The 72,089-nt window shown below is 39.6% G+C and overlaps 1 protein-coding gene and 1 long non-coding RNA gene across 8 annotated transcripts; both read right to left on the reverse strand.

Annotated features, from left to right (window-relative positions):
* Nucleotides 1–24,568: 24,568 nt before the first annotated feature.
* Nucleotides 24,569–33,943, reverse strand: LOC127974541 (uncharacterized). Of its 3 annotated transcripts, XM_052577892.1 has the most exons (11): nt 33,585–33,943; nt 31,262–31,448; nt 30,916–31,015; nt 29,876–30,003; nt 29,737–29,796; nt 29,236–29,301; nt 29,097–29,153; nt 28,240–28,299; nt 27,620–27,816; nt 26,917–27,076; nt 24,569–25,918 (listed from the first exon to the last, which is right to left on the reverse strand). In XM_052577892.1, exons 2-11 carry the CDS (start codon nt 31,443–31,445, stop codon nt 25,788–25,790), a joined length of 1,143 nt encoding a protein of 380 aa, XP_052433852.1. In that variant the 5' UTR covers nt 31,446–31,448; nt 33,585–33,943; the 3' UTR covers nt 24,569–25,787. The 3 variants fall into 3 exon arrangements, with proteins under 3 accessions (XP_052433852.1, XP_052433854.1, XP_052433853.1); XM_052577894.1 differs by lacking the exon at nt 33,585–33,943 and having other exon boundaries at nt 31,284–31,405; XM_052577893.1 differs by lacking the exons at nt 28,240–28,299; nt 33,585–33,943 and having other exon boundaries at nt 31,262–32,004.
* A 3,740-nt stretch (nt 33,944–37,683) lies between these two features.
* Nucleotides 37,684–41,119, reverse strand: LOC127974557 (uncharacterized). Of its 5 annotated transcripts, none has more exons than XR_008157313.1 (4): nt 41,052–41,119; nt 40,698–40,766; nt 39,675–40,527; nt 37,684–38,201 (listed from the first exon to the last, which is right to left on the reverse strand). It is a non-coding gene; the product is annotated as an uncharacterized LOC127974557 (long non-coding RNA). The 5 variants fall into 5 exon arrangements; XR_008157314.1 differs by lacking the exon at nt 41,052–41,119 and having other exon boundaries at nt 39,675–39,792; nt 40,430–40,527; nt 40,698–41,042; XR_008157311.1 differs by lacking the exon at nt 41,052–41,119 and having other exon boundaries at nt 40,698–41,042.
* Between the last annotated feature and the right edge of the window lie 30,970 nt (nt 41,120–72,089).

The following is a 72,089-nucleotide window of genomic DNA, read 5'->3' on the forward strand; positions in this document are numbered from 1 at the left end:
AGAGGCTAGTGCGAAGCTACCGACGCTAGCAGGACAGGCCCAACTATATCAACAATACTACCCACCAGGTTATAACCCCGCCCACTTCCAGTGGCCTGCAGCTCCAGTAGCTCAGACAAGCGTAGGCCAGCCCCCGCCGGCAGCTCATGCCTATAATCCATCCTATCATCCTTCCTTTCCTCCACATCATCCGACTAACTTTTCTTTTCAAACCTCAACAGGTCATCAAAGCGTGAGGCCACCGACGACATTTACAGACCCGGCGCATACCCTACCCCGGTTCTTCTCTCCAAACTAAAAATCTATATTCTCTTTTCACAGCAACACCGATGCCCATTCCGTCTAATGCCATCGCAATGGAACCACCTCCTGTGTCACAAAATATCCGGGCACAGATCCTCGCAGGTATGGATGTAGATCTCTCCTCTCTACTCTCTCTGCTCCCCGCAGCCCAATCAGACAGGCAAATAGACTGCGGGGATTTCTCCGTCTTAAAAAAACCCAACCACCCACTCATCCCGCCTTTTGTCATTTCCTGAATTTACAATCGCTTTCGCCTGATACACAGAAATTATCTGTTCAGCTTTCCCCCACAGGGAAACTGAATGATTACTTGGCAATAATATCAGAGCTCGCGCTGTCCTATGGGGGAGGGCATGTCTACACTTATCACAAACTCATTCCAGCTAAAAGTGCAGTGCGAGTCACCCAGTGGAACCAGTGCACATACTGGGCGGCTCTCGACCGGATCTCCACAGCAGGGTGTTTCTGGGCTGTAAAAACATTCCCTGTTTAGTCTCCAGGTCAGTGGCACACTCAACCATGTTGTGCCCCCAAGTTAATCCTTCTGTTCCACCCTACCCTGGAACCAGCCCAGTGAGATCCACCAGCTATGTGCCACATCCTGCAACAGCCGTAGCAAATCAAAAATTTAAAAACCCCTCCTTTGAAGGAAGCAGGCAGCCCTGCCAGTTTAACCACTTTAACGCTGGCAAATGCACCAAATCGCGCTGCCGGTACCTACATGTTTGTAGTTTCTGTGGTGGCGCACATGCCCGTTTTGTGTGCCCAGTGTACAAACCTGCTGATAAAAATTCAAAAAATTACTTATCGACTCCTCTAAATATTTCACGCATGCACTCTGAACTAGCTCATCATCCGGACCCCAAATTTACCAAATACCTGCTGACAGGCCTCGAAAACGGCTTTAAACCCGGCGCAAAATGCCTGCTCTCACAGAACACTATCTGTAATAATCTTCAGTCCGCCCTAACAGAACCTGAAGTCGTCGACAATCTGATTAAAAAAGAAGTCGAATCTGGTTTCATGATCGGCCCTTTTGACACTCCCCCATTCAACACATTTCGTATCAGCCCCATCGGAGTGGCTACAAGGATATTTTTGAGTAAAAACGTCTCATAATCAACTTTTCAGCCTCGCATAATTCCCTGTTTCCAAGCATTAACAGCTTAATTCCTCTCTATGAATTTTCGCTTAAATACCAAGACATAGATCAAGCAATCAACATGGTCAAAATCGCAAGTCGGAGAGCTTGGCTCGCAAAAATCGACATTACTTTAGCCTTCAAAATTATGCCTATCCATCTGGATTCATGGCATCTTTTTGGAGTACGCTGGCGTGGGAAAGATCCAGCTTGCTGGATCTTGTCGAACAATTACGCCATTCCCCACCCCATTCACATGCTAGATGATTTTTTTATAATTTCGCCCCCCGAAGCCATCCCAGCCACGCATTTCCTTACGGTCCAAAAAGTATTTTCCGAACTCGGAATTCCTATTGCAAAAGAGAAAACGATGGGTCCGGCCAAATCCATCGAATTTCTCAGGATTAAATTGGATTCAGACAAATTCCAAACATCCCTGTCCAAAGAGAAAATCGACCGAATCATCTTAGTCTCATCTACCCTCATCGACAACCCAAATTGTTCTAAACATGAACTACTATCCCTGCTGGGCCACCTAAATTTTGCTATGCGCATCATTCCGCAAGGCAGCCCATTTATTTCGAACCTCCTCTCGCTCGCGTCCTCCATCCACGCACTAGAGTACCTCATTTCTATAACCCAAGCATGTCGTGACGAACTCAAGTTATGGTTAACATTCCTAAACCAATAGAACGGCCTATCCCTTTTCTACCGCCACCTCGTTTCGTACCCCATCGATATCCGATTGTTCACAGACGCCGACCCCTCAGTTGGTTTCAGAGGATTTTACCAAGGTCGCTGGTTCGTGTCTCCTTGGCCACCACAAATACAGGACATACCTCTGTCCTCTGCATTATTTGAGATTTACCCTATAGTAGTAGCAGCTTTTCTGTGGGGAAAAGAATGGACCACTAGCAGCATTCTGGTACATTGTGACAACGATGCAACAGTGCATTGCATTAATAAAGGCTGCTCTCATTCACAGGCTATAATGCCTCTTTTAAGACGCCTCACCTGGATCTCAGTGTGCGACCAATTCATCTTAATCACCAAACACGTTCCGGGCTCAGAAAACCAAATCGCTGACTCTCTCTCTCGCAGACATCGTAACTGCTAATTCCTCATCATTTAACCAATAGGACCTGCCTGCACCTCCGCTTCTGCCAGAGGCAACGCGAAATCTCCTGGTCAACGACCACGTTTCTAAAAAATCGTCAGCCCGCCAAATCTCTACGTTTTGGGGGGTTCGTAGTCCGGCGGCTGTCCTTTAGCTCTCTTGTTTTGTGGGGAGTACTCTGGGTTCGGGCAGGGACGGACTGGGACTAAAAAATGGCCCTGGACTTTGACTAGGCCCGGCCCAAAGCAATCGGCGCTCGTAAACTCGATAAAAACAACAATAACGCCTGGCATGAGTGTCACAAGACTTTAATTGTGGCTCATGATACCATACCATCCAAATTATAGCAATAGCACTGATGTTGACTAGATGTTGAGCTGGAGTGGGTGTCTCTCTCTGCTCTTGGTCTAAGCTCAACCTGAATAAATAACGATGGAATGGATTATTTTTTCTTTTAGGTTTTATTCCAAGATAGCATGGAATAGTTTATATAATATGCTGTTATAACATTATAAAATAAATGTATTACTTAATAATCCTAATTCATTCAGTAATTAATTAATAAATCTTAAATCATCTAAAAAATCAAAAACATCTAAAAAAAAATACACCTTTACAAATGTAGCTTCTGTATTCAAAATCTTCAAAGTTTGTAAGCATTAACTGTAATGTTACCAACATTTTTAAAAGTAAAAGCACAACATATTTCTTAATATTAGCTACTGCATGTGACATTTTACAGCTAAAATGTTGAAGTTTAGCTGAAATTGTAGCAACCTCAAAATCACTTCCTAACATCATCCCTAGCAAGTAACACTCTTTCTCCTGTCATGTTCCATACTTGGATCTGGATCTGCCTGTGGAACCAGTTCATCTTTCTGTCCCTCATCATCATCACTGGTGGAATGTTGTGCATAGCTGTCTTGCTCACTTCACTGCTGCTAATATTTAACTGCGAGGTGATGCTTCTGGAAAATATTGCTATATATTTCAGTTAGTTTGGGAAATTTAGTGGCTTCAGTATCTAATTTCTGCTTTTTTTTTCTCTCGCCTTCTCAGCCCCACCCTTTTCTTTCCGTTTTTTACCCGCGGCCGCGTTATACATATTGTTTGTTTGTTTCTATGCTTCTTCTATGTAACATTAACGTCTTTGCTGTTCATTTCTTCATTTCGTGGTGGGTGGTGGGCCAGCCCGCCGGCTGTCCTGGAGTACCGGCCGTTCTGTGATTCTCCAGATCACACAGATGGCCAGTCCGCTCCTGGGTTCGGGCCACATCCCGAGCTCGGAGCCCTCCACCCGGACAACACGCCAAATACGGATAACCTTACTGTATTAATATACGTAGATGTGAACTCGTGAAATGTTGTATTTTAACAAAGTTTGGGAGGAGCAGTCGCAGTTCATTAACCTGATTAACACAAGTGGAGACCAATCAGTAATCAAATCATGAAAAGGTATAAATAACAGCAGAACCTATCTCTGTTCATTGACAGTTTTCAGCATCCCTCCTCCACCCCATTCTCCTCACTATAGATCCATCTACTCTTACCACAACCGGGGGGAATACTCTGGGTTCAGGCCACATCCCGAGCTCGGAGCCCTCCACCCGGACAGCACGCCAAAAACGCATAACCTTACTGTATTAATATACGTAGATGTGAACTCGTGAATTGCATGTTAGCAAATTTGACTGTGCTTAGCGAATGTAATACGACACCATGAGATTTCCCTCATTAATTCAGTGTTTTCCAGAGCCTCAAATGCCAAAATAGTTAACGTTATATCACTTTGGTTCACAGTGCTTATATTTTAGTTGGTCTTCGACCTAAAGTCTGCAGTTACTATTATTTATTGCATTGAGCATGCTCCATGAGTGACCGCGGTCACTGTGAACAACCGGTCAAGCCTGCCACCGCCTGGACTTTGCTGCACGTCTGTTTGTGGATTTCAGGTGTTGCAATACATTATGCTTCCAAAAGCCTCTTTCTCAGCATTTTGGACATGCCACGCATTTGTACTGTAATTCAAAAATAGACAAACGTTCAAATAAAGCCAGCAGCTGGCTTGACCGGGTGTTCACAGATGAAGACTTGCTTGACTGGCCTTTTCCCCCACTAATTTTACAGTTTATTAGAGCCTCAAATGCTGATATAGCTTAATATTTAACTTCGGTTTTCAATGCTTATATTTTAGTTGGTTACTTTTAAACGTTTCTGACAGCTGTTTGTCTACTAATTTTTGTATAGCACAATTTCATATGCTTAGTTTATATTGCTTCTACTGATATGCTACTGCTTTTTCACTCCGTTACAGCTCATTCATGTCACATTGGACATTCATGTTACAATGAGGTACAGTTAACATATCCTTACTGATATTAACATATTATGCTGTTTAACTTGTATATTTGTTGAAGGCCTAATGCAGTCACACAACATATTTAATGCAGGCCATGCAATTCTTTTTGTACAATTTCATATGCATAGTCTATATTTCTTCTACTGATATGCTACTGCTTTTCCACACTGTTACAGCTGTTGATTCCTCTTCAAAGTTATTGTCACCTCAAGATATATAGTGTCACCCTACAAAGTTTTCAAGAAGCTGTGTGAAGGATGTTCATTTTAGAATAAGGAAATTGTGAACTGGCTAATTTTTAAAACATTCTTTATTCTTGATTTTATTACTTCTGTCATGACCTCTATATAAGACCTTTTTAATCATTTATGTTATAAGATGGCATGTGATTTACATTTACATTTATTCATTTAGCAGACGCTTTTATCCAAAGCGACTTACAGATGAAGACAGTGGAAGCAATCAAAAACAACAAAAAGAGCAATGATATATAAGTGCTATAACAAGTCGCAGTTAGGTTAACACAGTACACGTAGCATGGGATTTTAAATAATATAATAAATAAAAAGAAAACCGATAGAATAAAAAAAAAGAATAGAGCAAGCTAGTTAGAGGTCTTTACACATACACACACACATATAATTGCATAATAAATGAAAAGAAAAATAGAATACAAAAAGATTAGAAAGGTAGTTAGATTTTTTAAGAATAGAATTAGAATATTGAGTGTTAAAGTTAGAGGGTCAAATAAAGATGGAAGAGATGTGTTTTAAGCCGATTCTTGAAGATGGCTAAGGACTCAGCTGCTCGGATTGAGTTGGGGAGGTCATTCCACCAGGAGGGAATATTTAATTTAAAAGTCCGTAAAAGTGACTTTGTGCTTCTTTGGGATGGCACAATCAAGCGACGTTCACTTGCAGAACGCAAGTTTCTAGAGGGCACATTTACATATATGATTATTTTTCATTAGGGCTGCTCAGATCACGATCGGCCATTCATTATGTGCATCTCGTCAGTAAAGCCGGTTTTCTAATTGGCGGAAAATTCCCTCAGGTGCGTGATTTCACATAAAGCAGCTGTTACTACACGGAGCCATTGTTAACTGAGAAGATGCGCAAATATACTTCATTTTCAGCTTTATTTGTGCATCTTCTCAGTTAACAACAGCTCGGTGTAGTAACAGCTGCTCTATGTGAAATCATGCACTTGAGGGAATTTACAGCTGATTAGAGAACCAAGTTTACTGACAAGATACGCATTAACGATCGGCCGATTGTGATCGGAGCAGCCCTATAATGTTCATCTGTACTTGCTACCCACTACTAGTCTCTTTGACTCCATTTTTCCTCCTGTCTTGTGTCTGTTTCAGAGAAGCCCAGGCAACACGGATCTGCCAACATTGTGAAAATGGTCCAGCCGTTATTCATTGTTGTGACTGCCGAACACACCCATTCCTCTGTGGCAAGTGTGATGTCAGGGTCCACCGAGGTCAAGTGTTCCACAACAGGGATTTGATGACCCATGCATTCTTGAATCCATTGCCTCCCACAACTTGTGTTCTGGAGAGGGTTCTAACCCAGTGTGGTAAATTGTAGTTCTTAAAAGTCACATTCTTAGACTTGACTGAAAAACTGACAGGTCGAAGAAGCCATCAAGTACATCTTGATTAAAATAGTTGCCAGTAAATAAATGTTATTCTTTAAAGGGGGGGGGGTGAAATGCTATTTCATGCATACTGAGTTTTTTACACTGTTAAAGAGTTGGATTCCCATGCTAAACATGGACAAAGTTTAAAAAATTAAGTTGTACGTTTGAAGGAGTATTTTTGTTCCAAAAAAACCTCTTCCGGTTTGTCACAAGTTTCGGAAAGTTTTTTTCGAGTATGGCTCTGTGTGACGTTAGATGGAGTGGAATTTCCTTATATGGGTCGTAAGTGCTCCCGTATAGCAGAGCACTGAGAGGCTAAGCACAGCCTGATCAGAGCGAGAGCGTCGCGAAAAGTCACAAAAGGAGTGTGTTTTTGGTTGCCAGGGCAAGACAACCCTGCACAGATTACCAAAAGAGAAACAGCATTAAGGGACCAGTGGATGGAGTTTATTTTTACAGAGCATCAACGGAGTTGTGCAAGTGTTTTTGTTTGTTCCCTGCATTTCGGATTGCACATCGTTTATTTCTTAAGGATAATGCAGTCCCAACGGAAAAGGGTCACGATTGTGTGTTGGAACCACATGCGGTGAGTAAAACTGCTTCAAATTTCTCTGTGTTGTTAACTTAGCTATCGGCGCGTAAGCACATCAAGTAAACAACATGCGATGTTGTCATCAAACTGCACTTTCCACATGTACAGCTTAAAAAAAAAAAAAAAAAAAAAAAAAAGACGACATAAAGTGGAACTTAGTCATTTTCCAAAACCGCTAAGCAAATATAGACAGTTTCAGTACATACCACATAGCATACCGCCTTTGCTGATGCTGCTCTTGTTAAATTTCAGCCTCTGGATCTGTGTCACAGCTTCCACATGCTCTCAACTCAAAAGCCTACTGGCGCTCGTGATTCTTTAGCTCCGCCCACACGTCACGCCTCTAGGCGCTCGTGTTTTTCCGGGAAAAATCGGTACAGACTATCTTTCTCTTATAAATATAATAAAAATAAAGACTTTTTGGAGTTATGAAGGATGCAGTACTACTCTATAGGTACTCAAGATTAACAGGATATTGAGTGAAAACGAGCATTTCACCCCCCCTTTAATGCTTATCCATGTGTTTTATTATTTTTTTTTTTCAAGAGCGTCTTGTACCTTTGGAGATAACAGATACAATATGCGGTTGTCTACGAGTATTGTCCAGTGTCATCGCAGGACAGTCCATAGCTGTGGTTACAATGAATGGTAAGAAGAACTTAATAGATTTGGGTGGGGGTCACTTCTGTAGAAGTGTCTGCAGAATTTCACCCACAGCTATTTACTGATCACACCTTGTATATATTCCCTCATCACAATTATGCACATATACGTATCATGAATATGGTAAATTCATACATGTTACATTGTGCAAGAAATGTTCTTTATTATGGCTGCAAATCTAGAGGTGTCAATAGGTTGTGTGTTAATTAGATTGGCTGGGCCCAAGCATGTGATGGAAAACAATTAACCTTTGTTTGAATGGGGATAGCTAATTTGCCTGATAAAAGTATGACTTCCAATAGAGTGCCTTACAAAATGTTTGTAGAAGTGTCCTCCTGATTCACCTTATTCAAAGGTTCCCATATTAGTTGTCAGAATGACACAGTTTGGTCTGTCAGAATTAGCGTGTATATATTTCCTTTTTCCAGGGCGATATGATCTCAGATTGCCTCAGTTTAGATGCAAAGCATGTGAAGCCACTTGGAGTCATGGAGTGGATGACCTGATCCCTAATGACTACTGGCCTGCCACTTCTCACTATTTAACTGTGTACTCAACAGATTTCTTTTGAAGAGCTGAAGATGGCAGCACCAGGGATGTCTAGCCAAGCATTTCTTAGAATGCAGGATCAACGCACTGTTCACTTTGGCCGTGTATGTATATGTGGTAATAATTGCGTAACTCCATAAATTATACTATGAGGGCATGCTGGTGATGATAGTACACATGAACATTTACACTGTTTAGGAAAAAAGTTGTGTTAAATTTAGAACCTTTATAAACAACCATAAACTCATGTTCTCTCATCGGCAGTTTGCACTGAGACATTTCTGAAAAAAAAAAAATAAATAAAACAGGTCATTCTGAAGATTTCAACTTATACTCCATTGGCTACAGACTTTGACATCTTCTCCCCAATATTATTTCCTGATCCCAGAAGTGTTCCCTTGGATTAATGGTCCAAACATTGCACAGGCTATATGGAACAATATGGAAGCTGTTGTAGCTCTCTTTGCATATAGATTTAGACTTAATTTCAAACAATATCCTGTATTTTTAATGGTGAGGTTCCCCAAATACATCAGTGTATAGTGTATGAGTGAAGTCTACACATTGTTTATTTCCTTTGATATGTAGTACAAACATTCCAAAATGTATCCATTTAAAACATTTTACTTCAGTGTAATATATTGTTTAATTTTGATCCGTTTTACTGTTCTCTTTTGTTCTCTTTTACTGAACTCTTCTTTGAAACAGAATGGAAACATCACAGCAGACAGCTTCTGGAAAAGTTTCTTGGAGTGGGAAGCTGTCCGATTCGAAGTGGACAAATTATGCCAGGAGGACCACTTTGACTGCCCAGCATGCAGCCCAGAAATGCTTGCAGTATCCGTTGATGAAAACCGTAAGCACTACAGATTTAAGAGAGCAGCTAGGTACTGTGTGGGCATGGACGGTCCATTACTTTGAAAGTAACTGCTGTGAATTGAAAATAATATGAATATTTAAAGTTAATATGTATCTCTTTCATTTAGATTGGAGGAAAAAGCCATTTTTGATGGTGTGTTCATTGCGAATGATGATGAAGTCGCAAGATTCGTGGACTATGTCCGTACCTCAACCAGTCATGTAAACTTGCACAACTTCACAATATATATCTATAAAACACCAAGTCCTACAGAGGACTTTGTTTGAACAAGTTTGGACTGTTAACCATCTTCCATGTTTTAGGTCTCTGGAAGAGGTGTCTGTGGAGGGCAATGGTCAGCGGCGTGTGGAATCTCTCAGAAGTCCTCAGGAAAAATAGACGACAAGGGTCTGGAACTTGCTGTATGTCATCATGGGGTTCACCTTCGTGCCCTCAATATGTTCAGGGGCGAGATTTTGCCTACCCACTGTATCTCCAATACAAATGGCCTGTAAGCCAGTTAAATTTTTTGCAATGGATGTGGCATGCAGCTACTGGCCTTACCTCGAGAGAGTGACAGAGAAGCTTCAGGATCAGGATCTCCTCACCATGAGGCCATTTCTTTCTGTTTTTCATGCCAAAGCTCATGATTTCAAATGTGAGGTAAGAAAAAATTATTGTCCATGACATTTTCTTTCCCTGAAATCCTGCAAAAGATTATTGCCACTTAGGTTTTGTTTTTTTTGGATGGAGTGGAGCATATCAGGAGGGGGCTGGTTTGACTCTTGGGGAAGAGGTGTAGCAGTGCAACACCTTCCTCTCTTAAGGATAATAAGGAAGGGAAGTATGAAAATAAAAGTTATTATCTCTGAAAAGTTTGTGATTCAAGTCTGCACAGTTTCTTCTCCTACTGCTACAAGGAAGAAGGGTGAAAATCTCATATTTTTCATTTTTGCAGTTTGACAACTTGGCTTCTACCCTTGTCCGCCGATATCGGAAGGTAAAGACACCAGTTTTCCCTTATGCAAAATGCATAGCAAATTTGTAAAATAAAGCAAATAAATGGCATATATCACAAAAATATAGAGAACACTTGCCCAGATATTCTTCAATATATATTAAATATGCTGATGGTTGCATGTGTAGTGCCAAATCAATTTTTAGTGTCTTGATATAAAAATTACGTTCATACCACATATATTGATAGTCCATGTATATACAAATATACTGTATATTTCATTAGTAACTATACTCAACCTTAGCTACAATTGTAGCCTCTCAGTTACAGAGAAATATGAAAAGATTGTTGAGGCTTTATTTTGCTCATACACAACAAATATTAACATGAGTGACATTCACGTGCGAGAGATCCCTTCCGGCGCTTTCCGCGTTTACGCAGACTAAGCCAGAGCGCACGCGCACGTCACATCAGGAAGCCCTCGCGCACTCAGATCAGTTGGACGTGGTTGTGTACAAGACGTAAAAACGGTTATAAATACGGTTCGTTTTCTTATACAAACCGATCGTTTCGTGTCTTAGGTCATCAATGTGTACTTATGATGGGGAATTGATTAATTTGGACTCCTCTGTGCCTGCTCTTTGAGGTGGTGACCATAGACCTCCATTATGTGAGTCACAGACAAGAACGGTTGGATCTAAAAATATCAAAATGGGAAATACCGCGGAAACAAAGAAACCTACATCTTGGATGTCCTTGAGGTAAGCTAAAACATACCAAAATTTAATTTGAGAGTGAACTATCCCTTTAAATACTAAATTTAAATACAACCGACTTATGTTTCATCCATGTATTCCAGACTCTGTAGATCTAAGGACAAAGAGGAAGGCGTTTGACATTGTGATGGAACTAAGGAGAATTGAGGAGGAGAAGAGGATTCTTATTGCAGAGATGAACAAGCATTGGAAGTCTCTTTGCTCACGTGCAGACACCCTGAAGCAGATGTCATCCAAGCTTGCTAGTGTGACATCAGGTATGTATTTGTTACACTTGGCATACATTACAATATTTCTGAATGTTTCTAATTAAAAAAGGCTTAATGTGTTTTAACATGTAAGGTGAGACGTGGGGCCTGCTTCAAGATGGTATCTGAGGTCTACAGAGCTTGACAATGAAAAACAAGCAAGCAAGCAAGCAACAGCCTGGCAAATCATGCAAATAAATTTTATGTTCAAGTTCTGACTGACACAGAAATTAACTTTGGTAGTTATTCTGAGGAATATTATACCAGTAGTGACTCTGAGCAAGATTAAACATGGCCAGAGTCCTTTTTTATGCTGTTGTGTGCTGGGAAGGCAGCATTAAGAAGAGGGCCACTGGGACAGGTTGGTATGGAAAGCTGGCTCTGTGTTTGGCATGGAGCTGAAGTTAAGTAGCAGTCTTCTGTCATGCTCAACATTGAGGAGGTCCTTTGTCCCCAGGGCAAACCAGCAACTCAATTTCAGAGAAAAGGTTAGGGAAGAAATTAACTTTTCAGCATGAGTCTATCACTACGCCAAACATTTTTTTATTTTATTTTATTTTTTAATTTAAAGTTTATTTAACAGGGACCATACAAGCAAACATAGTTAGAATACAAAGCCTGTAACTGATGTGCAGCATATAGAGATTATAGCTAGTGCTAATTTTCAACTCCTGTCCCTGGTTGGGCATTTCTAAGAACATTATAAAACAAATACATACATAAAAACAAGAAATACTACAAAACTATGTATATATAGTTATACACATATACACATACACACATAAATACATACATAATCATACACAATTATAACAACAATAAAAAATTTATACAATTTTGATTTGTCTTTAGCCACAGCTTAATCCTGGAAGTGAACTTTTTGAAGTCAGATATGGCCTTAATATCAGATGGTAACATATCACTTTGTTTATTGTCTAGTATACAGTTGACATGCTCTTCACTATTTACATTTGTGATTTTTGTTATGTGTCTGAGCTTTGTGTGTTGTTTTTGTGATTGTATAAGCTAACAAATGCCTAAAATGTGGTGTCGTCTTAAGTACAATGTCTGTACTAGAGGGAAGAAGACATTTCATCATGGCAGTTTCTTCCAACTCCTAGATACATCTTACATGGATACACAGATAACATTTCTCTAGTTGAAGTTGTAGTTTTAAAATATAGTGATATATTCCTCATAAGCAGAAGTTGGCAATGTAGAATATTGATGTACTTATAATCATATGCACATTTAAAATCGCGTTAGTTTTTTTGCACAGCCCTAACATCAGGTTAATAAAGCTAAACAGCGTTGCCCTTTGTGTAATAAGTTACAGAAACTGTTAAACGCACCAACTTAAATAATAAAATACACTTACCGGTTGTGGTCCATAAACAACGCCTTCTCCAGACAAAGAGGGAACTGCTCCATCTTTCAAGAATAATCTTTGTGCGAATCTGGCATTAAACTGATTGAGATTGAGGAAGTTGTCATCAGCAAGCTGTCCTCAGCAAAATGTGCTGCACATAGTTTTACATGTGGATTATAATTTTCGGGAATGGAGTTAAACATAAATTGTAACCATTAATCTCCAAGTACAGCGTCCCTGGGAAGCCCAAACAAAGATGATTGGACTCCGAGATGAAAATAACAGCGTTTCAACGACATGGCAAACACAAACGCAGTTCTTCTTTCTTCTCCGTCGAAGCACAACAAGACCATGCCCCCCTTTTAGTGAATTCATGTGGGCGGAGGTTAGTCAAAAAACTGTTTTAGTGACGTCATTACTGCAGGAACTAGAGGGATGTAGTCCATAAGGGTTGTATTTTGTAGGCGAATTCTTGCTTGGCATTGAACTTTGAGCTTTAGAATTTTACAGATATTATTTATAATCTAACAACAACATTACGCATTAACTAAACCCTATATGCATTATAGCATGAAGCTATTGCACAACCGCTGCAGCTTAAAGCAATATTATTTACATTTTTAATTGAGGTAGGTTAAAATGAGGCATATACTTTAGAAATATTTAGTTTACATTGGGGTCCCCTATATCTTATGCCTGAGGATAGCTCAAAAAATGCAATAGCACAGGTCAAACATGCATATTTACTTAAACAACAACAATTAAAATGAAACAGCGGAACACCAAAAATAAAAGGGAAAGGGATTAAAAGGAAACTTCATCATTTCCACCCTCATTCCATCCTATATGACTTTTATTTATCATATGAACACAAACTAAGTGTTTAAATATCTTTATATAATGCAAGTTTATGGGACATCCAAAAATGACACTTCAAAAACTATACACAAAGAGAATATGACAGACCATGCAACAACCCCTGTTAATGAATCACTGTCTTCTTAAGTGAAACTATGGGCATATTTAAGAAAAATACAAATTCCAATATTTTAATCTTGACCGTCATGTTCACTTTTTGTGGTTTCTGAAGTGGTCCTGTCCCCTTGCATTATATGGACAAAAAATATTTGCTTGTGTTCATGTGAAGAAAGAAACTCATAAACATCTGGGATGACAGAGGTTCAGTAAATGGTGAGAGAATTTTCATTTTTGGGTGAACTATCCCTTTGAAGAGCAAGATGTAATGGAGAGGCTAGAAATATATTCCAGACAGAATACAAGAATGTGTTGAATCAATGAGGAGAGTCATAGAATTAAAAACGTTAACGTTTTTTAAGGCCACTTTATTTGTGTTGTCTAACGTCACTGTCTAAAAGGACATTTAATATTTTGGGGCATTTAGAGTTTTTTTCTTAGCAAATATTGATAAATAATTATTTGTGACTAATTAGATTAATCAGAAAAGCATGTAATTATTAAGATAAAAAAATCAAAACAGAACAAATAATCAATCAACTTTTTTGGGCGGGAAAATGCAACTGCTACCTCAATATGCTTCCTCAGATTTGATGGTGAACTTCTGAAGCCAGACATTTATCTGATGAAAGTCAGAATTGAAGTAGAAATATGTGTGTTTGATGCATGAAAACAAGGATCATAATTTATCACGTCAGGCACACGTGTTTGAGTTTCTGTTTACCATATTTAATGTGCATAAGCTAAAGTAAAAATATAATGTACTTTTCAAGATGAAATAAAATTTTAAAGAGTAAAAAAAGTATTTTTTTCTTCAGAAATGTAATCAAGTAAAAGTACAAGTAGTCAGTTTAAACTGAACTTGAGTAAAGTACAAATCCCCCAAAATAATACAATAATCAAGTAAAATTACTCAAGTATTTTACACCTCTGCATACTTGGCATTGAGAATAAAAACCGAGTTAGGGTTAGGATAAGTGGGGACTTAATGTATTTCATGAATAATGCAAAATTTTCCTGACTATTAAGATCAGAAGCCTTTGATCATGAAGACATTGGCCAGATTAAACAGCACATCAGGCCGCATGTGGCCCATATTACACAAACCAGGCCTTAGATTTCCTACCACTGTCATGAACCTTAGTAAACGGGCCCACAGTCAAGTCTTTCAGGGTAAACAGATTGATGTCCTTAGTGTCCTGGCACATTCCCTAATGTCAGGGAAACATAGGAAACCTACCTCTCTCCCTGGTTTTATGACAACAAAACATTAGACTTATATTATATTGAATTATATTGATGGCCAAGCTGGAATTGTTTCTGGCTTGAACAATTTCTCAGGCTCATGTCTCTGGTCTTTCTGATCTCTTTAGTCTGATCACCTTTTGTCATGCACATACTGTATGTTGATTGTTGACACAGAGGAATGATGAGGAAATTATTTGTAAAATTCGACACCAATCTGTCTTTGTATGAGGCAAAGGATATGAAAAAATGGCCTGAGCCTGAAATATCATTGCTGACCCATGTACCATTGATGAAAATTGATAAATGGGAATGTTGAAATGTCTTAAGAACTCTGAAAAGGCAACCATGATAATGTAACCCAGACTCAAATGAGCATATTTGCAGTCTATACCCAAGTTAATTTGTTCAAATTATTAAACATTTAAATCAGTATAATTACATATTAAATTAAATATGTATGTGATTGAACAGCAAATAAAACAACGCTTTGTGACAATGTAATATTTTATTATATTGTTTAAATTATACATTTTTATTATTCATTTAAGTGGTATGTAAATTATTGCAGCAAATTGCAACGAATCAAACCTCTGAATAGCACTGCAGATGTTAGAGATCCAATCGGAAAAGACTCAGGTAGCAGCGCTGACTCCGCCCCCCCTGTGAGCAACGCAGATTGAAAAAACAGCGATAGAATACAGAGAGTGGAAGAGTGATTAAGGTAATTCATTGTGAAATACCTGGAAGAAATCTAGAATTTAATCGACAATCAGTTTGTTCCAACACTACACTGATTGGAGAAGTTTGTTAAGGTACTTACTTGCGTAGAGTTCCTGTTGATTCCGTCGATGATTGATTAAGGCCAAGTTAACACTAATGAAACTAACGTGGTTCATCTGGTGAAACCTGGAAAGAGAACAAACGAACAAAAAAGCTGTTAATTCATAGAGGAATCGGTGAGTTGAATGTTTATTTAATGTTTATTTTGATAAATGTGGCTAAATGTGTTTATGTACAGTATTATATGAGACTAAATATTAAAAGCAATGTGTTTCACAATGTGTAAAGAGTGATGACGATGTCAAATTGTTGTTCAGAAATGTGTTAAATGATGCTAATGTAAAGAGAAATTACTAAGGATATTGCCCTGTTGTGTGCAGGCCAGTTTTGCATGTATGTGTTTTGAAGATGGATTTTCTATCGTGATTTGGTGTGGATGCATCGAGTCGTGTGACAACTGAAAAATAGATGGCGAGCCACCCGTAAACCGAACTTGGATCAACTTTTCTCATCTTACCCTGGATTTGTGTCATTTCTGCACTCCGTTCATTCTGTGGGAGTTCTTCTCTTTTGAACTTAAGGATCGAAGTATTTTTTTTTCCTTTTGGAACTGACACTTTCTGAGAAAAAAGGAAATTCACATTCTTTTGTGTGGTTTGGACTGAGATCTCGCTGTTATTAATACTGTGGGTAACGAACAAGTATTTTACATTCATTTTGTTGGTTGATAATTTCTGTCATTTAATTTGGGTAATTGTTTCATTCTGTAACTCATATTTAAATTTTGTACAATTTATTTTCTTTAAAAAAGCTTTGTTGATTCAAAATCTATTTTTTTTATTTTTTTTATTATTTCATTGACACTTTTACTTTTGATATAAAAATTTGTGTGTGTCCACCTTTGTCTCCCTCGACTCCTGTTTCTTCTGATTGGCCCATTGATCTGGTTTATCACAAATTTTGCAAAGCAAGTGTTACATATATTTATGGCGAGCCAGCCAGGAGCCAAAGAGGAAAACACACATTAACTTCTAGATTTTGTTTTTGTATTTCCCTCTCAAGAAAAAAAAAGTTTACAACTAAAGCAAAATGAAGTTATAGAGGAAAAGGGTGTAAAAGTTCCGAATGCAGTTCTAATTAGTGGCTTAACTGAGACTGAAGTAGATGAGGAAGTATTTAACTTTGTAAAACAGTATGGATCGATTAACAGAATAATTCCATTTAGTGATCCTAGCTTAGAGTCCAAGGGGTCTGTGATAGTTGAGTTCAACTCTGGACTAGCAGTGCAAAGCCTCCAGACAATGCTACCGTATACCCAGCAGGCGAGGAATAATCCTGATGTTTCTTTCCATGTGACAGCTCTATCAAATGTCTATGTTGAGAGGCTGGGACGAAACACAACCCAAACTTATCTCAACGAGCTGAAAGAACTGGCAAGTCGTAGTGGAGAGAATTTCGAGGATGTCTTAAAGGGCATGTTGACTCATATTCATGAGAGCGTGGTGCAGCCACAAACATAGAATCCCCTTCAATCAGCGTCAGTGATTTAAACCCACCTGGTGTACAGAAAGTTGTGATGGAGCACCTTGTACGCACAAGTGACTTAGCCATGCCAGGAAACTCACCGCTACGACTCCGTGCTTTCTCTGGGCGGACTCCCCATCCACCCAATGAGGTTGATTATGAAACTTGGCGTACTAGCGCTGAACTACTTTTCCAAGACCTAACAGTCTCTGATTTCCACAGAGTGTGTAGAATCTGTGAGAGTCTTCTTTCCCCGGCCACAGACAAAGTAAAATCTGTTGGCCCAGCGGCATCACCCTCAACTTACATTCAGCTTCTTGATTCTGCATTCGCGCCCATTGAGGATGGTGATGAGTTATTTGCCAAGTTCCTGAACATATTCCAGAACCCAGGAGAAAAACCATCTGCTTACTTGCAACGTTTGCATGTTGTGTTACAGACCACTATGCGCCGTGGTGGAGTCCTTGGCTCAGAAGTTGACAAGCATCTACTTAAGCAGTTTTGCAGAGGATGTTGGGAAAATTCTTTGATTCTAGAGTTGCAATTGGAGCAGAAAAAGCATTCACCTTCAAACACCGGGCAAGGCCCATACATCCGGAAGATCTTGAAGCTGTGAAGAAACATCTTCAGGAATTACTCAGTGTGGGAGTAATACGAGAATCTCAATCTCCTTACTCTTCTCCCATTGTAGTAGTCAGAAAGAAGAGTGGCGACATCAGATTATGTATCGATTATCGGAAATTAAACCAAAAGACCATCAAGGATAGATATGCACTCCCCAAACTTGAAGACACATTCATGGCTTTAACAGGCTCCAAGTGGTTTCCAGTGCTTGACCTAAAATCTGGTTATTACCAAATTGAGGTTGAAGAATCTGACAAGGCAAAAACCGCTTTTGTATGTCCACTAGGATTTTATGAGTTTAATCGCATGCCACAAGGGGTCACTAATGCCCCAAGCACCTTCCAGCGCATTATGGAAAAGTGTATGGCGGATATAAACCTTCGCGAGGTCCTGATGTTCATAGACGACATTATCATATTCTCCAAGAATTTGGAAGAACATGAGGAAAGACTGTCTAGAGTCCTAAATAGACTTAAAGAGTATGGTCTCAAACTTGCTCCAGAGAAATGCATCTTTGCACAAACCTCAGTTAAATACCTCGACCATATAGTGTCAGACCAAGGAGTGAAAACTGATCCTGATAAAGTAGCAGCTGTCAAAACCTGGCCAGTTCCTAAAAATTTGAAAGAACTTTGTTCCTTTCTTGGATTTGTGGGGTATTACAGACGTTTTATTAAAGATTTCTCTAGGAAAGTGAAGCCTCTAAACGAGTTAACTTCAGGGTACCCCCCTACTCGGCGGAACTTTAAGTCAGTGAGTAATACTCAGTACCGGAACCCTAAAGATCTCTTTAATGGCAGGTGGACAACCGCTTGTCAGGACGCATTTGAATTAATCATCGATGAGCTCACATCTGCACCGGTATTGGCCTTTGCAAACCCCAGGTTTCCATACATCCTGCATACCGATGCAAGCACATCAGGTCTGGGATGGACAATTTAGAGTAATTGCCTATGCGAGTCGTGGTCTTTTGAGTAGTGAGTCAAAGTATCCTGCCCAAAGAATTTGAATTTCTGGCACTTAAATGGGCAGTGGTAGAAAAGTTCCACGATTACCTTTATGGAGGCACTTTCACAGTGGTGACAGACAGTAACCCACTTACCTATGTTCTTTCTACTGTTAAACTTGACGCAACTGGGTACAGGTGGTTGGCTGCACTCTCGACTTACAATTTCACACTACAATATAGATCAAGAAAGCAGAATAATGATGCTGATGGGTTGTCCCGTCGACCCAACGAGAAGCTTCCGACTGATGATGTATCTCTGAATGAACTAAACAGCATCCTTAATTTTACTGAACAGCTTACCAAGAATTCAAATGAGTGTGAACTTAGTGATGATGTGGTAAAAGCCATCTGTGAAAGCCGCCTTATCCAATGGCCTGTGTGTCCGAATGACTCCCCTGTTGCATTCGTCAGTTCTTTGGCAATGCAGGAAACTGCTGTACATAATGCTTATGCACAAGAGGATCAATGCGGAGGACTACCAATCATTCCTCATCTTTCTCTGTCGGAATTTCAAAGCGCTCAATTAGACGATCCATGCATCCGAGAAGTTATTGCACAACTTCAAACTGGAGAATCCCCATCGAGTACAGTAAGAAATGCTCTTCTCAGATTGCCTTACCTCCTCAGGGAGAAAGACCGCCTTGAGTTACTTGATGGAATCCTATACAGAAGAAGGAACTTTGCTGGGAAAACCATGTACCAGCTTGTCTTACCAGAAAAGTTCCACCAGGATGTCCTCAAATCTCTACATGATGACCTTGGACATATGGGTGTTGATCGTACTCTAGATCTAGTTCGGAACAGGTTCTATTGGCCTAAGATGGCCTCAGACGTTGAGCACAAAGTTAGGACCTGTGGTCGGTGCATACGAAGGAAAGTTTTACCTGAAAAAGCTGCACCTCTTGTGAACATCTCAACCACTCGTCCTCTGCAACTTGTGTGCATGGATTTTCTGAGTCTAGAACCTGATCAAAGCAACACTAAAGATGTGTTGGTAATCACTGACCACTTTACTAAATATGCGCTGGCCATTCCCACTCCTAACCAAAAGGCCAAAACTGTTGCAAAGTGTTTATGGGAGCAGTTCATTTGCCATTATGGTTATCCAGAGCGCCTTCACAGTGATCAAGGGCCTGATTTTGAATCACATCTAATCCAAGAGTTGTGTGGAATAGCTGGAGTACAAAAGGTCAGGACAACACCATACCACCCGAGAGGTAATCCTGTTGAGAGATTCAACAGAACATTGTTGAGCATGCTTGGAACAAAAAGAAAAGCCACTGGAAAGAGTATGTAAAACCTCTTGTACATGCTTACAATTGTACTCGCAATGAGACCACAGGGTTCAGCCCTTATAAGTTGATGTTCGGCCGGCAACCTAGACTCCCTGTAGATCTGGCTTTCGGATTACCCTTGAAGAATAAAGGAGAAATAACAAATTCACAATATGTACAAAATCTTAAGTCACATCTTGAAGAAAGTTTCCGTATTGCGAGTGAAAATTCCAAGAAAATGGCTGAAAGGAATAAAACCCTCTATGACAAATTTGTGAGAGCGTCAACATTGCACAAGGGAGACAGAGTTTTGGTCAGGAGTGTTCGACTGAGGGGAAAGAACAAACTCGCTGACAAATGGGAAGGAGTAGTCTATGTAGTCATAGACCAACATGGTGATTTGCCAGTGTATAAAGTATGCCCCGAAACACAAACAGGACCCACCCGGACACTACACCGGGATTTGTTACTTCCTTGTGGAACTCTTCCATCTGAAATAAGGGAGTCCCAGAGTTCAGTTCCCGAGCTCAAGACTCGCAGTAAAACCGCTTGCAGAAATTCTGAGGAAACAGAGGAAATCTCCAATTCTGAGGAAGAGGAAGGATATTGTTTAGTTCCTCAACTTGATATCGTAAATGAGTCTTTTGTGGTTCACACTTCTGGAGTGACTGACCCAAACAAGGAAAGTGTTGTAATCCCATCATTTGAAGTAAGCTCAGAGATCACCACAGGAGTTCAAAGTGAATTACCTGTAAGGGAACTTCAGGTTATTGATGAATTATCTGTGACTGAACCTTTGAATTCTAAAACGGACTTACCTGAAAATCCTGAAATCCAACCTGAAATAGAAAAAGATACTGATATGAGTTGTTCACCTACCTTGGATCTGCAGGATCCGGATCATAAGGGAGAATCATTAGTCCTGGAATCCAATTCGACTGAAAAAAAGCTAACTGATGAAGAAGAAACAAATGATGCCGAGAAGGATGAGATTGAACTGAGAAGGTCTGCCCGACATAGAGAGAAACCCAAAATTCTGACTAACCCTGAACTGGGAAATCCCCTTGTCACCATAGTTCAATCCCTCCTTCAAGGTCTGAATGTTGCTCTCTCAGAGTCCCTGCAAGATTCCTCTCAAATAGGACACCTCCTAAGTCAGGGGTATGCACCCATTGGTGATATGCAAAGGGATTTGCATAATTCTAAGAGGGGAGGGTGTAACCCAGACTCAAATTAGCATATTTGCAGTCTATACCCAAGTTAATTTGTTCAAATTATTAAACATTTAAATCAGTATAATTACATATTAAATTAAATATGTATGTGATTGAACAGCAAATAAAACAACGCTTTGTGAGAATGTAATATTTTATTATATTGTTTAAATTATACATTTTTATTATTCATTTAAGTGGTATGTAAATTATTGCAGCAAATTGCAATGAATCAAACCTCTGAATAGCACTGCAGATGTTAGAGATCCAATCGGAAAAGACTCCGGTAGCAGCGCTGACTCCAGTTTGTTAAGGTACTTACTTGCGTAGAGTTCCTGTTGATTCCGTCGATGATTGATTAAGGCCAAGTTAACACTAATGAAACTAGTGGTTCATCTGGTGAAACCTGGAAAGAGAGACAAACGGACAAAAAAGCTGTTAATTCATAGAGGAATCGGTGAGTTGAATGTTTATTTAATGTTTATTTTGATAAATGTGGCTAACTGTGTTTATGTACAGTATTATATGAGACTAAATATTAAAAGCAATGTGTTTCACAATGTGTAAAGAGTGATTACGATGTCAAATTGTTGTTCAGAAATGTGTTAAATGATGCTAATGTAAAGAGAAATTACTAAGGATATTGCCCTGTTGTGTGCAGGCCAGTTTTGCATGTATGTGTTTTGAAAATGGATTTTCTATCGTGATTTGGTGTGGATGCATCGAGTCGTGTCACAACTGAAAAATAGATGGTGAGCCACCCGTAAACCGAACTTGGATCACCTTTTCTCATCTTTCCCTGGATTTGTGTCATTTCTGCACTCCGTTCATTCTGTGGGAGTTCTTCTCTTTTGAACTTAAGGATCGAGGTATTTTTTTTCCTTTTGGAACTGACACTTTCTGAGAAAAAAGGAAATTCACATTCTTTTGTGTGGTTTGGACTGAGATCTCGCTGTTATTAATACTGTGGGTAACGAACGAGTATTTTACATTTATTTTGTTGATTGATAATTTCTGTCATTTAATTTGGGTAATTGTTTCATTCTGTAACTCATAATCGAATTTTGTACAATTTATTTTCTTTAAAAAAGCTTTGTTGATTCAAAATCTATTTTTTTATTTGTTTAATTATTTCATTGACACTTTTACTTTTGATATAAAAATTTGTGTGTGTCCACCTTTGTCTCCCTCGACTCCTGTTTCTTCTGATTGGCCCATTGATCTGGTTTATCACAAATTTTGCAAAGCAAGTGTTACAATAACAAAAACAAACAGTGTTGTGTGCTAGCGATCAGAGGTAAAAAAAGGATTCAGAAATACATCCTGTCACCAGGGATAGGAGCCCATTTACTTTGCTCCAAAATTACCATCAATACTTACTAAAATTTTCATCATCAGTTAGTATAATGCCAATCTGGTACTTGTTCTGGTTGCCTTGGCTTTTGGCTTGCTTAGTTGCTTAGATTGGCTTGCTAATGTGCCTTAAGGTGGATGAGGGTGTAATTTTCTTCTAAAAAGAAACTTTGTTGTATTATTTTCATGTTATCGCTGTGAAGCTGCTTTGATACAATCTGTATGGTAAAAAGTGCTATATACTGTAAATAAAGGTGACTTGACTGTCACTACATGCAACTTTCATCTCACTTTTCCCCATCAAATACAGCACAAAGTCATGATACATTAATTATTCAGTGCAGTCAATGATTGACAGACAAATCATAAAATGTAACAATAGTGAATTTAATTATTGACAAATATATACAAAACAAATAGTACAACAGTATTGGTCATCAGGTGAATTTGCTGGCCGGCTCCCAGGTGTCCTCCCAGCCCGCAGCTCACAACTAGTCTTCTGGCTCAAGTTTGAAGATTTGTCATCTGAAGCTGAAAAATAAAGGTTTACCCTTTTTCTGTTGGATGATTTATTTGGTTTATTTTATATGGCATTTGCCAAGCAGCAGTCATTTTGTTCCAAGTGAAAATTGGACTCAGTCATCCCTACTATTATCCCTACTAGTCAACTATTTGAAGTTTTAAAATCGGCTTAACCGTATTGCTATGCCAATACTCACCACAACGGGTTGGGCACCGAAATGTGGTTAAAGGCCTCTATGTCGGCCGCAGAGGGTGTCAGCAAAGACGCAATGTCACAACAAAGGCATCTGCATTGCATCTACATGTAACTATGAATTGGGCTTAAGACCCCATCAGAGCTGAAGTGGACTAGAAAGTGATCTGCATCATCTTTAAGTGAACTCATAATGTGAACACAAAGAGAAAGTGTTGTTCACAGGCCTTTTAAACTGGACTACATTTGGTTCATAATGGGAGGTTTCACGTTGTAAAAATAACTGCTGTATGACAAAAACCGTATACAATAACCCAAATAAACAAAATAGAGTTAGCAAATGTATAGGGCAAACATGTTAGAATGTATTTGCTTCAGATGTCATATGACCAAACTTGAGCCAGATGACTACTTGATGGCTGGCGTGCACACTTTCAGTTTTGAAGGCTTAAAGGGACCAGGTTTTAAAACACTAAGACTGTGTGTAGCTATGGATTAAATTACATCAGCCATCATTTACCAGGAAGAGCAAGGTAGCTAGCACACTTTCACCTCTGCTACCTTCCCCTGCAGAAACATGCACACACACACACTTAATCAGTTTAGTTACTGTAATGGTTTTACCATTCAAATAATGATGTTTTTACTTGGCTCTCTATACTGCCATTCTTACTTGGAACATCATTTAGTTGACAAGAGTACTTATGTATTTTTTGTAAGCTCAATAAAAAATAACAATATGCTGTTGCATTCCATTTGCATTGTTGTTTTTGTTTAGGATGTACAATATGTTCCTTACAAAAAAAGAAGTTAATTCAAGTTTTCTATTGGTATACTTATTTTGAACAAACAATAAGAAAGTATACTTTATAATATAATTTTATAATGTACTTTGTAGAGATACAATTAATTACACTTAAGTGTCCTTGACTTATACTGAGAGATTTATATTTGAATTATATTTGGCCTTTACTTGTACTCTATCTTTTGATCGAGATATACTTAAATGTATAATTCATTATTCAAAGTATAATTGGCTTTTAGTTTTGTTAATGGTTTTGATGGAGTAGCCTATTAAATAAACTTTTTTTCTTTACATAGTTTTCATATACAGTCCTATGAAACTTGTGAAAATATTGTTTAGAATATTTATATAAAACAGATATGTTTCTAATTCAGCATATCAACTGCATATTAATCCGCCGCGGTATCCCCGAAGCAATCTAAAATAGTCCGAATATAAACACTTATTATAGGTGCACCCTACCCAGATAGCAATAAATATTCAGCCCAAATTTGGCCCATATTTGCATCTTTCTTATGGCCCACATTTGGCCTTGACTGACGGCGTTGACTCAGGGTGAGTGTGGCTGCCTTAACTCAGCCACAAATCCACCTTATATGGGCCACATCTGAAATTCTGTTATGGCCCACATTTGGCCTTGACTTACGGCGTTGACTCAGGGTGAGTGTGGCTGCCTTAACTCGGCCACAGTTTCACCCTATATGGGCCAGATGTCTGGTGTGATGTGGACCAAATCTGGGCCAAATAAAATGTACCATAATTTTCACCTTACATGGGTCAAAGGAATAAATCACTTCACCTTCAATGTGCCAGATGTGTGCCAGATCAGAGCCATACCATATTCTCACCTATGTTACCGGCCAGATGCGGGCCAGGTATGGGCCAAAAGACTTAATCACAGCTTCCCCTTAAATGTGCCAGATGTCAGGCATCTAAAGGGCCAGATGTGTGCCAGATCAGGGCCATACCATCCCGTCACCTATGCTGCGGGCCAGGTATGGGCCAGAGGAATTAATCACACCCTTAACTTACATGAGCCGTATGTCAGTTATGTACCAGCCATGTGTCAGGGGAAATCAGCTCAGAACCTAGAAAATGGACATCAATTATGTATAGACCAGGACACACAGGTCCACACAGGACCACAATCAGGTAAGGACCAATAACTATTTTGCATTACCATCTCACAACACTCAAACCTCTTTCTGATACTCAATCCACCTTGTAATAGAGCAGTTCTAGTAACAAACAATGACTGCTTTTGTTATTCATTTCCATTTATTAAAATGAATGAACAGTTAGCTAAATAGAAAATGTTAGATTTTCTGAATGGGCCAATAAACAAAAAATGCCTGTGGGCACATCTGCAGTCCGTGAGCTCCTGTGGAACAACGTTTGCATTCCCCCTTGTAAGTTTTGGGAAAAAATAGTGTCTAATGTCCTCTGTCACAATCAACTTGTGTTCACGAAATGACAGCACCTCTGCCTAGCGTTAAATATATTTTTTGATGGTTGCTCCAATGCAAAAAACACCCATTATAATGGCTGAAAACAGAATAAAACTAAGCCACATTGAACAAAGTTAACAAAACAAATTAAACTTTAAATTTGTCACAACAATTAATGTAGCTGAAAGTATGCTGAACTATAGCATTGTTCTCAACAAGTAGACTGTCTCGGTTACATCAGTTATCAGTTCGCTGCCTGGCACGGCGTCCTCCATCTCTGTCTCCAGCAAGATGGAGCCACCTTTTAATCCACAGTTCAGTTTCTTGATCTGTTGTTGTTGCTGTAAGTCGGTTTCTTCGTACAGCCTCTATAATGAGATAGTTGGTTGAGTAAGTTATAGTAAAATATTATCAGGAGGACAAGAATTTATAACTTTTGACATCAGTTGAAACAAGACATTAGTAATAATGTATATATAGTCAGTGATTCTAGTACATAATTTTAAAGCAATGTGACACTGAAAGTCAATATAACATACATACAATACATATGATGCCACTGTCAAGCTCAGATATGTCATATGCATTTTCCAGTCAACGTTCAGGACAGGCTTGATAGGGTGAGAATATGTGAGCTGAAAAAAATAGGGCTCTGAAAAATAATACTCTGACTTTTAGGATTACTCTGGTGCTGGTCTCAGGCAAACTAAATTACAGGATTGAGCAAAATAAAGTAAAGTAAGAGTTAAGTATTTATTTAGTGAGTGCAAATGTACATATGAAACAGGGACACTGGATTGGGTGTGGGGAGTTAGAAGGCCAATTTATATAATAAAGTCATGCTAAATGTTGAGCAATATTTAAGTTTTTGTACACATTTTATGGCCAGGATAACCTATATCCAACAACAGTCTGAGAAAGCTTTATTATTGGAGTAGTTTTTTATTGTTATCCCTCCAGTTTGATGTAAAAACTGAATATTGCTGAAATATTGTCAGTTGTTGACTAAAAACATATGCTGATACAACTATATGTTTGGGTACTGATTCTGAATGATAATGCAAGTTAGTCATTTTGATGTTCCGGACCTTTTGGGATATTTCTCTAACTTGACCTTTGTATTCTAATTGAATACCCCTGCTGTAAAGTGATGCAGCTGAATTACGTCACTTCTGACAAACTTTTCCCCACCAGTCACATTCTGAAATCTAGAGTATAACAATACAGGCTCAGAGTTAAGAACTTGCTTTCTGAAACAGGGCCAGAGGTGTATGCATGTTTGTGGGTGAGGTAAGCAGCAAATTCCAACAAATGCACAGATCTCAATGAAAACAGAGGCAACAACACCTACACCACTGCGACTCACCATTGATTATCCCTCTTAGAATAAGGTTCTTGAAGGCTGCCTTGCCATTGGCTCCTTTCCAATTCATCTGTCTGGCAAGTTCATTGGTCAAGAGGTATCCCATCATTCTCCAAACAGTGTCCTTAACGGCTGTACCTCCTCTTTGTGCCAAGGTAATCGTCTGTTAAACAAGGGGAAAAGACAGCAAGCATTAAGTGTCACATGTAGCTAATTTGATTTAGATGACAGAGGAGATAGACAGTTCAAGTAGAATCAATCTCTGTAAGAGACAAAATATGTTCCACCTGGAATGGAAGCATCCAAGCCAAACATCTGACCACATTTCAGTGCATAAAAAAACCCACTGATTCTTGATATCGTATCATAGTCATTTTAGATTGAGCCACTTTGTTGCCTATTTTGTTTTTCTAATTGTACAAATAAGCCCTCACCACAGTAATACTGTAATTCTGTGGGAAACACTGAGCACTGTTTATCTGCAGTTAATTTTAATTTAGAGTTTATTTAATAGTCAGTGTTTTATAATGTACAGTTGAATGGAACCACAGTCAGAGAAGCCAGTGCAAATGGGGATTCTAGTAAAGAGATTTTTCCAATGAAGGATAGTTAACCATTTATGGTTCTTTGTGAGAGAGATAATCGTATTGGATTGAATTACCTTATACATAATCTCTTATAATGGTATTGTACCAATATACATTACCAGAGTTTTCTTGAATTCTTGATCAAGCAGCTTTCCCTCCAAAACCAGAAGCTCTTGAAGGGTTGCAACCGGAAGGGTTTCCGGTGGTAGAGATGGGCTCTCTTCTGCAGTCCCCTTTAACTGATGAACTAGCTTCACCAAAATGCCCATCTGATCTTTGATGACTTCTTGATTGGTCAGGATGGTTCGTATCACAGCTAAAACAGTGATCAGAAGATACAGTCTATTTAGTTGAAGTATATGCATTAAAAAAAACTATAACTTTATGTTTCTAGCCTGCCAATTTCATTTCACTTAATGATGTGGAAAAATACAACTCCTAAGTCTTTTAATAGAAGATTCATCGATTGCATTTTTCCTGGCTTATAATTTTTTAAAGGTCTGACCTGCTGATTCCAATTTTCTTTCTTTTTAAGAATTATAATTGACAGCATACACAAAGATATTTCTTACTTTCCTTTAATGGAAAGTTATTTCTAAAAAAAACATGGCATTGTAATTGCATTAGTCCAACTCTGGAAAGGCTCTGTACATTTTCATTGGATGCTTTAAAGACTGTCTAATAGCAAACGCTACGCTCACGAAATTTAGGATGGCCAAGCAAGTGTAGTTTCTCTCACATTCACTGAAGTCTGCATTTTGGTCATGAGTTGGTGTAGCTGTGGTTCTTCTATTAATCACTGCAAACAAGAGACCAAAACCTCAAAGTTCACATTTCAAAATGTACAACACTTTCAAAAGGCTCATTTCTGTCTGTAGATAACTACAATGAAATCATGAATAAATGCACATTTTAGTTTTAAGAACAAATCTGTCATGGAGATTTATCCATGCAAGTCTACTTCATTTTGAACCATGTGGTCAAACACCACCAGCTATTCAAGATAGCATACATGCTGTTCAGGAGAAACTTTGATTTAATTTATTAGTCTGAATTGACAAGTAGAACCCAGTTTTTTTCAGGTCTTTTATTTGTGATATATTGTTCTCTGACATTGTTTGATTGTCATATGACACCAAAACTACTTCAGGTATGCCTTTTACAGGGGAAATATAACAATAAATATTATTATTATTTTACAAATATTTGGAGATAGATTTTGTAAAGATGATTAGCATTTCAGAGATGATTTCTTCATTTCTATCCTAAACATTTCTGGCTATAAGTGAAAGGGGCCAAACAAAATCTCAAATTGAATTGTTAATTTCTTCAAGTCACATCTACTGTAATAAAGTATATATCTGAACTAGTTTAGACACAAACAGTTAATTAATCCCTTAATTCAGTCTTTCACATGTGAATGGTAAACAAAATTTACTCTGCAGGGTTTTACCTGAACATAACTTTCAGGTAGATTCCAGGTAAAGCTGTAGAAGGCTCTTCACATACATTTTCATTATCAACTTAGTGTTTTTGATGCAAATAGCTTTTGATTGTTTATATTGTCAACTTCAACTGAATGCAACATTTACTCACATATGCCGGAATGGTCAGTTCTGACCTGGGATGGTGTGATGTTTCCTCCACTGAGAGCTATAGTAACAGAAAGAGGAGTAAGCTGCCAGAAGTAAGGAATGTAAGAGAAAGATACAATCAATTCTGTATGTCTACTCACAATCAACATCCTCTCTAATTCTTGACAGTGGGGTAGGTGTTATGTTGCACCTTCTTTCGGAGCACACTACAGAGAAAAATAACAGGAATTTCTGGATATGACACTGAGGAACACATGTTTGGAAGTGTTTTCAATTTTACAGAGCAGTGCAGTGCCTGAGTTTCTGTCTGTTCTAACAAAACTTGATTTGCACAAAGACAATATCTCTCAAAATGTATTGGCCTGATTGCAGTGTGTCCCATAGAATAGCAGTCTACGTGTTTGGCGGGGGCTCAGGGTGTCATCATCTTATGATTAATATATCTTGATCATTCAATTGTAATTTTTGGGCACATCTCTGGGTTTTCAGGTAGTTTCAAAATTGCATTTGAATGACATTCAGTGTAAAGGGTTGGTTGTATTTTATTTGCAGGATGGTGAATTACAAGGCATGTCATTTTGTTAGATGAATTGATTTACATTTGTTTACTCCAGTCTAGTCATGAAAAATGTTAGACTCACATTCACTGACAGCAGTCCTTTCATTGCCTGAGCATCCTACGTTGACGGCTGTAGGAGACGCTGTAGGAGAATCTGTGTTAAAATTCAAACCACGCCAACAATGAAAATATGACACTAAAATTTACATTAGCGCTCTTACACTGTGAAAGCAGGGAGAGTGAATAAGGCCGCTTCTTTGCAGAAGCCATTTTGGGAGGGCTGGGTAGTGTGGATGCTTGCTGCCTCTCACTTTCACTGTCTTCCTCTTCAAGGACTACATTCTTCTTCCTGCATTTAAGGTTAAATAAGAAACAAAAAATTATGGAAGGATGTAAAATGAGTTTTGCTCAGTCCATTTAGGGGTGTGCCGGTTTCAGAATTGGTGATGACGGTTATGACGTGAGTCAAATGTGACGGTTCATAAAATAACCGTCGGGGGGGGGGGGGGGGGGGGGGATATGCTAGTGGATCTGTCGTAGAGTCAGTTGGTTGTTCTTGGAGATAGCGGGTTAACTCTGTGTCAGCGCGCGCTCTGATCGGTAAAGGGGCAGAGATTTCAGACCTCCGTTTATTAAGGAGATGTGTCACAAAACTCATCATCCGCACCACAGTTTTTTGAGCAAATTTCAAAGCCGCACCCGTCTGTTCTAGAAAGGATGCAGCAAATATATTTAATGCTAATGTATGAGGCATAGGCCTACGCTGAGTTTCATTTACAATGAGATGCGCTCTAGTTCACAGTGCAGTGCAAGTGAACGCGGCACGCTGGTGCTTCCATGTCACGGTTATCATTGTCTGCTATATTTACTTTTTATTTATTAAAATACATGCAATTGGTTGATGAAACATTTATTAAAATTAAGATAAAATTTGTACAAAACGAAATTCGTTTTTAAGAAAGGTTTTCTACAAAGCAAAATTTAATGAAGTGGTAAACATGTCTGACGATTTACAAAACTTCATTAAGTGGTAAAAACCATGTTTCCCGATATATTGCGCATCATATGATCCTATCTAAAAAATGAAAATAATTTTTGATAAAAAATGTTTGTAAAAAATATTTTAATGACACGGTTTTGGCGGTTATAGAGTTCTAATGACGGTGTTCAACTATAACCGCCGGTCTCACGGTTATATACTAACCGTCACACCCCTAAGTCCATTCCATTATGGCTCTATTCCTCCCTCTTTTTAACTTACATTCTTCTCCGTCTACGTTTGAGTGGAGAGTCTTCTGAATCTGTCAAATCTGTGAATCGTTCAGCCTCTGGCAGTTTGAGTCTTGCTTCTTCATATGTAACTTTAAAAAAAAAAAAAAATTGAAAACAAAAGCCCTCTAAATTCTTTATGAAGAGTTCAAATGCAAAAGCCTCTAAATGCCATCTGAAATTTTCTTCTAGAATGATCATTTTTATCAAGCTCGTATATTTAAGTTCAGTAATTTCACTTAAATGACAATTAATAGGTAATTTTCATTGTCATTTAAGTGAAATTACTGAACTCTTCATATACAGAAAGTGTAAGTAAAATATTGTCTTCTTTCTACCTTTGCTTAATATGATGCATACTTTGTAGGGAATCCAACGTGCTCCAGGTGGTTCCTGTGATTTCACTGCTTTTACAGTTTCTTCACGTTTGTACGGTGGCCACAAACAGGTGTTATTTTTCACCCAAATGTCAGGGACTACTTCCACTTCATTAGTAGATTCAAAAATAACAATGAGAAACATCTCCTGATAAAAAAGTAAACTGATTAGCCAGTAAAACTCTAAAGATATTATAAATAAAAGGATGCTACAACGATCAACTATAATACACTTTGTACAAAGACTAGACAAGTGCTTCAGATTAATTTGTGTGAGGAAGAGGGAACACTGCAAACTTGTCTCCCAAGGGCAACCGCACACACTTTTGCACAGGCTTAACCATCTCTACACAGTGCATCACAGGAGACAAATGAGAGACGATGTATATTCCCAGTTCCCTTGAGTCGAGTGGGTAACTGTAAAGTGCTTCTTTGACTCTATACTCCTGGTACATGGCATACACTTTGTCTTCATGACTAACTATGTTTTGCACAGAAACAACGTTCCCGTCAATGACAATGCAGTCATCTTTACTTGATGTTTTTAGAGTGACACCATCGGCTATCAACTGCTTGAACTGACTGATATTTTCCAAAAGGCCCTCTGGTACTGGCCCATCATGATGTGGAGATTTTAAAAAGGGTTCCTGCTCAATGGGTGAATCAAAATCACAGCCCCTCTGTTCATGTTCAGATAACCTGCGTATAACCTGTGGTAGAGGATTGTGAGCTTTCCTTATCATTCTAAGTTCACCCAATAAATTCTCATAAGGGAAGCCAGAGATACCATCTAAATGGCCATGTACCTTCACATCACCAGCAAGATGCACTAACCCATGAATGTTGTACACTACTTGGTCTTTACCATATAGCAAGCCATAATGCTCCACAAATGAGACAAGAAAATGATGAGCCAAGTGGTTCAATTGTAAATAATACTGCGGGCTAACCAAAATATAGATAGCAACAGAAAGAAGCATGAAGTTATCATACACTTGAGACAGCAAGACACCTTTCAAAACTATAGGACCAGTGAACAGCAAAAATTGGCGCAGTTCTGTTGCTTTCCACCTCAGTCTCTCACTGAGTGCCCGAGGTTTCCTTGCAAATTCAGATGGAATATGATGTGCTAATGCCAAAAGTTTATCAGAGATTAAGGATGCTTGCAAAGACGAAATTCTGGTGCGCAAAGAGCCAGCAGTGCCAACCCACAGTTCAAGAAGTTTCCTCATAACACCCAAACACACTAAGTGCATGTAATCATGGGGAAAACCAGCAACCATATCAACTCCAGTATCTACCAGAGGACAATGAGTAAGGTGGTGATCTTCATTTGCTTCTAATCTAAAGGATTCATCTGTTCTACATGCAGCAGTGAGCTCAGGAAATGTCATACGGTGATTTGTGTATATTCCTCTTTGTAAGCACTTATCACAGCCATAATATCCAGTGTGGGACTTGATACCTTTGATAAATGCCCTTGCTGGTGCGTCACAAATAACAGAACAAACTTTCAAGAGAAATGTTTTGCCCTGACAAACAAAGCCAGTACTGATGCTTTTCAACTCTTGAACTAAATGTTTTAGATAGTCAGACAGTGTTTTGGGCTTTGCCGTCCCACAAAACAATGCTATCACAAAGGGCTTTTTGGAGAGTCTTGGTAATTTACCCAGAATGGGCCAAAACTGAATGGATGAGTTTTTAAAAAGAGGTAATCCATCAAAATTTAGCTGTAAAAGAAATTCATAGCCTTCTGGAAAAGAGCATAATAACCTGGTGAACTTTCTTTGGACGACATTCACTATACCAAAATAGTGAAATGAGCCACCAGCAAGCATCTCCAATTTGTAGTCTGTCTTTGTTTTAAGCAGTGACCTTCCATCCTTTGGCAAGAAGGGAAAGTATATCCTAAGAATTGACAGTAAGGCTGACAGAGCCACCAAAGACACCCCAAATCTAACTGCCCAGTCACCTAAGCTGCCCAATAAAATTTCATGGTCGCTCTTCACACTGCTAGAACCATTACAGCCAATGCTGTCTTCCATATCAAGAGATCCTTCCCTATTGAGCACAATCTCTTCAATCAGGCTATCGGGGGGTTCTTGCATGTCTTGTTGACATCCTTCCCTATTAAGCTCAGGCTCATCAATGTGACTTTCAAGATGCTGGTTAATGCTCTCGCCTTCTTTACCAGATGGCAGAGTGACTATTTTTTGCATTAAATTATCCACTCTTTTCCTAGCCTTCCTCCTTAAATTGCTATGCTTGTAATAGTCCATGTCACCTTTTTCTTCAGTTCACCCCTTCAGAAATTTTCCTGTGGATCTAATCTGTACAAAGAGAGACAGAGGTGGGGACACAAGAACAAAGGTAGATTAGCCTATTAGTTAACATTAACAATCAGCATCTATATTTTACTTTTAGTTACTTAGGCTTATTTAACGTGCAGCATCCATTACAGTTATGAATTATTTATTATTACATGCATATGGCACATATTAAATGATCTGCAAGAAAACCTGTTTATATGTGCCCAATAAATGGCATGTTGCTACAGCAATTAACAAGACTAGTAAACTTAACTTTAACTAATAGATATCACAATGAAATTTCCCAAATTAATAAATTAAATATTAACAGTTACTTGCATTGAGATAATAATTTGTTATATTACGAGATTTCTGAAAATTTGATGAGACTAACATGCAATGCTAACTTGCATTTACTGAACCAGGTTTAACTCTTGTTTCATTTTTTTCATGTTATAGTCATTGATTTTTACAAATGGTATTTTAGAATATAATATAGTTATTATCTCTCTTTATCACTCCACAAATCAGAATAATAACTTAAGCCATAAAATAGCCATAGAAAGTATCTAACAATCAGGCTAGTGTAAAAACATTCAGATTAACGTTACTATAAAAAGTGGTGATAATCTAAGAATATATAGTTCTTTAAACGTTTATTAGATTGTTATTATTATAATTAATCCAGAATGTATGCCTGTTTGCAGTGTACAAAAAACATATCTAAATAAATCTGCACATGTCGGTTCAACATACAACTTCAGTGTCCTAAAATGGCATCTTGCGCTTTACCTAGCTTAACTTTAGCTCCGTTAGCTTATTTAATAGAGTCAGCTAACATACCATAACGTCATTTCAGTCATGCTTCTAACGTCTACTAGCAAACCAACACTCTTAGTATCTCATTACAATTTGTATTGTAGAGTTAAATGTTTTTTAACAGTATAATAATTACTTACTTACTTACGTTTACAGCCTGGTTCAAAAAATGATTTTGGTCTTAATAATTTTGCCCTTCATGACAACTGTGAGGGGGGTAAATTTTGTAAAAACTCATCCGTTTAAATTATATTAAGACTTAAAGTTCTGCATAATTAAGGGAGTGGCCACTTGATTGACAGGTGGATTGCCGCTGCTGACAATGCCGTCGTGCTAGGTGGGCGTGGCTTCAGCAATCAGCTCCCGCCTTTTGGCCCATTTTCGATTATCCGTCGCGCGGTCACGCGCTGCCAAGATGGCGATGGCCTGCTCTGCACACTTTGATTTATTTATTTTTTATTTTTCTCTGCACACTTTGAGCTTTTAAAACCGGAGTCTATGGGTGACGTCACGGACACTACGTCCATATTTTTTTAGAGTCTATGGCTGTAGCTGACACTTACCTTCTTAGTTTTATATTTTACAGTTCTTTTTTATTTTAGTTTTATATTTTACAGTTCTTTTTTATTTCAGTGACAAACACATTTTATTTTTCCATCTATAAATAACATTTGTCATGTTCTCTCTAGCGCCAAACAATTTCACATGATAAGTAATAATAAATAATAAAAACTGTCCCAAGTTAGCTAATCTGAAAGGGGTGTTGTAAGAAAAATCCAATCAACCACACATACACAGGGTGCAAATATATATATATATATGTATGTATGTATGTATGTATGTATGTATGTATGTATGTATGTATGTTAGACATGTTTTTCTTTGTTTGTTTGTTTGTTTTTTGTAATAAACACTCAGCCACCTCTGGCCTTCACACAATTCTTTTCTGCACCTAATAATAGCAATAATTAAATCAGGTTGTAAAGTGAAATAGAGTTTGTAACTCCCTTCTGCTAAATGGCAGACATAGGCATAAATAAATTATTCATTGGAGCTTTGGGGGGGAAAGCTGCTCTGTAGTTTAGTGATTGCAGTAGAAACATTTAGCAGTGTAAACCGGCTGTGGCTGGGTGGGTCCTTATTTGGGCTCTGTGTAAGCACCATCTCACTGATATCACTCTAAATTGGTAACTGGTCCTGGGCCGTGCACATTGCCAGGTGTTGGTTTTTGAGTGAAGATTCACCGGACCACATGCGAGGTTGTCTAAGTATTTCAACAAGTTAAATGATTCACGATTTTCAATTAAATTGTAATCCTACTTAATCAGTATTTCAATTGAAGGCACTATTGTGGGATATTAAAAAGTGCCAAATAATAGGCCTACATTGAGCAATTTTACTAAACAAGAACAATAAACAAAATATAATCAATTAACATTGTTGACATGTGAATCAGAATATTTACAATATATGCAAGAAAACCTAATTTTAATGAATAATAATAATAATAATAATAATAATGAATTTCAGTTTGTGTTAAGGTTTATGATTGACTGCTGAAGATGAATTAAGCAGTCTCACAGCTTAAGGTAAGAAGCTCAAGTCAGCTTTGGAGGCTTATTTTGTTTTTGTGATAAGATTGATCTTTTAGTACTAGCCCTTTGTCTGTTAAGAGCTTGTTTGCTATTTTATACAGTCAGCTTGTGGCATTTGGCCCATGTCTCGCCCACACAGGACTTGCTGTGACCTATGCCCGGCTCATGACATTTGGCCCAAGTCTGGCCCACACAACACTTGCCGTAACCTATTTCATGCCCGGCTCACGACATTTGGGCCACCTTTGGCTCACACAATATTTGCCGTAACACAAGTTAGGTCCGGCTCATGACATTCGGCCCAAGTCTGGCCCACACAATACTTGCTGTGACCTATTCCATGCCCGGCTCATGACATTTGGGTCACCTTTGGCTCACACAATATTTGCCGTAACACAAGTTAGGTCCGGCTCATGACATTCGGCCCAAGTCTGGCCCACACAATACTTGCTGTGACCTATTCATGCCCAGCTCATGACATTTGGCCCAAGTCTGGCCCACACAACACTTGCCGTAACCTATTTCAAGACCGGCTCATGACATTTGGCTCAAGTCTGGCCCACATAACACTTGCTGTGACCTATTCATGCCCAGCTCATGACATTTGGCCCAAGTCTGGCCCACACAACACTTGCCGTAACCTATTTCATGCCGGGCTCACGACATTTGGGCCACCTTTGGCTCACACAATATTTGCCGTAACACAAGTTAGGTCCGGCTCATGACATTCGGCCCAAGTCTGGCCCACACAACACTTGCCGTAACCTATTCCATGCCCGGCTCATGACATTTGGGCCACTTTTGGCCCACACAATATTTGCCATAACACAAGTTAGGTCCGGCTCATGTAATTTGGGCCACATTTGGCCAACACAACACTTGCCAGTGCCGTAACTGAGCCGTAAGTGCCAAAAGTGGCCCAGATAAGGTCCAAATCTGTCTGCTATCTGGGTAGTGATTCAGGACAAGCCAAAAACACGGTTTGGAAAATGGATTCATGGTGTACTCGCTTATTATATAAATTTTTCTACATTTTGAACACAAACAAAGTTACAGACCACAGCTCTGATTGGTTATTTTTTACTGGGAGCGATGGAGTTTCTGCAAATGGCAATAGGACCACTGGGAGGAGCCAGAGGAGCTTGATTTTTTTCACAGATTATCTGTCTCATATTCTACTGTCAGGACATAATGACAGGTTTAATAAATACGTAAAAAATATTTTTTTTACAAAAGTTCCCTACAGCACCTTTACAGATAGCAAATGACATGTGGCCCAGTTCTGGCCCACATCTCCCATATTCTTCTGGCCCACATACCGCGCGGAATGACGGCGATGACTCAACCTGAGTCTGGCTGACATATGTCAGCCACAACTGAACCAGATCTGGGCCACATCTCAGAAATGGTGTGGGTGACATCTGGGCCAGATCTGGCCCAGTTTTGTCTGACAGAAGTCAGCCACAACTTTACCAGATCCATGCCGCATCTCACAAATGGCATGGGCGACACCTGGCCCAGATGTCAACCACGTCATTTCTGAGATGTGGCCCAGATCCGTCCCAGTTGTGGCTGACTTCTGGGTTAGATATGGCCCACATTTACCCTTTCTAGACACAAAAGAATATGTAATTCATCCAGAATAAAGAAAACACTCATGTAGTCTAAACTGCTTTATTAAAATATAAAAATTAGACAAATAAATATACATACATGAATACAACTGCATGTATAGATATAAAACAAATACATTTACATTATTACAAAATAAAAAATATAGATAAATATTTATAAATATAGTTAAATACACATTAACATTACATTTACATTAAGCAGACACTTTTATCCAAAGCAACTTACAAATGAGGACAATGGAAGCAATCAAAATCAACAAAAGAGCAATGATATACAGGTGCTGGTCATATAATTAGCATATCATCAAAAAGTTGATTTATTTCACTAATTCCATTCAAAAAGTGAAACTTGTATATTATATTTATTCATTACACACAGACTGATATATTTCAAATGTTTATTTGAACTGACAGCTAAGGAAAATCCAAAATTCAGACGCGGCAGAGAGGAGTGAGTATGAGAAACATTCAGATACACAGGCTGATTCAGTCTTCTGAATTGGGAGTAGCGAACATGCATTATAAACTTCTTTCAAATTAGAATCTGTTGGGGAGATACAATGTGCAAGATAACGTATATGTACTAATAAAAACATCAAACAAAAAAAAATGTATCTTTTACTCTCCAGTACTGAAAGCAGAACTGATAAGGGAGCCCTTGATACTAGCCGCATTTCCACTGTCGGGCCAGTGCGAGCCAGGGCTTAAAGCGGGTCGGGCGGGTCTCATAGCACGGGGCCAGTAGCACGAGGCCAGAATAGCGCAGGGTTTCCACAGTGGAGCTTGAAGCACCACTGCACGTCACTAAAACACGCCCTTTACACGCCTCTCAGAACAACGTCATGCAAAATGAATCACACATAAACACACTTATTTCTATTTTATTTATTTATTTATTTTTAACGCTTATGAAAATAGCCTGCTTATTCAGTCGAGTCTGTTTCTGTTTATTAGCCACAGTATAGCTGTCATATTTATAATGAATGATAATATCTCTATTTTTATAAAAGCTCCCGAACAAAAAAACATTATTAGGCTATATTCTTTTATGATAGGCAACATGAGATAAACTCTCGAGACGAGGCTTGTGACAGATAATATAAGTTACTTAATAAATACACGATTGTGATAGAGAATAAGAAGCTGACGTCTGATTTCTTCAAGCGGTCTTATTTTACCATGTTTACTATGGTAATATGTTTAGCGTGCATATCTTTTTCATCGCTAATACATATTTCTGCCTTGTATGGTGATTATAATCCACATTGGATCAAGTTATTTCAAACACTCGCTGCTGACTGAAAGAGAGTTTTGAGCTCGACTTATTTAAAAAGGTGTTTAATGCTGGTGTTAAAGCTATTATATTTCTGAAATGATCCGCAGCGCAGACTCGCTATTTTTATAAAAGCTCACAAACAAAAATCATTTTTATATTTTGGTGATATGCAACGTGGAGCTAAACTCTTGAAACGAGACGACAGATAAAATGTTACTTAATAAATACACAATTGTGATAGAGAATAAGAAGCTGACGTCTGATTTCTCCAAGCGGTCATATTTAACATGTATACTATGGTAACGTTAATGTTTAGCGTGCATAGTCTTTTACATCGCTTATACATATTTCTGCTTTGTTTAGTGATTATAATCCACATTGGATCAAGTTATTTCAGACACTTGCTACTAACTAAGAGTGAGTTTTGAGCTCAACTGATTTTAAAACGTCTTTAATGCTGGTGTTAAAGCTGTTATCTTTCTGAAATGATCTGCGCTGACGCTCTCCAGACGCTGAGAAACTCCGCCTTTGTTCATAACCCCTCCTCTAGCCCCAGCTGGCCCACTTTGGCCCAAGGTTTTTGTCGGGCCAAAAAACCCTGGCCGTTGGCCCCGAGGAAGCCCCGGCGAGGCACGATCAAGCCCCGGAAGTGACTGTGGAAACGCGACTGGCCCTGGCACGCACTAGCACGCCCGGTCTTAGCTCGATAGTGGAAACACGGCTCTTTCAAATTAACATTACCTTTTTTGCAGTGGCGGTAGTTTGTATGTCCATCTATAGTTGCCATCATCTAAGGTCTTTTGAGTACTGGTATCATCTGAAGTCCCCACAAGTCCTGCAAGTCCTGTGCCTAATAACCCTGGGATGGACATTTGCAGAAACAGGAAGGCAAAGGGAGAAAGATTAGCGTAGCTGCTGTTCATATCATTTCAGGCAATGTGCACTTTTTCCTATTTCATCAATGGAGTACATTGAGTACTATTTTTAAGTCTAGTAGGTTTAAACTGAAAAAAAATTTCTAGATCCCTTAATAAACATATTATTTGTTGTCTGTTTTTGGGGAACAGACACAGTCTCTATAGAATGGACTGCATATGCCAGAGTAACATTTAATACATTTTAATAAAGTTTAACTGGGAGGAACATCATAACTGTAATTTACACAACCATTCAAGAGTTTGGGGTCTGTAAGATATTTTATGCCTTTATAAAAAATCTCTTATGCTCACCACGGCTCCATTTATTGAATCAAATTACAGTAAAATAGTAACACTGTGACTATTACAATACAAAACAACTATTTTCTATGTGAATATTATGTTAAAATGTCATTTATTCCTTTGATCAAAGCTGAATTTTCAGCATCATTACTCCAGTCTTTTTACATATTTTAATCAAATAATTACTACAGAGGTGAGCAGAAGATAATTATTACAAATTGTATCAACTTCAAGCTTTTGAACACTAGTGTAGTGTACATTTGAGGTTTGACTTACTGTACTAGTCTTGTGGTCAATAGCATCTTGGAGATATTGTCTTACAGTAGGTTCACTCCGACTCTGCTGGATGCAGCAGGCCATCAGCACTGAAGAATCTAGGAACAAAACAAGCAATTTGACACAGAGCCAACAATATTTAGTCTGCAGTTCCAGGTTTATTAGATGGAAACAAGCTAGAGCAGGTGAAATGCAAAAAATAAATAAATAAAATAACAAATTCATTGCGATATATGTTGTGAAAAAAATGCATATTAGGTTACTTAACCTTTTCAGCGCTTCCTACATCTCTGTCAGCAGCTCCCTTCAGAAATATTGAAATCTTGGACACTCCCTTCTGTTGTAGAAGGATTATTTTATTATTCTTGAAATCGCAGAACAGTTTTATGTTTACCATAAAAGATCAAAACAACTTTAGTTTTCTGCCAATTTTCGCGCTCCTTGATAACGTGACGTCATCGATAAACAGTAAAGTGTAAATGTTAAGGTTAAATAAATTAAGCAATTTCCAATCATCCATTGAAAGATTACCAACAAAACAGTCAAAAGCTATCATCTACAGATGAAGATTTGATTAAAAGCCCAAACTTTCATAAATAAGAGAACAATAGAGTTATCATACCTGACGATATGTCGTCTGAAAACGGTAGAAATGCTAACGGACTTTTTCGAAGACATTAAACCATTCCTATGAAGTAAATAAACAACAGAAGCGAGTCAAATACAAGTAAGAGAAGTGTCAACAACAGTTATAAGTAATATTTGTGTGATTTTATGGACTTGACTCACCTGAAAACAGTGAAATCAGCGAGAAACGGGGTGTTTCCTCGTGAAATTTGCAGTGTTGCGCTCCGTTTCATTGGCAACTCCATCCGGTCCGCGCGCGGCGCACGCCCATGAAAGCACGTCACAAATTAAAAGTCACACTCTTACGTTACATAAATAAACATATGCCCCTTATTTTTTTTCTGTAAGAGGGGGCGCGGCCATTTGTAAATTTAATGTGTCTGGCTTTCGGTGTCATTCCAGCTATATTAGCTGTACAAACAGCTTGTTTTTTTTATTAAAAAGTGAAATTTTCATATATTCTAAAGATTCATTTTTTTTTTTTTTTTTTTTTTTTTGATGATTAGAGCTTTATTTAATGAATGTAATTATTACATTTAAAAGTAAAAAAAGGAGTTAAACAAATAATATTTAATTATTTAAAATGATTTTTAAAGAAACTTTGACCTGTGGTGTGACAGTACAGGTGTCACAATGGAAGACTTTTTTTTTTTTTTTATCACACCAAAGGACGTTTCAGCCTTTTCTGTCAATTAATGACCTTGCTATTCCAAGCTAACCTGTCATTAGTGGCAAGCAAGACACATTTGCTAAATTTTCTAGGATTATGTATCTTAACATGCACTTTTTAAATTAAAAAATATATAATTTAGGGGTGTCATATTAATGCACAACAAAGCATAAAACATTTGTAGTGGTTCCGAAAAAGTTCAAAGGACATGGTGTCACACCAGAGGACATGGTACAAAAATGTAAAAAAAATCGAATAACATTGCAGCTTCATAAAAGGTCCGTGTAGGTCAAATAAATGTGTGTATGTATTTATATTACGTGTCCTGAAATATTATGGGCGTCCAGTACTCAAAATAGTTTTAGAACCACTGACTGGTAAAGTAAGGTGATCTGCCAGGACGTGTCTTCAGAAAATGGCACATCTGGTCACCTGGTATAGGCCATATCTGGCCCACATACAACAAGCCAGAACTCAACCTAGAACCGGTTTGTCAAACACGGGCCAGATCTGGCCCACACACAGCAAGCCACGACTCAAATTAAAGCCGGTTTGTTGCACACGGGCCAGATCTGGCCCACACACAGCAAACCACGACTCAAATTAAAGCCGGTTTGTCGCACACGGGCCAGATCTGGCCCACACACAGCAAGCCACGACTAAAATTAAAGCCGGTTTGTCGCACACGGGCCAGATCTGGCCCACACACAGCAAGCCACGACTCAAATTAAAGCCGGTTTGTCACACACGGGCCGGATCTGGCCCATAAACAGCATGCCACAACTCAAACTAAAACCGGCTTGATGTGTGTGGGCCAGAGATGGCCCATATAACCTCTGCCGCTGCCAGAACTGAGCCAGATGTGCCATAGTTGGCCCAGATGAGGCCCGAATATGTTTGCTATCTGGGGTGCACGGGGAAAAGATTAAGAATTATATATTCAGTATCTTGGAGAAGTGGCTTAATTAATAGAAGGGGGTGAAATTCAAATTGGTTAACTTATTTTATATTAATACAATGATTACAAAACCATTCGACCAATTTACAGATGGGGTGCAAGGCAAGATTACTTACTTTGTCTTTACTTTAGTTGAGGTTGGATGGATGGTGGGGCTCATCTGCCTTGGCCTGGGCTGGATGGTGGGGCTTAAGGTGCAAGGGAAAAAGGTTAAGAATTTTATATTCAGTATCTTGGAGGAGTGGCTTAATTAATTAAAGGAGGTGAAATTCACCATTTGTAACTTTTTTTATCTTGTGCAGTGATTGCAAAAAACAAAAAAACACATAGGACAAATTTACAGATGTGCTGTAATGCAAGATTACTTACTTTGTTTTTTCCTTGGTTGTAGAGGCTCTACATGGTGTTGAGCCTGAGAGACGATCGTGCATAGTTCAATTGTAATAATTTGCTGGTCTGTTGGGATAGGCTGGTCTTGTGGGATTAGTTGGTCTAGGGGCTGGTCTTGCTTGGGCTGGAACCATAGACTGTATAAAAACATGGACGTAGTGTCTGTGACGTCACCCATAGACTCCTGAAGTGTGTTTTTGAAGCCTAAAGTGTGCAGAGCGCAGGCGGCAAGGAAGTCGACCGGAAGTTGAAGTCGGCCATGTGCCGCCATCTTGTAGCAGAACTTCACTTGCGTTGGCATCCCATTGACTTCCATTCATTTTGGCGTCACTTTGACAGCGAATAACTTTACATCTGAGGCGTTTAAAGACTCCATTTGTCCATTATTTATTTCTAAAGATACACGAGAATGTATAAAGAGCTCCATTACCTTCTATGTTACATTATGGCCCCGTAGAAACAGTTTTTGTAAAACCGGCTAACGATTGCATCATAATCACTCGACTCTCTGTCGCACAGTATAGAAATTATCATACAGACAGGAGGAGAATCTCGCAGGCAATTAACTTAATATGGCATACTGGCATTACATTTTTAAATACTATACAAAATAATTAATCAAAATACTTACTCCTGCTCACTCACGCCAAAGAACTCCCTGCTAAAGCTCGCCGTCTCTGCAAGATTAACGATGGCAGTTTGCACGCACAGCTACTAGAAGATTTACATCTGTCAGACAGGTTGCTGACGTCATCAAGCTTAGTTTGAGTCTGCGCGTCAGAAACAGAAGTGCTAAAATGGGCTTCACTTGTCTCAATTGAGTTCCAATGGGGTCGCTGTGTCCATTTCTTTTACTGTCTATGGTAGAGCGGACCGTCGCCATCTTGGCAGCAAGTCACCGCACAACTCTCCAGGACAAACAAAAATGGGCAAAAAGGCGGGAGCTAGTTGCTGAAGCCACGCCCACCTATCATGACGGCAGTGTCAATAGCTGCAATCCCCCTGTCACTCAAGTGGCTACGCCCTTAATTATGCAGAACTTTAAGTCTTAATATAAACGGATGAGTTATAAAAAAATTAACTCCCTTCACAGTTGTCATGAAGGGCAAAATTAGCTATTTAGACCAAAATAAGTGAGCGGGAGGTTGGCGGTCGGCTGGCACACATCTGTTGTGAAGTTAGCAAAAATATGACTTCAGTACAAACTGTCAAAGAAATCAACGACAAACACTAATGAACTATACATAAAACTTATTTTACCATCCAGTTTGATTATGAAGTCATATGCCCTCTTCAAGCTGGTTAAGAAACACATGTTGTTTTGTGTCGGTGGCAGATGCGTTACTACATCTGCCATCAACTTGCCTGTGCCCTTGTGCCCCTGATTGATAAATAATATGGGCATATAGCCCAAGGAAGAATTTTTTTGGACCTGAAATGGAACAAAGTAATTAACACATTTCCAATATATTTTGTTGCTACATTACTACATATATGTGACCCGTCACGGAAACCAGTGACACAAGTTGGCAGCACAACTTTCGAGCAAAGTGAGAAAGAAGCGTTTTTTTTTTAAATTGGTGATTTTCGTTTTTTTGCAGAATCTGTTAGTTGATATCACAAAGAAGCCTCTCCATGTTTGAGATAGCAGTATTGGTATATTTAAAAGCATACATTTTGAGGTTGAAACCAGGTTGTTTGTCGGAGATTCTAGCACGCAGTAGGGGCGTTTCATTGTCTGTGTATTTCCATACTGGATAAGCCGGCTTTTGTTTCTTTTGTTATTGTCCCCGCCCTCCGAGGGAAGCATGGCTACTTAGTATGCATTGCTCTGACCGGCTGTAGCTGATATCAAAATTCAGTGAAGATGTACGCCGCAAAGATGAATGCAGACGAGCTGAACCGTGGCCGTTACACCGAATATGTTTCGAAGTACTTCTTCGACAAGCCGGATGCTTATAAACAAGCACTCACTGATTCTGAAGACGATCTGAGCGACGATGAAAGCGGCATAATAAGACTGTATAATATCCCTAATCTACAACTGAGCGAAGATGACGACGAGGAAGACGAGTTGGACCGTAAGATATGAGAGGCTATATCGATTGTAACATTTGATGGGGATAAAGACGTAACATTTAGAGGCAAACAGACGCACAGTGCAAACTTCGGAGATGGTTACATCCACAAAGAAGACCCCGACAAAGAGAAAGTGTGCCCGAACGACTTATTTCATTGGAGGCATCGAGATCTGCGAGAATACATTTGTTTCTTATGGGGTGAGTTTCCATAAACATCAAAGTTTGTCATTTTGTGTTCATTCTAAGAACATGTACACGTTATCTCATGTTTAGTCCATGTTTAGACCTTCCAATATCTACCTATTGTTATTAGCTAGCTCATCGGTTATCACAGAATCCTGTTAAAAAAGTCCTAATGTTACACAATGAAATCAATTCACCAAGTTTTATATAGAAAACTAGCAAATAACAAATAAAATTAGCATCAATATGTACTTTTTGTTTACGTAACCATTAAAATAATAACATAAAAAATAGGGCTGGGACAACGAGTCAAGGTCATCGATGTTGTCGACGCAAAAAATACGTCGACGCAAAATATGCGCATTGATTCGTCTACCTGTTTTTATTTCTCTAAAAAACGTTTGCAAAACGTTTACCTTAACCGTTAACCATTAAAACAAGCACTTCTTGCTCTCTCTCTCCCTTGTGCATATTAATCAAAATCATTAAACACGATAGAAAAAGGGCGAAACACCAAAGTTTCACGCGCGCTCGCGCGCTCACAGTCTTCAAACTACACAAGCGCTTGTCTTGCTCTCTATCTCTCTCTCTGTCTCCCTCGTGCATATTAACCAAAATCATTAGACACAAAAGGGCGGAACGCCAAAGTTTCACATGGAGCATTTGGAGATTTTTTTTCTTCTCCCTGACAGGCTGCTAGCTCCCACTGTTAATTTTTTTTTGGGAAAAGCACTCTCTGTATTAGCTTAAAGCCCTCAAGTTGACATTGGTTACTGTATTCTTTCAATTGCTCTAAACAAGTATTTTGGGTGACCTTTTTTATTGAATGCTATCAAGTTGTTGTTATTTTCATCTGAAAGAAGAACTTTTTTCGGTAAGCTAGGCCCTATGTGTTCAGTAAGCTTGTTTCAGTAAGCTATGTGTTTTCAAGGCTTCAAGGTTTTATTGAATGCTATCTCTATACAAGTGCAAAGTAATGCATTCTTAGTCAGTCTTTTATTTTGTAATTTTAAGAGCAATAAACATATATTGCAATGTTAAGGAATTCATGTTTTTTTCATTCAGATATGTAAATCAACATGTATAAATTGTTAGTAGTCAATTAATGGGGAGATAATCAAATCGAATCGGTCAGAAAAAAATTAATCGTTAGATTAATCGATGCATCGAAAAAATAATTGCTAGATTAATAGTTTAAAATATAATCATTTATCCCAGCCCTAATTAAAAATCATGGCCACATTTGAAAGATTAAAGATTTTTTATAAAAAGATAAAACTCACATTTTTCAGCTTCTAAATCATTTTTATAAAAGTCAAAAAAGATAAATTACTGACATTTACAATGCACATTCTCCTTTATTATTAATAGTATGCGGTCCGATTTTTCCCGTTGTGTCTGTCGTTGCTATGCAGGGGGTATGGCTTATTTAAATGAGATGTAAATGAGCCCCATTGTCACTCGCAGCAGTAGGAACTGCAAATCTTCAGAGGCTATTTCCTGCTTTTTGAGCTTTTTTGAGTGCCTACCTTCAAATGGCCACAACTTCTCCAAATATTATCAGATTTCCATGTGTTACACATAGTTAGAAAGCTTGGAGACTACACTTTCAGAATTTGTGAATAACTCAAAATGCCCCAGAACCGACTTGTGTCCCTACTTTCCGTGATTGGTCACATATGGCAGTCAATCTACTACTTAAAGACCTAATCTGGTAAAAAAAATATTTGTTAACGCTTTCAACAAGTGTTAAGTTTGTGATGATAAAAGATATATTGTAAAATTAATACACAGAAATATTAATTCATTAGTATTTCTTAAATTGTAACTGTCAGTACTCGATTTTGTTTGAAAATAATTAATCAGATATTGTGACAGTAATGAAGATGGTGTCTACTCCACACTCACTTTGAATCAGAAACAGAGGGGGCAGTTTGCTTGGTGTACTACTTGATTCATGTGAAGCTTGGTACACAGCACACAGCATGGCTGCTATGTCTTCTGTCCATCAACAAACATGGTACCAAATACTGTATGTACTTTAAGCTTAATATTGATTATCACTCAATTAATGAAGCATGAGCATTTTTACTTACAGCTATTTGGGCAGAGGCCACCACCCGAGATGCATTTTTGTTTTTGATGACCCTCTTGTCCTAGTCATCATTAATTTTTGCAGTTTTTAATAACCTTTTGCCTGGCAGTTTGGCAAAACAAGCACTGCAGGTTTTGCGCTTGGCCTTCTGACGGACCTGGCACCTTTGACAAGGCCTGAATTTTGGCTTTGTCATTCTGAAATGTACACCCATATAAAAAAATATAAATATTAAATATCATACAGGGATCCAAACACACATAAGTACAAGAAAGACAGAGCTAGTCAATCTATTAGCATGTGTCATACAGCAGTAGGCTTTGCTTAACGTATCACTTTTCTAACACTATCAAAGGTAATACTTGATCTGGATGTTTGCAAGCTGGCAAATTATTTAAGTGCAGAAAAACTCTGAAACAATGTCGCCAAGCGAGCTGTTTGCTTTCCTGTAGTCATAAACCATCTTTGAATACCTGCATTCTTCACAAAACTTAAGTTTGATTTACTTAGACTTCATGCAAACAACAATCTTATCTTATAGGTTGGCCTATATTGTGCAGACTCCTGCAAATTTAATTTGGTGCAAAAACCTGATATTTTATGCAAGTCTCTATCCATTAAACTGGAATACTGTGCGCTTAAAACAACACCAACAAATTAATCTATATTCTTTGATCCCAACCTTTACACTTTCAGTTGATTAATGTGTGAGAAGAAGAGGCAAGCAACCCAGGTCCTCTGTCCCTCTAAAAAGCAACCACCACTCAGATGGTAGGGGAGAGAGAGGGATGGAGAGAGAGAGATAGAGAGATTTTTTTTTTTTTTTTTGCCAAGCTACGAAACATGTTATCTGTTTCTGATGCAGAAAAGCTAGTTCATGCATTCATGACCTCTAGACTGGACTATTGTAATGCACTTCTAGGTGGTTGTCCTGTTTCGTCAATAAACAAGCTACAGGTAGTCCAAAATGCAGTAGCTAGAGTCCTTACGAGGTCAAGAAAATATGATCATATTACCCCAATTTTAGAGTCTCTGCACTGGCTACCTATTAAGTTCCGTATCAGTTACAAATTATCATTACTTACCTATAAGGCCCTAAATGGTTTAGCTCCTGCGTACCTAATTAGCCTTCTACCATGCTACAACCCATCACGCACCCTAAGATCACAAAACGTTGGACTTTTTGTAGTTCCTAGGATAAAAAAAAGTCCACTACAGGAGGTATAGCTTTCTCACATTTGGCTCCCAAACTCTGGAATAGCCTTTCTGATAATGTTCGTGGTTCAGACACACTCTCTCTGTTTAAATCTAGATTAAAAACTCATCACTTTCGCCAAGCATACGAATAATGTATCTCTTAAATTGTGAGTGTAGCTGCATCTTATCAAATGTGCATTTTTATTCATTAGCTTGGGATAAACTAATTTTACTTTGTTGGATCAGCAGCTATGCTAATGATGTCTCTATTTTGTTTCTGTTTTGCCACAGGATTTACATCCCGTGGTAACTAGGATTTACACAAGCTCCAGTCTGGATCCAGAACACCTGAGAAGAGATGATGCTGACCCTCAGAGGACCTCAGATGATGCTAACCTTGAATCAACAAACAGAACTAACAATTATTGCTACATGTGTGACTGCATCATATAATAACTATTATTAATTAATAATATTGATAGTTCATCGTCTAGCTGACTACGTCTTGTATTATTATTATTATTTTTTTTTCTAAAATCCTGTCAAACGTGCATAAATTACTAGCTACTACTAAATATTGTAGAAACATAATTTTCTGTAAAGTTGCTTTGTAACTATTTGTATTGTAAAAAGCGCTATACAAATAAACTTGAATTGAATTGAAGAGAGAGAGAGAGAGATAACAAGACAATAAACAATAAAAAATAAGACAATAAACAAGACAAATGTGGCTCTTAAAAGTACCTTTTTTATGTAATGAGGTGCTGTTCTTTTTAAAAGGATAGGGATTAAGGAATTTGTAGAGAAAGAGAAGAAAAAAATAGATCACCAAACTACATATTACAATATGAATAACTACTAGGCTAAGAAGTAAAATAAATGCTGCTCTGGTTGATTCATACCATCACAATATCGTAAAAAAGTGAATGATTTTAAAAATAAGTCGTTGTGTGAACAAGGGTTCTATCACAATATTTTGAACACATCCTGGTTCTGCTTTAATTCAGATTGATAAACAAACAGGAATAACATGATCAGGGTGCTTTTATACACTTGTATGCATATAATGAATATATATATATATATATATAAAACTCCATATTCATCGGGAAGAAGGAGGCGGGAAGAAGGAGGCGGGAACCGGCGGACAATCAAATAACATTTTAATAATTCAAAATAAACACAAAATAGAACACCAGCCCCTCACGGACGACTGGTGCACATAAATAAAAAGCAAACACAACTAAAAACCCAGGCCTGGTCCTCTCTCGTCCTTCACGGTCGTCGCTCCACTTTTATATCCTTACATCTCCTACGTGGGACTCGAGACCGGCTGTGGGGCGCAGGTGTACCTCATCTCCAATCACTACACCTGGCCTCACTCCTTGTTGCCACGTCTCTCGGCCCCGCCCCACTCGTCACATATGTGTTATAAAAAACTCTTATTATGACATTATAAACATGAGGCGCGTCTAAAAGCCAAAGGGTGAGGTGTTGCTTCAATTTATAACAACATTATAGGGGGCAGGCTTCAATATAACTCGTTTGAAGTAATGGTGCTTCATATAACATTATCCAGAGAAACAAATGTTAATGATAAATCCCGTTATCTTTGTACTGGCTAATGTATACAGGCCACCAGGGCACCATACAGACTTTATTAAAGAGTTTTGTGATTTTACATCTGAGTTAGTTCTGGCTGAAGATAAAGTATTTATAGTTGGTGATTTTAATATCCATGTTGATAATGAAAAAGATGCATTGGGATCAGCATATATAGACATTCTGAACTCTATTGGGGTTAGACAACACGTTTTCAGGACCTACTCATTGTCGAAATCATACTCTAGATTTAATAATTGATGGAATTGATGTTGATAGTGTTGAAATTATGCAGCCAAGTTATGATATCTCAGATCATTATTTAGTTTTGTGCAAACTTCATATAGCCAAAATTGTAAAATCTACTTCTTGTTACAAGTATGGAAGAACTATCACTTCTACCACAAAATACTGTTTTTTTAAGTTATCTTCCTGATCTATCCAAATTCCTTAGCATATCCAAAACCTCAGAACAACTTGATGATGTAACAGTACTTTGTATTGCTTGGCGGGAAAGTAACCTATCCTACAGAAAAGCATTAAAAACTGCTAGATCCGATTACTTTTCTACTCTCTTAATGGAATGCATAGTCGATATAAAAAAAACTGGATGACGAGTAATTTCTTACTGTTAAATTCTGAAAAAAACAGAGGTGGTAATTATAGGGCCTAAAAACTCTGCTTGTAATAACCTAGAACACTGTCTAAGACTTGATGGTTTCTCTGTCAATTCTTCATCATCAGTTAGGAACCTAGGTGTGCTATTTGATTGAAATCTTTCCTTAGAAAGCTACGTTTCTAGCATTTGTAAAACTGCATTTTTCCATATAAAAAATATATCTAAATTACGGCCTATGCTCTCAATGTCAAATGCAGAAATGCTAATCCATACATTTATGAACTCAAGGTTAGATTATTGTAATGCTTTATTGGGTGGTTGTTCTGCACGCTTAGTAAACAAACTACAGCTAGTCTAAAATGCAGCAGCAAGAGTTCTTACCAGAACCAGGAAGTATGACCATATTAGCCCGGTCCTGTCAACACTGCACTGACTCCCTATCAAACATCGTAATGATTTTAAAATATTGCTTATTACTTATAAAGCCCTGAATGGTTTAGCACCTCAGTATTTGAATGAGCTCTTTTTAAGTTATAATCCTCTACGTCCGCTACGTTCTCAAAACTCAGGCAGTTTGATTTTACCTAGAATATCAAAATCAACTGCGGGCGACAGATCCTTTTCCTATTTCTCTGGAATAAAACTCTGGAATAACTTCCTAACATTGTTCGGGAGGCAGACACACTCTTGCAGTTTAAATCTAGATTAAAGACCCATCTCTTTAACCTGGCTTACACATAACATACTAATATGCTTTTAATATCCAAATCCGTTAAAGGATTTTTAGGCTGCAATAATTAGGTAAACTGGAACCGGGAACAATTCCCATATAACCCTAGGGACTCGCTACATCATTAGAAGAATGGCATCTACGCTAATATTTGTCTGTTTCTCTCTTATTCCGAGGTCACCGTAGCCACCAGATCCAGTCTTTATCCAGATCAGAGGGTCACTGCAGTCACCCGGATCCAGTACGTATCCAGACCAGATGGTGGATCAGCACCTAGAAAAATGACCTCTACTGCCCTGAAAGACAATGGAGACCAGGACAACTAGAGCCCCTTGATACAGACCCCCTGTAAAGACCTTGTCTCAGAGGACCACCAGGACAAGACCACAGGAAACAAATGATTCTTCTGCACAATCTGACTTTGCTGCAGCTTGGAATTGAACTACTGGTTTCGTCTGGTCAGAGGAGAACTTGCCCCCCAACTGAGCCTGGTTTCTCCCAAGGTTTTTTTCTCCATTCTGTCACCAATGGAGTTTCGGTTCCTTGCCGCTGTCGCCTCTGGCTTGCTTAATTGGGGTCACTTCATCTACAGCGATATCGTTGACTGGATTGCAAATAAATGCACATACACTGTTTAACTGAACAGAGATGACATCACTGAATTCAATGATGAACTGCCCTTAACTATCATTTTGCATTATTGACACACTGTTTTCCTAATGAATGTTGTTCAGTTGCTTTGACGCAATGTATTTTGTTTAAAGCGCTATATAAATAAAGGTGACTTGACTTGACAGAAAGATTTGAGATCAAGTGTACACATTTTGCTTGTAATAGTGACATTATAGCAAAATAAGATGTTATGGTATTGTTGCGACTAAGGATTTATTTTTATGGATAGAAAACTTGTAGAAAAAATAATGTACTTACTTTTAGAAATCAAATCATGTCGTCACAAACAGACATCAAGATTTTGGATATGCATCATGTCAATGGTGACAATCAGAACAAAAAAGGCTGGAAAATAAGGATGAGTTTGTGCTATGGAGCTCTTTTGTTTGTCACCATTGTTGTGATGCATATGCTAAATCTAGAAGTCTGTCTAAAATCTAGAACACCTGAGCTCTCTTAAATTTTTCTTCCTATGCCACAAAAACAGTGTTTCACTAATGCACCTTTACAGCAGCAAGAGACAAACTAAAACAAGTAGTAACTGGACCAAGATCCCAACTAAACCAAACACTTTCCACCACAATGGTGACTTCAAATGAATCAAGTATCAACATTTAAAGCTCTGTTAATTCTCAATAAAAGCTTCTCTAGATGTCTGACAGAAATAAAGTCATAGAACCTTGTAAGGAGGATCTGTGAATGCCTATATCGGACGTACAGAAGACCTAAAAAACATTTTTAAAAACAACATCATAAAAACATTCTGTCTCCTCAGTGGACGTCTTTTCAACGTCTGCAAAGACATAAAAAGATGTCCACTGGACGTAACTTTGCCCAGTGGATTAGTTTGATGTCAAAATACGCGATATAGTAATTTTAACATAATAGTTCCTTTAAAAACAAACAAAAATGTTAAATACATTTGACTTCATGTCACGCTGTCTAGTCTCTGTTTCCCTGGGTGTCCACTAGTGGGCTCACTTCCCCTTAGGGACTTCACCGTAGGAACTAGAATTCATCTAGTCTTGTCATGTCATCACAGTAATTGCACTCCTGTTAATTGCACCAGGTGCAGTCACTTTATTGTCATTAGCCTCCCTATAAATACCCCATTCTTCCAATGTTTGTATGGAGTCCTTTCCGTTCGTATGTTCAGCCTTCTCGTCTTCAGAGATTCCTTCTTGTCTTCTCGTCCTCTGAGATCCCGTTTCTTTTCCTTTCCTATTCTCTCTTTTGTTCATTTGTTTTTGGACTGATTTTTGGTTTTAACCTTTGGAGTGTTGTTTGACCGCGATTTTGATTATCCCTTAAATAAATACCTGCAATTGGATCTCTGGCTCTCCCTGTGTCTCTCTGGGCAACGATCGTCACAGAAGGACTCCATCCACGAGATCCAGCGGTATGTCTGTTCATATTTCCTCCCCAGCCACTGAGCAGGAGAAGAATGGTTTTGAGGGTACCCGCCTGGTCGTGTTCCGTGGTTATAGGGGAGGTCGTTCAGGAGTGAGTGGTCAAAAGAAGGTCCGGCATCGCTCTCCACTGTGGCCCCACGTCGGCCCTGGGTTCGGATGGGAGCCGCCGTCTCCCCATTGTCGTTGAAGAGGGGAGAGGATGCGCAAGTCTACCGAGCCAGCGCCGCTGCACAAGATGGCCGCCAACCCAGCGCCGCTGCGCAGAATGGTCGCCAACCCAGCGCCATTACACAGGATGGCCGCCAACCCAGCACCACGAGGCAAGATGGAAGCCAGCCCAACACCACAGCAGCTCAGCTCGGCCGCCAGCTCAGCGCCACGAGGCAAGATGGACGCCAGCCCAGCGCCACAGCACAAGATGGCCGCCATCCCAGCACCACTGCCCATGATGGACACTGCACAAGATGGCCGTCAACCCAGCACCACGAGGCAAGATGGACGCCAGCACAGCACCACAGCACAAAGTGGTCACCAGCACAGTGCCACGGTGCAAGATGGCCGCCAGCTCAGTGCCAACACCCAAGATGGCCTCTGAGACATTTTTGGATTATTTCTCCATGATATCCAAAATCCTAGAGATTCCCAGGAGTGTTCACGTCACGTCTGTTGATCCAGAGACTGTTAATGTCACGTCTGCTGAGCCAGCGCCACAGTACAAGATGGCCATCAACCCAGCGCCACTGCACAAGATGGCCGCCAGCCCGGAACCACTGCAGAGTCGAGTCAGGTTCCAGTTGACCCTCCAGAGTTGAGTCAGGTGCTCGTGGACCTTCCAGAGTCAGGGTTAGTCCCCGTTGAGGCTACCTTTTAACTTGTTCAGGTTTTTTGTTTCAGATTTGCCCAATCAGACTTATCCTCCTGTTTATTCGGCCACATGGAGGTGGTGGTCTTCTGCTCCGCCCTGGGGGGTGTCTGGTTCAGAAGCACGGATGTGGTGGTCTTCTGCTCTGCCCCTGGGGGGCGTCTGGTTCGGACGCATGGATGTGGTGGTCTTCTGCTCCGCCCCTGGGGGGCGTCTGGTTCGGACGCACGGAAGTGGTGGTCTTCTGCTCTGCCCTGGGGGGCGTCTGGTTCGGACGCACGGAAGTGGTGGTCTTCTGCTCTGCCCTGGGGGGCGTCTGGTTCGGACGCATGGATGTGGTGGTCTTCTGCTCCGCCCTGGGGGTGTCTGGTTCGGCCGCACAGATGTGGTGGTCTTTTGCTCTGCCATGGGGGGCGTATGGTTCGGCCGCATGGATGTGGTGGTCTTCTGCTCCACCCAGGGGGCCTCTGGTTTGGCCACATAGATGTGGTGGTCTTCTGCTCCGCCCTGGGGGGGCGTCTGGTTCGGACGCACGGATGTGGTGGTCTTCTGCTCTGCCCTGGGGGGCATCTGGTTCGGACGCACGGATGTGGTGGTCTTCTGCTCCGCCCTGGTGTGTGTCACGTGATGTCCTTCTTGGACTTGTGTTTTTTTTTTTTTTTTTTTTTTTGTCTGTCTTCCTCCTATGGACGTGGCCCTCCGTCCCCCCCCCTGATCCTTCGCCGGTCCACCTCCCTCCTGGGTTTCTTATCTGCGTCTTTCTTTGTTTCCCTCTATGGACCTGGCCCTCCGTCCCTTCCCCTGATCCTACGCCAGTCCACCACCCTCCTGGACTCTTTGTTTTGTGTCACACTTCTCTGTTTCCCCCATTTTACCTGGTCGTCTTGTCTCTGTTTCCCCATTCTACCTGGTCCTCTTGTCTCTGTTTTATCATTTTATCTGGCCCTCCGTCCCTCTCCCTGGTCCTCCGCCACTCCACCTCCCTCCTGGTCTCTTTGTGTCTTTGGTTTTCCCTTGGGTTCGGGTGGAGCATCTGGCAGCTGCTCCGTGGAGGAGGGGGTAATGTCACGCTGTCTAGTCTGTTTCCCTGGGTGTCAGTGGACGTCTTTTCAACGTCTGCAAAGACATAAAAAGATGTCCACTGGACGTAACTTTGCCCAGTGGATTAGGTTGATGTCAAAATACGCGATATAGTATTTTTCACATAATAGTTCCTTTAAAAACAAACAAAAATGTTAAATACATTTGACTTCATGTCACGCTGTCTAGTCTCTGTTTCCCTGGGTGTCCACTAGTGGGCTTACTTCCCCTTAGGCAGTTCACCGTAGGCACTAGAATTCCTCTAGTCTTGTATTGTAATCACAGTAATTTCACTCCTGTTAATTGCACCGGGTGCAGTAACTTTATTGTCATTAGCCTCCCTATAAATACTGGTCTTTTCCTGTTGTTTGTATGGAGTCCTTTTCCGTTCGTATGTTCAGCCTTCTCTTCTTCCGGATCTCCTGCTCTCCCTGTGTCTCTCTGGGCAACGATCGTCACACTTCATGCCACAAGACTGCTAACATATTAAGGTATAATTACCACTGGATTTATTTAACATGCATTATGTACAATGTGATGAGTTCAGTGTAAAATGCATTGAATAAAGAAGTTAATATACAAGACTTGGTATGTCCTTGTGCTTTGGACACACACTTTCAATAATAAAAAAAAGTTTTTTGACCCGTGTTATGGTCTTTTATTTATGTAGACTATTTGAATAATATAAAAAAAATTCTATAATTATACATAATAGGCCTTGTGTTCAGTAAACAAAAAAATATTTTGTTCCGATATTTTTTAGGTTAACATGACTACTTATGTTGTGACAACTTGTGATTATTGAGTTATTATTTTAGGTTGGGTAGACTTTAGACCCCGTTTGCTCAAAGAAGCACTTGCGATAAGTTGCCTTATTTTTTTTAAGTTGACGCAACTTTTTGTTTTTACAGTGAAAGCATTTCAGACCTTTCTTTTCCCAGAAAGAGAATATGGAATTGGAGAAGGGAGGAAGAAAAATATGATTATTATGTACTGGAGTCATTGTTGATGCCAAGGTAAATTTAAAATGACGTTGAACTTGAAAGAATATTTTAAGAGAAGAGATTATCTGTGTAATGTGAAGGGGACATGGGTAGAGAAGAGAAAACCATAGCAGAGAGAGATGTTGAAATACAAGACTTAGCTTCCATGGAAAAGAGGAGACCTGTACCCAGAACACCAGCTTCTGAATATTTGCTGCCCAATAATAATACATAAAATTGGACAGGGAAAGCCCTCCACTTAATTGACTTTTTTGAAGCAAAAATTTAGAAATTCTAAGAGTTTTACCTGCCTGTATAAAGAAGGGGATTAACCTAACAAATTTTAACAAATTAATCACCTTTTGTCATTTGTTGCTTTGTTTTAGTTTTTTTGTTTTTTGTTTTTTCTACATGCTAAAAAATAAAGTTTGTGAGAGTTGCATTTTATTACATTCAGAAATCATAACGGCAGGCCTAATAATGCTATAGGCTAATGTACCAACAGGATATTTTTAGTTCCCTTCACTTTACAAAAAATCCTTTGAATTTAACAAATTTTATCAGAACAGAACAAGAATTACAAATATATAATTCTAATGGATACATATATCTGCAGTATATAATAATATAGGCTTATAAATAATAATAATAATAATTAAAAATAATTTAAAGCGATACATAAGGTAAGGTTGGGCTTATCTCTCTCTTTCGGGACAAACCCAATTTAATGATTAATGTAAATGATTACAGGTAAATGATTACGGGTGAGTTTATACATATATATATATATATATATATATATATATATATATATATATATATATATATATATATATTGTATTTGTCATTCATATCATTGTTCTGAATGTCGGTGTTTGCCCATAAATCGAAGGCATTTTAAACTGCGTCATAGATGAAAGTGAAACTGAGAGTGAAATTGAAAGTGAAATCAAACGCATTTGTATCAGGCATTTATCGTGCTAATAAGTGTATTATAATATAAAGGATAATGTTCACTTCCTAGTTAATTTTACGGGAAGTCATGGCCTAATGGTTAGAGAGTCAGACTCCCAATCGAAAGGTTGTGAGTTCGAGTCCTGGGCCGGCAGGAATTGTGGGTGGGGGGAGTGCATGTACAGTTCTCTCTCCACCTTCAATACCACGACTTAGGTGCCCTTGAGCAAGGCCTCGAACCCCCAACTGCTCCCTGGGTGCCGCAGCATAAATGGCTGCCCACTGCTCCGGGTGTGTGTGTGTGAGAGAGTGTGTGTGTTCCGGTTCCGGTTCCTCGATGCTGGCCCGCAGCAAACACTAAACATCTCGCCCGTCGTAACTGCCGCCAAAAACGCAGAAAAAAGATGTTTAATGTGCAGCTAAGAATACTCTACATAATGTGCTTAATAACAACATTGAAGGGGACCCTGAAAGAAGCCCGCAAATCTGGCAAAATATACATACAACAATGGCGCACCTATGACCCGGCATCTCACCTGGTAGGAAACAACCCGGGAGAGTTCGGCGGATTTGCCCAGACGTCTTTCCTATGAGGAATGGTTGCGGTTTGAAGCAGAAGAAAGAGCTTTCCGAAAAACCCTAGACACAAAGCTGATCGACGATAGACAGAGGATAACATATACTGGAACAGACCCGACACAGTGGAATAAACTCATGGCGATCCTAAACGGAATATACCACAAAAATGGCACGTTTTCTGCGCATCATTGAAACGGAAGACCTTACGGAATACCTCTTCTCAAATACACAGTGAGGATTCTCAACAAACTGCCGAATACTGACAAACCCCCAACAGACAGAACACCGGAGGCTCTGACAGAGTGGATAGAGAAACAGTTCCGCTTTATGCGCGAGGTCATTCAACCAGCGCTCAACAGAACAACGAGAACGCAGCAGAAAAGGCTCCCCAGAAAGGTAAGCCACGATGAAATTGCATATCTCTGGAATAACAACAGGACTAAAGCTATAAGAGTCATTCTTAATAACAGTACCTTCACAGAACCTCTGCCAAGCATGAATGATACAGAGCGAGTTTATAAATATTACTGCAATAAAAACCAAGCAGACGCCACCGGTGAACGCCTCGCCACGCCCCCCTGGCTAGATGCGCTAGAGTTAAATCCCCCTACTGAAACACCGAATACCTCACTGTTTACATCTCAGGAGGTTTTAAGGGTGATTGAAAGCCTACCAAACAACAAGGCGTGTGGACCTGATGGCGTTACATATGAAACACTTAAATCCACAAAACAATGGACATGTACGGCACTAACACAAATATTTAATGTTTGTATGACCAATGAGAAAATACCAGATTCGTGGAAAGGAGCTCTTATTCACAGAATTCCGAAAAAAGATAATATACCTGACAACCCAGCAACATGGAGAGACATATCTTTACTCCCTACTATCTATAAAGTTCTTATGAAATGCATTTTGAATCGCATCCTGCCATGGCTCTGCGAAATGAACATACTGTCGGAAAAGCAAAAAGCTTATATCAATCGTCAAGGCATGAACGAGCATGTTTTCTGCCTGAAAACAGCAATCGATGATTTTAAGCATGAATCCACCAAGTTTTATGCAGTTTTTCTAGACTTCCGTGATGCATTCGGCTCATTGCCACAGCGTTATGATTAAATCTTTAGATGAAATTAACATACCTACACCGTATATTAACATAATTAAGGATATCTACAGAAACTCCTTTATCCAGGTGATCTGTGGAGACCAACTGACTAGACCAATCCAACTAAGAACTGGCATCAAGACAGGCTGCCCATGGAGCGCAGTAAACTTTATCCTAGCCCTTAACCAGTGGCTCAAATGGCTGTGCCTCTGCTCCTCCTCACATATTAGATCGCCAAACCCTGTCCAGGCCTATGCAGACGATGTTCAGGTGTCATCCAGGGATGAGAAAGTGATTAAAACCATGCTCTCTCATACTGATAAATTCATGCGAAAAACACCAAGTGTGCTGTGTTTTACGAGAGACGCAGTGGAGGTAACAGGTGGTATCAAGCCAAGAAAGACAAGCTACCCTCCTTTTCCATCATGGGCAATGAAATTAAAGTGTATGCGCGCCATGAAACTTACTGCTATCTCGGACACCGGTTTAACATCGCGGGTGAATGGGAAGAGCAAATACACGAACTTAGCAGTGAATACTGCACAAGACTGGACATGGTGGACTCATCCCCCCTCCCTGTTGCAATGAAGCTACAGGCCATAAGAGAGATTGCCCTTTCCAAAATACAGCATCTCTTCGCAAACATACATATTCCTAAATGCATCTTAAACGAGCTGAATAATAAGACTGTAAGCTTGGTAAGACGCTGGATAGGACTAAATACACACTCGACAAGAGACGTGCTGTTCCACAGGTCCAGAGAGGGAGGGCTGGGCGTCCCTCACATAAGCCGCGTTTCCACCGCAGGAACTTTACCCAGGAACTAGGGACTTTGGCCTGGTACTTGGTGTGTTTCCACCGCAGGAACCAGGAACTAAATAAAGTTCAGGGTAAAAAAATGCCCCTCAGAAAGTCCCTGCTGGCGAGGTGGTACTTTTTCAGAGTTCCGGAACTTTCGGGGGCGGGACTTTGGCGCTAAACATTCTGATTGGTTGAGTTCACGCAGCATTGGTTGAGTTCAACCACCATTTATTTGGATCAACATGTTCAAAATATTACTGTTATTGTGTCATGAAATTTAATTTTAAAAGTATTTCAGGCGAGAATGTAGTTGTTTAAAACTCAAATCTGTTGTTTATTTATAAAGACAGCACCTATTTATAAAATGTGTTTCGCCGATCTCTGCGACGGAGAGCTCCACTCGATCAGCGGGAGCTCAGTCCTCATGTATCCGCCGAGAAGCAGCCTCACCTGGGATAGACCTTCTGATATGTGCCGCTGGCTCTGATGTCTCTTTAGTGGTTAAACATAAAATATAATTCAGCTGCGGGGTAAATCAAACAGGTTTTCTTTGGTCTGTATTCAATTTATCTATATGTTAAAATGAAAATAAAAAAGGCAAGTCTATATTTCGTTTCATTGTAATGGCTGTATATAACGTTTCACATATCCCTGAAGTAAGTACATTTCTGCAGCTGTTATTATGTTTAAATGAAAACGAAAGGAGGCAGTGGTATTTTATATCCTATTTCGTGTTATTGTAAATATACTGAGGGGAAAATTGCTGTAGCCAAAGCCATCTGAGTTCACGCAGCATTGGTTGAGTTCAAACACCATTTATTCAGATCATTTTCAAATATTACTGATATTATGTCATGAAATGTAATTTTAAAAGTATTTCAGGTGAGAATGTAGTTGTTTAAAACTCAAATCTGTTTTTATTTATAAAGACAGCGCCTATTTAAAAATGTGTTTCGCCGATCTCTGAGACGGTGAGCTCCACTCGATCAGCGGGAGCCCAGTCCTCATGTATCCGCCGAGAAGCAGCCTCTCCTGGGATAGACTTCTGATATGTGCCGCTGGCTCTGATGTGCCTTTAGTGGTTAAACATAACATATAATTCAGCTGCGGGGTAAATCTAACAGGTTTTCTTTGGTCTGTATTCAATTTATCCATATGTTAAAATGAAAATAAAAAAGGCAAATTTATATAATATTTCGTTTCATTGTAATGGCTGCATATCCCTGAAATAAGTACATTTCTGCAGCTGTTATTATGCTTAAATGAAAACCAAAGGAGGCAGTGGTATTTGATATCCTATTTCGTTTTATTGTAAATACACAGTAAGGAAAATTGCAGTAAGTTAGTCAAGACGAGCTGACTGAAGTTATCAAGTACGCTGCTGTTTATAGATTTACCGGACTTGCGTCGTTGCGGACATCACACTCCCCAGTCCAATGCACAAAGTCTGAACTAACTACCGATTATGCACGTCCAAAATCAGCTGTACTTTTTTTTTTTTTTTTAAATCAGCGTACTTTGTATTGAGAAACGCGCGCGGACCTACGTCACCAGTCATTTGCCTAATCTTCCCGGTACTTTACACCGCGGTGGAAACACATAAAGCAACAGGTCTGGGGGGAAAAAAGTTCCTGGTAAAAATGTTCCGGGTAATTTCGGTGGAAACGCGGCAATAGAGTGGGTGTATACTGCCGCCAGAATAAGCAACCTGTTAAGGATGCTAAATAATGATGACGCAACCGTGCGTGAGCTTGCCCGAGCCTCACTTTTACTACATCTAGGGAAACGTAAGGTCCCTCTTTGTATATTAGATGACGCCAGCTTCCTTGGGTTCAGAAGAAAACCCAGTGGAAAATTGGACATCAAAACACCAGGCTTCGGTGTGCGCTCGGACTGGCTGGACCTGAATGACCTCTGTAACCGTGCAAACATCCAACTGCGCTGGAGGAACACAGCAGGACAGTCGGTGGAAGCCAATGAGAACATCTGCACGGATCCAACCATCACGGCAGAGGCAACCATTACAACTGATGACAACATTGAACTTCTTGATACTCAAAACATCAGAAGGACAATAATCGATCACTTTCACTTGCGTATGATACAACACTGGACAGGCCTACGCCTACAAGGACAACTGGCTTGCCTGCCCTGTGCTGACCAGAACCTATCACACACAGTTTTGAAAAACACAGCCCTACAAGACGACATCTACAGATTTACAATTAAAGCTCGTCTTCAGGTACTACCAACAAAGTCCAACTTAGCAACCTGGTTTCCATCTGCACATGAGCCGTTCTGCCTGCAACATCACAGCCGGCAAAGAGAGACGATCGCGCACATCCTTAACGGCTGCTCTGCCTATAAAGGACTGTACATCGCGCGCCACGACCGTATCGTTGCACTCTCAGCGAAGGAGCTCAGAGACAATGTCAGCCATACCACAATCCACAGTAACGAAAAGATCAAGACAGACTGGTTCCCCCTTCCACATGAACAGTGCGTTACATTGGAAACTGCTATAAATCACTTACCAAATACACCGGATATATTTGTAATTAATGAACACACCAAAGCTGTTACAATAATAGAAATCGGTTGCTCTTTTGATGCCTACATGGACACCTGCTATGCTTCAAAACTGTTGAAATACCAACCATGGTACAATGTTTTTAATAACTTTGGCTACTCTTGTAAAGTCATTGCCCTCATTTTTGGTAGTTTAGGCCATGTGCACAAGTTGTGTGTAAGAGGCCTGCAGATCTGTGGACTACATAAGAACAAGGCCAAAAAACTGACGAGATATTGCTCTGTATCAGCAGTAATCGGTAGCCTCTACATATGGAGGCGCAGGTGCCACCTTTACCCTTAATGTGCAAAATGGACTGAGACATTGGCTGCTGTTGTACATCTTTCTGTTAAATTTGGATTAAGTCATGATATATGCTTATCTTTTAATCCAAATAAAGAATTTATGTGTGTGTGTGTGTGTGTGTGTGTGTGTGTTCACTGTTCTGTGTGTGTGCACTTTGGATGGGTTAAATGCAGAGCACAAATTCTGAGTATGGGTCACCATACTTGGCTGAATGTCACGTCACTTTCACTTTCACTTAAATTACCCAGTTTGTTCATTATGGTTAGAAATGTCAATTGATGATGTTGCTTAGTTTGTGCTCTTAATATAGACCCTGTAACCTATAGTCATACACCCCCTGTCAGTGTCCTGCCTACAGTTTCATCTACAGTACCTATAACGTTAGGGGCTCCCTTACAGGCTCAGTCCTACCATTTCACGAATCCTAGCTCTCACTGGACAACAGTACCCTATCCTGTTCCCCCATGTGACGCCGCTCATAATCAGGCAGTGATGTACCCCTGCCCAGCCCATCCACATGGTTTGGAAATGTTAGCTGCCTCAGCTTATGGGATCCCAAAGCCAGCAATTCCATACTTCGATATTGGTTGAGAAAGTCAAAGAAAAAGGTCAACAATGAGCTTGAGGTTGCTAAATATGTTTGTGTACTTCTTAAACAGGAATCTCAGTCCAGCTTAGCTGTTGATTCTCTGTCTGAGGTAAGCACTAGACCACACATAGCTGCTGCTACCACTGATGTTAAATCATCTGCCCAAGTAATGCCTAGTCATTCTACCCCTTCCCAGGTTAACTTCATACCTGTGTCATCAGTAATGTCTTCCCCCATATTACCTGCCGAACACATTACTGTTTCAGTTGCTGAATCCCCATTCAGTTCTGTAACCTCAGCTGCCGAGGTAACCCTGCCCAACACAGTTACAAGGTCATTGGCTTCACTAGTTACTTCTAATCACTTCTAATGCAAAAGAAGTGTCTTTGCATTATTGAAGATGGCCTTAGACAATGTAATGAATAACCAGCCTCAGTTGAGTGAACATTACAAATATCAGGTCCTTTTAAGTCACTTAAAACTTCCCAATGCTCTCCAGTTGGCCAAAGCCTATATGACCCCAGACCATACACAACTGCACTGCAAGCGCTGCAGGATAAATACGGCCAACCACGTCAACTGGTTCAGTCCGAATTATGTTTCATACTGAATGCACCAGCAGTCAAGTTCGGTGATGCAGAAGCTTTTGACTCCTTTTCCCTATCTATCCAAACACTTGTAGGAATGCTCAGAACTTTGGAAGGCCCAAATGGATATGAGCTGCGCTGTGGCTCTCATGTTGATCGATTGTTAAGCAAGATGCCACCATCATATTGCGATGTGTTTGTTGAGCACTGTGTCAGCCGAGGTATTTTGCAAACTGGCACAGACCGCACTTATACTTTACCCGACCTGTCTGCATGGATGCAGATGAAGTCACAAGCAAAGTGCATTTCCAATAAAGCAGCTACTATGTATCAGATTGATATGGCTAGACCCGTCAAGAAAGATCTGCAGAGGTCAGTACCTTTTCGTTCAAAGGAGAGATCCACATTCATCTTGTACTCAGCTGATGCCAGTTCAGCCTTACAGGGACCAATGAAATCTCAGACTTCCTCTAAGATTCAGCCCTTCTGCCCATACTGTAATACAAAGGACCACTTCCTTAACATGTGTCCCAAGTTCAAGATAATGAATACAGATCAAATAGTACAGTGGATAACCAATGAGAAGCGCTGTTGGAAATGTGGGCGAACCCATAAGCCAGACAGTTGTACTCTGAAAAGAACCTGCATCAACTGTAAGGAGTTACATCTGACCATCTTGCATGATGCAGCTTTACAGATCCAAAAAAGTGTGCTGCTGGTCAACATTCCTACCCCTCAGGTCTATTTAGACCGGCCCAACAGATCTCAAAAGGTAATGCTCAAGATAGTCAAGGTCTTACTGCACAACCATAAGAAAGTAATGGAAGCATATGCAGTGTTGGTCGATGATTCAGAGCATTGTTTTGTCATAGGCTGTAGTTCAGTTGAACCTTCCCACTAAACCTGAAACACTAACACTACGCACAATCCATCACAATGTAGTTAATTTGCACAGAGCCACTGTTTCACTCCATGTGTCACCCTTGCACAGACCAGGCAAGAAATACCTGATTCCTCATGCATTCACTGCAGATAACCTTAGACTCTCTGAACATTCCTACCCTGTGTCTGCTCTCCAGCACAAGTATGAGCACCTTAGGTCCTTGCAATTACCCTGGATTGACCGCGCCCAACCTTTATTGCTCATCGGGTCTGACATGCCTCACCTGCTTACTCCTGTCCAGCCAGTGTGTATGGGACCTGCAAATGGACCAATTGCCATTTGTACTAGACTTGGTTGGACCCTCCAAGGTCCCACAGGCCTTAGTCATCCCATTCCTTCCACCTCACAGTGTCTTCACATAACCACAACCACGTCAAATACTGAGTTATTCAAGAATGTGGAACGCCTCTGGCAAACTGATACTCTGCCCTTTGTAAATGAGAAGACAGCCATATGCTCCAAGCAGGACCAGTATGCCCTCTCTCTTCTCCAGACACATACTACCAAGGTAGAAGTCAGCGGCGTTATGCGATACGCCACTCCCTTGCTCAGACGGCCCAATGCTGAACTTCCTAGAGCCCCTAAAGAAGCAGTGATGGCAAACCTTCGAAGCACTGAGTGTAAACTTGCTAAAGAGCTTAGGCGAGCTGAGTCTTACTGTTCTGAAATGAAGAAACTGCAAGAAGCTGGCTATATAGCAGAGATATCAACACAAGAAGCTGAGCAATCCCCTGAGTCGTGGTACATCCCACACCATATGGTGACACATAACAACAAGGACAGAATAGTTTTCAACTGCTCTTATTCATACCAAAGCCACGCTTTAAATGACATCCTCCTACCTGGGCCCATTCTTGGCCCGTCATTACTTGGTGTATTGCTGAGGTTCCGTGAACATCCTGTAGCCATTAGCGGAGATGTAAAAGGTATGTTCCGCCAGGTTCGCCTATTGCCAAGTGATAAGCCTATTGTATGCTTTCTTTGGAGAAACATGCAGAGAACAGAACAGCCTAAAATCTGCAAATGACAAGTTTTACCATTCGGCACAATGTGCAGCCCATGCTGTGCCATATATGCACTCCAGGAAATTGCCCAGAACCACCCGCAAGTGGATGCAATTCTGGTGAAAACGGTCAAAAGTTCCTTTTATGTAGACAACTGTCTTCATAGCCTTTGTACTGCTGCAGAAGCTAGAGCATTAGTAGACAAGTTACGGAAACTTTTGCTCACCGGTGGATTCGATCTTCGACAATGGGCCAGCAACCGACCTGAGGTTATTCAGCATCTCCCCTCTGAAGCAAGATCACAAAATAGTGAACTCTGGCTATCACAGAAGAGTACTGACCTCCTGGAAGGTACACTTGGGCTACTGTGGAACTGCCTCACAGACTCATTCAGCTACAAACCCAGCAAATCCGGATGCCTTGAACCCACTCTAAGGAATGTCTACAGCATTTTAGCATCACAGTATGACCCCCTGGGTTATCTAATTCCATTTACAACCCGAGCCAAAGTTCTGGTCCAGGATTTGTGGAAGAACAATCTAGGGTGGGATGACCCAATCACATCTGACAGCCTGTTAACTAGATGGCAAGATTGGCAGCAAGAGCTCGACCGTTCAGATCAGGTTGCAATCCCAAGGTGTTACACTCCATATGAAGGACAAGTGGAAATCCTCAGTCGGGATTTACATATATTCTGCGATGCATCTGAGAGGGCCTACGGCTCAGTGGCCTACATGCACACAGAAAACAATGAAGGACATGTCCATGTCTCCTTTGTGTTAGCTCGTTCACGAGTGGCACCTCGGAAGCAGATGACGATCCCTCGTCTGGAACTGAGTGCGGCACTTACCGGAGCGCAGGTGGCTAATGTCCTTCAAACAGAACTAACCGTCAACATAAATCGTATCATTCTCTGGTCAGACTCAGCCACAATCCTCCAATGGCTTAAATCCGACTCATGCAGATACAAAGTCTTCGTGGGAACACGGGTGGCTGAAATTCAATCACTCACTAATATTGATTCCTGGAGGTACGTTGATTCAGCTAACAATCCTGTTGATGTCATAACACGAGGCCAAACATTAAAGGAATTAACCCCACCTTGCCGTTGGATTACTGGACCAAATTTCTTGCACCAGTCAGAGTCATGTTGGCCCACTTTGCCAGCAGTTGAAACTGAACCAGAGGCAGAACTGAGAAAGTCAGTAAACTTCCTGCATGTGTGCACAAATCCAGACATTCCCATTCCTGATGTTAACCAATTTAGTACTTGGTCTGAGCTACTAAAATCTACAGTGACATCCCTTTACGGGGTGGCTACCTCTCCCATGCAGTCACCAAATGATTCAGAGAGTTACATATCTGCAGAGAGGCTCCTCCTACAACAGGCTCAGAAAGATTCCTTTCCAGACGAGTTTAAGGCTCTCACTTCTGATGGACCATTACCATCTAAAAGTAGATTAGCATCCTTATCACCTGAGTATGATAAATCCAGTGGACTTATCAGGGTCGGAGGGAGGCTGAGACATGCTAAACAGATGGAATTGGATGCTATACATCCCATTGTGCTTGATCCGCAACATCACCTGACCTGAGATTCCTTCTGATCAAGGAATATGATTCCTCCCTTTTACATCCTGGGCCAGAAAGAGTATTTGCAGAGCTGAGAAGACGATACTGGATTCTGCAAGGAAGGGATGCTATCAAGAAGCATCAATTCAGGTGTCTGGACAGCCAGAAATGGCGCACTAAACCCATTGTACCCAAAATGGCCGACCTCCCCTCCGCACGCCTACGTCTGTACAAACCCCCATTCTATTCCACTGGGATGGATTGTTTTGGTCCATTTACAGTGAAGATTGGTCGACGTACCAAGAAAAGATGGGGAATAGTTTTCAAATGTCTTACATCCCGTTGTCTCCATCTTGATCTATTAGAGAGCCTTGACACAGATGCATTTCTAATGTCTCTCCGCAGATTCATAGCACAAAGAGGGAAACCATTCGAGCTTCATTGCGATAATGGAACAAACTTTGTTGGAGGAGACAAAGAGATGAGAGCAGCCTATTAAGCCATGACACCTCAACTCAAGGAACAACTGGCAGAACAACAGATTTCATTCAGATTTATTCCACCTGGTGCCCCTCATTTTGGGGGAGCATGGGAACGGGAGGTTAAATCAGTAAAGCAGGCCTTAAAGGTAGTACTGAGAGATCAAACATTAACTGAAACTGTACTGCGAACCGAAGTTGAAGGCATCCTAAATGCTAAGCCTTTGGGATACGCATCCTCAGACGTGTCCGATTTGGACCCAGTTACGCCCAGCATCCTACTAATGGGTCGTCATGATTCTTCTCTCCCAGAAGTGCTCTATAATTCAAGTAATCTTTTGGGTACCAGAAGATGGAAACAGCCAAGTACTCGCTAACCATTTCTGGTCTAGATTCATCCATTACTACCTTCCGAATCTACAGGAAAGACAGAAATGGCGTAGTGGATTCACAACTTCCACGAGCATGTTGGCCAGTGGTAAAGTGACCAACATTTTCCCTGGACTGGATGGGCGTATCAGAACAGTTGAAGTGCAGGTACACAATTGCACATATGTAAGACCTGTATCCCGTCTAGTCCCACTCCCTAAATTCTCTGATGATGACCCTATTGAGCCTACTAATTAGCTAGGTTTTCTCACTATTTCAAATGTGATTACACACATTTGGGGGCGGCTGTGTGAGAAAGCCCTAACCACGCCCCCTAATGGCACGTAGCATGCGTAGCTCAGTTAGGAGCGGACATATATATATATATATATTGTATTTGTCATTCATATCATTGTTTTGAATGTCGATGTTTGCCCATAAATTGAACGCATTTTAAACTGCGTCATAGATGAAAGTGAAACTGAGAGTGAAATTGAAAGTTAAATCAAACGCATTTGTATCGGGCATTTATCGTGCTAATAAGTGTATTTCTATTATAATATAAAGGATAATGTTCAATTCCTAGTTAAATTACCCAGTTTGTTCATTATTGTTAGAAATGTCAATTGATGATGTTGCTTAGTTTGTGCTCTTAATATAGAGCATATGCAACGATCGGGCAATCTGCTTGTCATTGCTTATTTTATTAATATAATCTGCAAATAATGTATGTTAATTAATCTATTACTGAATAACTGAATGTATGTGTCATTTACTGATATATTTACTTCTTTTCTTTGTATTTCTTCTGTTTATAGACCACATTTGTGTGAAGTAACATATTCAACCAGTCTATGATTAAAAAAGTTAAATTGGGATCATCTCTCCTGTTTCTCTAACCGGAAACATCTTGGCTGCACCACACATGAACCCACTGAGCGTGTCATATGCTCATATACACACGTTTCAGTATTGACGGTAAAAAAAAATCATATCATGTTTCCAAGGAATATGTGCGTGTGTGTCACCAGCACGTTCAAAATGTAAAAAAAAAAAAAAGTGTTAGCAGTTTGAAAAATCATATATATATATATATATATATATATATATATATATATATATATATATATATATATATATATATATATATATGTATATATATATATGTGTGTGTGTGTGTGTGTGTGTGTGTGTAATCAAGTCAAGTCAGACCAGTTGTTAAATTCCAGGCTGCGGCAAAGTCAGATTGTGCAGAAGAATCATCTGTTTCCCGTGGTCTTATCCTGATGGTCATCTGAGACAAGGTCTTTAAAGGGGATCTGTATCTGGGGCTCTAGTTGTCCTGGTTTCCGCTATCTTTCAGGGATGTAGAGGCCTTTCTAGGTGCTGATCCACCATCTGGTCTGGATCTGTACTGGATCCGAGTGACTGCAGTGACCCTCTGATCTGGATACAGACTGGATCTGGTGGCTACGGTGACCTCGGAATAAGAGAGAAACAGACTAATATTAGCGTAGATGCCATTCTTCTAATGATGTAGCAAGTACATTGGGTGGTATGGGAAGTGTTCCCGGTTCCGGTTTACCTAATTAGTGGAGCCTAAAAATCCTTTAACGGATTTGGATATTAAAAGCATATTAGTATGTTATGTGTAAGCCAGGTTAAAGAGATGGGTCTTTAATCTAGATTTAAACTACAAGAGTGTGTCTGCCTCCTGAACAACGTTAGGTAGGTTATTCTAGAGTTTAGGCACCAAATAGGAAAACAATCTGCCACCCGCAGTTGATTTTGATATTCTAGGTATTATCAAATTGCTTTTTATCAAAAGGGTTTATAAGTAATAAGCAATATTTTAAAATCTATACGATGTTTGATAGGAAGCCAGTGCAGTGTTGACAGGACCGGGCTAATATGGTCATACTTCCCAGTTCTAGTAAGAACTATTGCTGCTGCATTTTGGACTAGCTGTAGTTTTATACTAAGCGTGCAGAACAACCACCCAATAAAGCATTACAATAATCTAACCTTGAGGTCATAAATGCAACATTCCTGCATTTGGCTTTAAGAGCATAGGCCTTAATTTAGATATATTTTTAGATGGAAAAATGAAGTTTTACAAATGCTAGTAACGTGGCTTTATAAGGAAAGAATGTTATCAAATAGCACACATAGGTTCCTAACTGATGACGAAGAATTGACGGAGCAGCCATCAACTCTTAGACAGTGTTCTAGGTTATTGCATGCAGAGTTTTTAGGTCCTATAATTAACACAGAATTTCAGAATTTAGCAGTAAGAAATTACTCGTCATCCAGTTTTTTTATATATCGACTATGCATTCCATTAGTTTTCAAATTGGTGTGTTTCACCTGGCCGCGAAGAAATATAGAGCTGAGTATCATCAGCATAACAGTGAAAGCTAACATCATGTTTCCTGATGATATCTCCCAAGGGTAACATACGTGAAGAGTAACGGCCCTAGTACTGAGCCTTGAGGTACTCCATACTGCACTTGTGATCGATATGATACATCTTCATTCACTGCTACAAACTGAATGGCGGTCATATTAGTACAATTTAAACCATGCTAATGCCAACAAAGTGTTCAAGTCTATGCAAAAGAATGTTGTGGTCAATTGTGTCAAACGCAGGACTAAGATCCAATAAAACTAATAGAGAGAAACAACCACGATCAGATAAGATCAGGTCATTTGTAACGCTAAGGAGAGCAGTCTCAGTACTATGATACGATCTAAATCCTGACTGGAAATTCTCACATATACCATTTTTTTCTCTAAGAAGGAATATAATTGTGAGGATACCACCTTTTCTAGTATCTTGGACAGAAAAGGGAGATTTGAGATTGGCATATAATTAACTAGTTCTTTGGGGTCAAGTTGTGGTTTTTTGATGAGAAGCTTACTAACAGCCAGTTTGAAGGTTTTGGGGACGTATCCTTATGACAATGAGGAATTAATAATAGTCAGAAGAGGATCTATGACTTCTGGAAGCACCTCTTTTAGGAGCTTAGATGGTATAAGGTCTTTATTAAATAAGGAATAATAAAGGAATTGGTATAAGGAATTAGCCAGAGATAACATGTTGTGTTGCATTTGTGGGGGTAGTCAATTTTAATTAGTGGAGATATCTTTTTTTGGACTGCTGGTAACCTCTCTCTCTCTCTCTCTGTCTCTCTCTGTCTTATCTGTTATCACACATTTGAAATGAAATATGCTTTTTTACATTTAAGACTCAAAGGCAACTGTAAATCTTTTTTTATTTGTAAATTTTAAGTTCTGAAATTACTACTACAGGTAGTAAATTAGTCATATCTTCAAGATTATTATTTATAATTGTGTTTCTGTTTTTCTCATTTTAATTTGTTCACTTTTTTCATTAAATGTGCAAAACGCAGTTCACATGAAACAGTTTTACACTTCAAAAGTCTTGAAAATTACTGGAGACTGCTTTCTCATGATCTGTATACAGTAAAATGAAAGTACTAATAAAAATTCTAATAAAGAGACAGCAGAAGGACTGGATCCTGTTACATCAGTTTATGTGTGTGGTACAGTCTTTTATTTTTATTTTTGGTTTTGTTCCACTGCTTGTCCTTTTATTATGGCAGGACTTGACAT

Source organism: Carassius gibelio, chromosome B16 (assembly GCF_023724105.1).
Source record: "Carassius gibelio isolate Cgi1373 ecotype wild population from Czech Republic chromosome B16, carGib1.2-hapl.c, whole genome shotgun sequence".
Classification (NCBI taxonomy): domain Eukaryota; kingdom Metazoa; phylum Chordata; class Actinopteri; order Cypriniformes; family Cyprinidae; genus Carassius; species Carassius gibelio.

What these genes read in the sequence shown, in the direction of transcription:
- LOC127974541 (XM_052577892.1), bottom strand. Translation starts at nt 31,445, where the DNA reads ATGTTTCTCATTGTTATTTTTGAATCTACTAATGAAGTGGAAGTAGTC. An exon ending in AAACGTAGACGGAGAAGAAT is followed by an intron (nt 30,004 to 30,915) that starts GTAAGTTAAAAA and finishes CCTTAAATGCAG; the next exon opens with GAAGAAGAATGTAGTCCTTG. An exon ending in ACTCTCCCTGCTTTCACAGT is followed by an intron (nt 29,797 to 29,875) that starts GTAAGAGCGCTA and finishes ATTCTCCTACAG; the next exon opens with CGTCTCCTACAGCCGTCAAC.